Source organism: Perognathus longimembris, chromosome 8, assembly GCF_023159225.1.
Source record: "Perognathus longimembris pacificus isolate PPM17 chromosome 8, ASM2315922v1, whole genome shotgun sequence".
Lineage (NCBI taxonomy): Eukaryota > Metazoa > Chordata > Mammalia > Rodentia > Heteromyidae > Perognathus > Perognathus longimembris.
This window is the reverse complement of record NC_063168.1, coordinates 27,297,874-27,355,606: the sequence shown is the minus strand read 5'-3', so window position 1 is coordinate 27,355,606 and position 57,733 is coordinate 27,297,874. Positions and strand designations below refer to the sequence as shown.

Here is a 57,733-nt window from a genome sequence, read left to right as displayed (position 1 = left end):
CCCTCAGACTGTTTCCAGGAAAGCCAGCAAGTTCTCACCCTGTATTTTCTAACTGTGAACAAAGGCTGTGTGGGAGTATATACTGCACAGGCCCAAGCTTTTGCCAACACAAGTAACAGGTCACAATGTGTCCCTTGTATACATACCCCTGGGCTGACAGCACTGAATGCCCTGGCCTTTGTGCATGCCCTGAGAACCAGCAGCTTTGCAGCCCCCCACCCCCACTTTGATGCTGTTCATTTGCTTTCTCCCAAGGAGATGAGCCCTGCTGCCTAATGGGGCGCTTTTGCTTGCTGAGGTACTCCGTTTATTCACATTTTTGGCTACCACACATAAGTTGCAGATGGGGAACCATGTCAGGAGGTCTGGCTCTTAGGAACATTTCACTCCATCTCTACCCGTTCAAAGGAGAGCCCTTCTTCCTGCCTCATTCCCAGTAAGATGCAGAATAGAAGGCAGGCTCTGTTCCAGGGACCTCAGGTCTATGGAGAGGTTCCAGGCTGTGGCCACTTGGCATTCCTACCACTCTTTTACTGCCAAACAACCTGGCCCAAATATCTAAAGTTTCAACACATTTGTCTTGAGCATGTCATGATTTAGGCTTTCCCCATGGCACTGGCAGGAAAAAGGTGCACATACATGCGTGTACACACACACACAAATACAATGTATGTACTCACATATCCAGTAGCTGCAGCTTTCCACCAGCTGGGAGAGACCATCTTGAGACCAAGTCATTCATGTTTTCCTTGCCCTCAGACAGTAGAGGCTGAGCCAGTTCCTCAGGGATTATTTGGGGGGCGGTGGGGAAGCCTCTCTCCCAAGGCCTGGTATATCAAGGTTTGGCTCTATCCTTTGCTTTTGGGCCCTGTCTATCTCCAAGGTCCCAATCCCTCTAAGGTGCAAAGTTGGAAAGAAACTTTCTGAGTGACAGTTGGTGCCAAAGACCTAGTTCCTGGCAAACTTGAGTGGAAACTGTAGGCAGCGAGTAGGGTATGGCTCAAGTGCTGGAGGAGTTAACCCACTGATGAGGTCAGCCTCAGGATACCAGTCATAATGAGTATAACTTCCCTCCCAGGTACCTGGCACTTCTCTTTACAGGTGACTATGCTTTTTCGCCCAGCCTTGTTCCAGGCCACATCTGTATATATTACTGTGAATTGTGTGTATGTGTTTATTCCTGGACAAGTGATGTGTAGGCCTTGCCTGAGGACTGGGTGAAGAGTAGAATACCAAGGCCTCCCTCCCCAACTCCTCGGTACTTTAGTCAGTCCCAAGACTGCCCTGACAATCAGGCAGGCACCCCACCACAAAGCTACTTACCCTTTGCCACTTTCAGCAGATGCAGCTTTGCCCTGGCAGGGGTCTTGTACCCAGAGGCAGAGGCCTAAAGGGTCCTAGACTTGCCTCGAGGCTAGTGCCAGTGGGTTTATTAGTTCTAGAGGGCGCTCCTGGTGGGACCTCCACAAATGGCTCCTAGGCCAGCCCTCCGTGCACAGGCAGGCAGCACTAGCCTGCACTGTGTGAGAGTATTTCCCCTACCCCAAGCACATCAGGCAGAGGGTAGAGAGCAACCTTAATTTTACTTTTGTTTCTAAAGTGGTGCCTGTACCTCCAGCCCCCAGGGGCCTTTCCTGGCCCCACTTCTCTGCTCTACCCAGCACTTTGCTCAATGTTACCCATAGATGCCCTTGCTGAATGTACCTTGAGTGTATGTATTTAAAGGACTCATGGGCATCAGAGAATTTATGACTGTATCCAATAAAAGATGGTGAAATCGGTATGTGTGTATCAGAGAAGTGGCATGTGGCCATATTTGTCAGTCTCTCATCACAGTCTTTCTGTAGCTAATATGTACTGAGACAGACCACCCAATCAGCATCAATGGGGTGAATGAAGAATTAGGAAGACTGGTTTTAGGACTACAAAATGCTGGAGGAAGGCCATCCAGGTCTGTTCCTGTCATAAGCTTAATCCTGCTTCTAATATCTGTGTCCCAACCCTGGGACAGGACACTTCTCTCAGCTGGCAGAGGACATTTTCAAGGGCAAACCCAGACAAGTACAGCAAGAGCAGCAGGCACTGCCCTACCCCTCAACTACCTCCCCAGAAGGCTCTGGCCAGCCAGTTGCACTAACTGCAGACCAGTTGCCACCATAGACTAACCTTGACTTAAACAATTTTGCAAAATGGGCTTGTGCTACTAATTTGACTACTTGGGTCCTAAAATCAGAAAATAGAACAGAAGCTCTGACTTAAACTACACTTAGAATGAGCATTTAATCCCAGTACCTGCGAGCCAGCTGTTCTTATCTTGCAGGTGGGACATTAGAGGCTCAGAAAATTACCTAAAGTCCATTAGGTTTACAGGAGGGGTGCTGGGTGTAATGCATGGGCCTGTGCACTACCCCATCCTGCTTGTCTAAACAAACACAAAGCTCAAAACTTTCTAAAATTGCCTCAACAACCCAAGGCGACAATCATTTATCACCAGCTCTACCAATAACTACAGCTTTAGATGCAGGCTAGTTATCAAGACCAGTTTAATGAAGTAGCTTAGACCCTGCTAGCTTTTCAGCCATTCCAAACTTCCACTGGGTCACAAGAGAGCAGAAGAAATCCACAAGTGTACCCACTGGCAACTAAAACGGCAGACTAGGCGGGTATTCTAACAGCTACCATCTCAATAGCTATAGAGGTCACCAGGGATCAGAGATTATGTAACCTCCCCAACACATCCCTCTGAGCCTTGAGAACATGCAGTTGACAAGATAACTTAACCTCCTCTAATCCATGAAGCCCTGGGCACAGAGCCAAACAAGATGTGACAGAGCCACCTCATGTCTCCTAGCCACTTCCAGGACCAAAAAAATGTAATCACTACGAAACTTCCAGACAGGCACTTCAGAGGAGCTCACCCAGACCAACAGAAAATTTTTTTCTACCCATCTGGTGAGTATAAGCAAGCCCTAGGGCTGGGGATATGGCCTAGTGGCAAGAGTGCTTGCCTCGTATACATGAAGTCCTGGGCTCAATTCCCCAGCACCACATATACAGAAAACGGCCAGAAGTGGTGCTGTGGCTCAAGTGGTAGAGTGCTAGCCTTGAGCAAAAAGAAGCCAGGGATAGTGCTCAGGCCCTGAGTCCAAGCCCCAGGACTGGCAAAAGAAAAAAAAGAAGCAAGCCCAAAGTTCTAAGAGGCAGGAAATCCTTTATAAGTACAAGTACTGTCCCAAAAAGTAGGTAGGGTATCTGTCTAGCAAGTGTGAGGCCCTGATTTCAAAGCCCAATACCACCACAACCACTACCAATAATGACAATAAAGCAACAAACAAACCTACTCTGCCAAAATAATTTACAAAACTTAATTCTAAGTATTCAATTTTATTTAAATAACCTCCAGTGAGAAGAGTGGACCAATTATTATCACTTCCTTTTACATCAATAGGTCAAGCCAGGGAGGGTGAGTGGACCCACAGCAGCCTGCCAGCTAGGATGCGATGCCTCTTAATGGACACGGCCCCGGCCCCGGCCAGCTGCTGGGGGAGTGTCCACAGTGGAGCGGGGATTCTTGATGGTCTCATCAACAGATACAATAAGGCACGCAGCCTCAGAGGCTGCTGTCAGGGCATTGATCCGCACCATCGCTGGCTCCCACACGAAGGCCTGGAAGTTATCTGCAATGTCCTCATTGTTGACATCCACCCCATACCACACACCCCCCTGTAAGAGGAAAAGAAAGGAGGCAATATAGAATCGCTCTCAATTTTTTTCTGTGCTCTTCAAAAGAGAAATAAGAATGTCAGGAATCACCACTCTGAATTTGACAGTACTTCTTTAAGGAAATAATATGGTGTCTCCTTAAGAACCTGGCTGACAGTGACCTGTTCCCACCTGTCTGCCAACCATTTCCTTCCAATCCTGGATATGCTGTCCAAACAAAAACCCAGGCCTTCTCCCAGAAGCCATTTCTAGGCATGGGATCATGGCTTGTCCCATACACCCAATCCCTGCACCCTGATGAGAAAGGACTTACCTGGGCATGCCGAGCTCGCAGCTTGTTGAGAATGTTTGTGGCATCAAAACCAGCATTGTCACACAACTGGCGTGGGATAATCTCCAAAGCCTTGGCATAGGCCCCAATCAACAGCTGCTGTTTTCCTGGAATAGTCCTTGAGTAATCTCGCAGGTACTTGGAAAGCTCCATCTCAATGGCCCCACCACCAGCCACCACCGAATCATTCTGCAGAAATCAGACCACTTTTCAATGCAAGCAGGCCCCTAGTCCAGTTCCAAGTTGGGCCACTCATTTCTTCCTCCACCCCGAGTCTCAGGAGCTCTGATATGGCTACTATCTAGCACATTCCAACTTCTACTTGTAGAAGAACCTGAAGTTTACCAACTGGAGGACATTGACATCATCTATAGGAGAGTTGACCTCATCAGCTCCAGTTTAGTAACTAACAAACCCTAGCATTTAAGATAGTGTGACCCACTTTAGGGATGGAGGCTTGGTTTCTCCATGATTTGCAGGGAAAATCAGGGCTCACAACATGCTACTCAGGGAAGGGTACATTGTATAGAAAAGGGATCAACACACAAATCCAGGGTCTGGTCAGCTAAAAGAAGGCCAATCAGCCCAGTACCTTGATGGCTCTTCTGACGATCATGATGGCATCATGAAGGGATCGTTCTGTCTCCTCCATAAACTGCTCAGCACCACCACGGAGGATGAAGGTGCAAGTTTTGGCCTTGGGGCAGCCAGTGAAGAAATTGTATCTACATCCAGGATGAAATCATACACGTTATGAACTCCTTCCTATCACCACCCTCCCATGCCTCTTCTCCCAGCCAAACTGTCACAATATTTAGCAGCTTCTCTTCTGTTCTTCACTTAGGCTGCTCAATCCTAATCCTATAAGGTATTTTTTTGGGAAGGCCTGAAACTACCACTGAAGCAAAGACCACATCAGACACAAGGCCCAATTAGATCTTTTCCCCATTCTGTGTATTTGAGCTCTACATGCCCTCAAAAAGGTAGAACCAGAAAAAAAGAATTATACACCACACCCAGAAGATGACCCAAACCGTTCTTATCAGCTGAGCCTACAGGTAGGCCAGATACACTTACTTACCTCTCCCCTCCAATCTGTGTCTCTTCAAATACCTGGCAGTGACCCAGCACTTCTGGAGTCAGAATATTCACACTGGTCTGGATTGAGCCTCCACAGGCCTACGCAAGAAAAGTAAGACAACAGTGAAGACTCACAGCAAGGCTAGTTGGCTTCCTGCCACCCATTCCCTGTGTGAGACACTCACAGCACTATGGAAGGTTCTGGTTAACTACCCTTTCTGCTCTCTAGGCAACGCCCTCTGCTACTTCCCCCCAAACCAGAGGAAAAACAGAATAAAACATGATGGGGAAGTAGGCCTGATTAAAGAGCCAGGGACCAAGTACTGGTCACTCATGCTTAATATTCTTAGCTACTCAGGAGTCTGTGGCTCAAGTGGTAGAGTGCTAGCCTTAAGCAAAAGGAGCTTGAGGACAGTACCCAGGCTGAGTTCAAGCCCTGGACTGGCAATTTTTTTTTTAAATTCTAGCATTATAAAACTAAACAAGGTGTGTGTGGGGGAGAGGTAACAAGTTGGATAAGAAATGTACGCACTGCCTCACGTATGAAACTGTAACCCTTCCGTACATCACTTTGACAATAAATATTTTTTAAAACCCTAAACAAAACAAAAAGATAAGGATTCCTTCACTGCAGTTTAGACTCCCCAACTGAAAACAGGGTGCTTTAGGCTCAGCAAATGAACCCAGGGTTGATAATCTAACCTAAAAGCGTCGTGTGTGAGATACTTAAAGGGAAAACACCAGGCATCACTAGTTGAGTTTATTACAAGCATTACTCCTTGGTTCCATCACAAACTAGATTGATAAGTATTACTAGGCATAGGAACATTAGCAGCAAAGTGGGAAACAGTGACTGCCTGAAACTACTCCATTATACTAGGTAGGGGGAGACAAAACCCTTCAAGTCTATGAAGCTTTAGTTACCATCATTGTCCTCTTCAGATCCTCCTCAGGCACACGGCCAGCACAGAACATGTCCCTATCAGCAAAGTATTGTGTGGCCACATCTCCAATGGGGAGTTTAGACAAAATAACTTTGGCTCCAGATTGGTAAATCTTCTCTAATTTGTCATACAGAATGTTCCATTCGGCATCGACAATTGCCTGATAATCCTGAAGACATTCAGAAAATGGTGAGCACACTTCAGATGAGGGCTGGTATATGATAGGCTAAACACCCCACCCCCAAAAAGTGCTGACTCATCTGATTTATTTATTTAACATGGGTAGACTGACAAGGGCCCTTAAATGGACAGGAACCACTTAATCCTTTCAAACACAAAAGCAGAAAGCAGGCAGGCTGTGTAGGTGGAGAGTCCCTGCCAACCCCATTCCCAGAGCCAAAGCACAGTAACTCAATGGGTCTTCCATATCCAGACTGCTTCAGGATGAGTCACTTGGAGAAAGAAAGTAATGGACCCAGCTTCCAAACCCAGAATAGAAGGGGCCCACAGGACGCTCAGAAGCAGATCTCTGGTTGGTCTAAGCTAGCTACAATACAAGGCCCTGAACTATAAATCTGCCTATTTCCACTAGCTTTGCAGGATGGGGGGAGGTGCATACCTCCACTGTGTGGACTCTGATTTCAGCATTATCTTTCTCAGCTTTCAGCTCCAGCTCAACATTTAAAAGGGCAATCATGGGGTTTTTGTACTTCTTAGGTTGCATTTCAAACCCAGCATAAGAGAAAGTCTTCTTAAATGCAACACCAGCCACCAGCTGAGACTCCTGTTAAAGAAACAGCCCAAATGTTTGGTATCAGCATTAAATCAAAGTCAAACTAGTTCTTGTCCATTCCATGAACCTTAAAAGACCTAACCCAATTCTTATTTTACTAATGTAATAAAGTCTTCACACTTCCACAATATTGGGAACAAATAATTTGTCAAAAAAAATACTGAATGGGGCTGGGAATATGGCCTAGTGGCAAGAGCGCTTGCCTCCTACCCATGAAGCTCTCGGTTCAATTCCCCAGCACCACATATATGGAAAATGGCCAGAAGGGGCGCTGTGGCTCAGGTGGCAGAGTGCTAGCTAGCCTTGAGCGGGAAGAAGCCAGGGATGGTGCTCAGGCCCTGAGTCCAAGGCCCAGGACTGGCCAAAAAAAAAAAAAAAAAAAAAAAAAAAAATCCTGAAATGTTTTATTGTCCCTTAAGTATGAGAGAAATCATTCAAATGTGGGTAAGCCTGTTTGCTGGCCTCTGAAGCACCTGCCAATGGATAGCTCTATAGTTGAATAAGATGCTGTACTATGACATTGTAAGGCAAAAGCAATACTTTTTTCTTTCTTCCTCCAATTACCTTGTCTTAAGTTCCATCCTACACAAGCACAGGCAAATGCACACATATATGCATATACATATACCCTAAGCCCTTGTTCTATAGTCTAGATGTTCCCTCTTTGCAGAAGACAAAGGCCTTTTACAAATCCAAATCTCCCTGCCATTGTCATTGTGCCTCTTCACACAACAATCTCTCCAGCCAGGAGACTCTACTGCTGCTCCTTTAACAGAAGTTCCTACAGAACGGCTTTAACTGCAAGATGTAACAGAAAGCATGTTGTACTTGGTTGTGGCTTTATCATATTCTAAGATGTATTTTCATATCTCAGCCTCTCTTTCTTACAAAATGACTGTCATCTCCATTCCTCCATGAAAAATCAGTTCAATGACCTTTAGGTTCTCTACCAGTGTAATCTTTAATATTAAAGCTTACCAGTGAATACTACTGATCCCCAATTCCTGCATCATTCAAATTCAGTCTTCCTAAAGGAACGATGATGCATAGGCTGAATTAGGATGTACAAGCAAAATTAATCAAACAGGAAAAAAGTACTCCTAAGAGATAGAGACAGTTTTATAGAATCAGGAAATAAAAAGCCCTTTGAAGTTGCTGAAATGTAAAATAGAGGGCAAGGACTGGGCAATGAGAAGTATGTACAGCAAGCAGAAGGGGCAGGGGACAGTGCAGAAGAACCTTAAATGTGGGTGAGAAACTAAAGAAGTAACTTACTGATCAGTAGGTAAAGTAGTGATTGACAGGTTATGCAGAGTCAGGTCTTCAAAGATGACCTAAAGCTCTAAGTTTCTAATCTACCAACCATGAATGAACCAAGAATAGAGAAATGGTACTGGTATGGAGGACCATGTGAGTTCATTAACAAGGAGAAACAGGAATTGGGGCTCAGGAAGGAGAGGGACGAGCTGCAGACAGCAATTAGGAGGTCCTTAGTTAACTCTGAGAATAACCACTTCCAGCATTTATCGAATTGAGTCGGGTTTTTAATATTTTTACATAAAGCAAGCATACTGTGCATACCTACAATCCCAGCACTTAATTTATTTATTTATTTTGGGGGAGGGGGGTTCAGGAGGTCTGCAGCTCAAGACTGCAGCCCAGTTTATTCTTTTTTTTAAATAATTAAACAAATTTTTTTTGACAAGGTGTTGTGCAAAAGGGGTACAGTTACATAATAGGGCAGTGTGTACATTTCTTGTGATATCTTACACCCTGTTTTTCTTTCCCTTCCCCCAGCACTTAATTTAAGGTCAGCCTATGCTACTACCCTGTCTCAAATTTCTGGGAAAACATGAGTGTGGCTTAAAGTCTCTGACTTCAAAGCTTATTCATTTTAAAGATGGGCATAGTGGTAATGGCACATGACTATAATCCCAGCACTTGGGAGACCAAGGAAGGATGATAGAGAACTTAAGAGCTCAAAATATGCAAAAAATAAACACAAAAAGAAATGGAAGAAGTCAAAAGTACAGGGCTTGGCGTGTGGTTCACATCTGTAAGCCTAACAACTTGAGGGATAGCAGGTTGGAGGATTGAAATTTGAGGTCAGCTGGGGTTGAAAAGTAAGGAAGAACCCCTGTGCCTCTCATCCTGGAGGCTACAGGTAGGAAGAGGCCAAAGCAAAAAGCAAGATCTCACTGAAGAACACTATAAAGCAAAGGCCTGGGTGTATGGCTCAAGTGACCATCAAGTGGCACAGCGCTTAGTAAGAGCAAGGCCCTGCATTTTAGGGCTGCTCAAACAAAGCAGCATGGAGACGCTAGCATCAAAGAATGTTACATCAGAGGAATTTGCTGTGTCTAAAAAAGAAAGGATTAAGGCTGTGCTATCCAAAAAGGCAGGCTTCAGCTACAGGTTATAGACCAACTGCTAGCATACTGTGTTTAGTGGACAAACTTGTTACAGCACACTATCAGAAGCAACTATTGCTTTGAAAAAACAAAACAAAACAGCATTTGTTTACATACTGCAACTGCACAGTAATTCTGAAGGGCTATTAACTGAAAATAGCAGCTGCATATAGGACAAGGGTAGTAAATGGGACACTTTTTACTCTAGGCTCTTCTATTTACAGTTTCAATTATTTATTGTCTATCCACAATAAATAAAAAGGAAACCTTCAGGGTATCACTTTGGATTGAAAAATGAAAAGTACCTTTCAGATCTGCTATCTGAGATGATCATGGATAATGCACCTGCCCCTTATTGGCATGTAGAAACAAGATTCTGCAAATCAACCAGTTCAACCTTCTATTCTGCTGATAAGCAAAGCCTGATCTGTGATGGTTTACAAATGTACACCAAAGTCACAGCCTGTACTGGCAGCTGGGAAGCAGAGCCCAAGTCTGACTTCCTGTCCAACATGCATTCTCCCTCCACCTCTATGAAGCTGTGTGGAGGTTGAGTGTGAATGCAAGGGTCAGTAAGGGAGACCACAGCAGCCTTACCTCTAGTGCTCCACCCTGGACCTTCTTGATTCCAATCATTTTAAGCTGCAGCAATTCATCGAGCATCATCACAGCATCAACCACCATTTTGGCAAAGAAGGCTTTCTGCTGGGAGATGAGCTTGGAGCTCAGAGCTGTCATGGCACACTTCTCTAGCAGCGTCCTCTGTTCCCTGGAACCCAAATTTGGAACTTGCATTAGGTCTTGAAAACCAACCTCCCTTACCTGATTCTCCTGTGATAGTTTATTTCCAGCCTCTAAACTCCACCTCCCTCCAACTTCAACTTCTATGCTGTAAGGACAGATTATCAGTGCCAGATGGCAGTTGTAGTAAAAGACCTCACGTGTGACAGCTTTTTAAACTACAGCATAGAATCTCTTTTGTAGTATGTAAACATACTAAAAATGTGGAACACATCTCCAAGGCTCTATTAAGAGCCTACAGGCCCATGCAGGAACTATAGCTTGCTTCTCTATCCTTTGCCACAGAAGTCAAGGCCCAACTTACACTTTATCTTCCTTCTTCACGGTCACAGCAATTTCTCTGATCTTGTTAACTGCCTGCCAAGAACAAAAGTTGAGTGAGCCTCTCATGCTAAAGACAACTGGTAAAGTGGACCTAACCTCTCTAGTCTTAGTCTTAACTATTTCTACCCCACAGCTGAAACAACATTCCTAGACCTTGGAGCTATCTAGGAAAATGAACATACCTATGAAAACTCGTAACACTTTATATCTAAGTTATATATGCCAATACACATCAAGCTTTTGTATCTTCTTCAAAGCACTCCTCATACATGACTTCATTTAATGTTATCACCCAAAAAGAGAGTAAGTCCTAGGGAGATTAAGTGACCTGAGGTCACAAATCAAGGTAAAAAGCTAGCAAATGCTGTGGGGTACTTTATAAAAACAAACCATCTTCCTCTTTAGATCCTAGATCTACTAGAGACTACCCAGCTGACTTGAATGAAGGCTTAAGGCATCTCAAGTAGCTACTAAAATGGTAGAACTTTGACTCCTAGGGGAAGTTAAGAAATACCCAAATAACTTCTGCAGTTCTTCTATACCACAGTGGAATTACTGTCCTTATCAATCAAGAGGATCCTAAAGTGTCTAGGCACTAGGCCAAGTGAACCAGTACTGCCATACCAACTGTGTGGCTGTGCGGAAAGCTCGGATGATGATCTGAGGGTGCAGACCTTCTTCCACATAAGGTTTCACCTGCTTCAGAAACTCTGCAGCCAGCATGGTCACGGAGGTGGTGCCATCACCAACCTGGAAGAGGATGACAGCAAATACGTACTTTCTAATGATCAAGCATCAAAGCCCTGAAACTGTACCTGCAGGCACTCTATTCAACGTTCTCCACATAGATATACTTTAAGGATATAAAATCAGATGTGAACCGAGACCTATTTACTATGTACAAAGCATTGTGAAGACAGTTCTCGTCTTGCTTATATGACACAAATAGTCCTGTTACCAGGAAGCATGAGTATGTGCACATGCCAGTACAGCAGCTTAAACTCAGGGCCTTACGGCTCTACCACTTGAGTCACACTTAAGACGTTCAGCATTCTGTTGATTAATTGGATAAGAGTCTCACAAACTTGTTTGCTTGGGCTAGTTCTGACCCTAATCCTCAGATCCGAGTGTCCTGAGTAGCTAGGATTTTTAGGGTGAGCCCCAAGTTATGTTCAGCCAAAAACTGTTATATTTCAAAAGCTGTTTGGAAGCTAGGAATGGGGGTTTACACCTATAATCCTGGTACTTAGGAGGCAGAAACAGGAGATTAATCAGTTCAAAGCCAGCCTGGACTACACAAGTGTTATAAATATGCTAAGAACCACTAGAGTCATGACAACAGACATGAAAATAAAGAATTGTTTAAGCAAGGTAAAACTTACTTCTGCAGAAGGGTGAATCATTAGCCAGAAATCGGGCAAGAAGCACACAGAACAGGCAGGCTGTCCCCTTATTTATCCCTAAAGCAGCAGGTTTTAACCCCCTGCTCAGTTTGGCTGAGCTCAGGTTCACAATCTTCTCTTAACTGGCTAGTCTGAATAAGGTAAAATATGTAAGACTCTGAAATAAAATTAAGATTATAGCCTGGCACTGGTGGCTCACGCTTATAATCCTAGTTACTCAGGAGGCTGACATCTGAGGATTGCAGTTCTAAACCAGCCAGGCCAGGAAAGTCCAGGAGACTCTTATCTCCAATTAACCACCAGAAAACCAGAAGTGGTGCTATGGCTCAAAGTGGTAGAGAGCTAGCTTTGAGCAAAAAGAGTTCAGGGACAGTGCTGAGGCCCTGAGTTCAAGTCCCAGGACTGGTAAAAACAAAAGCAAGCAAACAAACAAACAAACAAAAAAACAAACCCCACTATCTCACACCCCCCCCCAATATAGAATAAGCACAAGCACATTATTAGTCTGCTAATCTTTCTTATATAGTGCTTCTATGATAGGGATCTAAACCCTATTTTTTCCCTACAAGATCTGAATGTATGTATGTATGTATGTATGTATGTATGTATGTATGTATGTATGTATGTATCTATCTATCTATCTATCTATCTATCTATCTGTGTGTCAGTACTCCAAAATGCAAATCTGTCTCCAATCAAGCCTCCAGTGTCAACACTGATTTTTTTCTATTATCACACATCAAGACTGGAGACCTCAGAGCTTTTAGCCCTATTGAGAGGTTACTTACTTAGCAATTTACACACATAGGCTTGGTCCTAAGATCTCAGGCTCAGTCTTAAAGACTTAGACCTACAGACCACTGCCACAATGTGTTAAGGGATATGAAAAGCTACATGCAATGGAATTGTATAAACTTTTAAAGATTATTCAGTCTAACTATTTTACAAGCATGTTATTACTTGTGCAATTATAACCATAGACATAAAATTTTAAAACCTAAGAGCAAGGTAACCAACAGGCACACAACCCAACTACCAGGGAAATGCCTGTGATTGGTATTCCTACCTCGGCATCTTGGGATTTGGCAATGTCCACTAAAGTTTTTGCTGCAGGATGGACAACATCAAGAAGTTTCAGAATTGTGGCTCCATCATTAGAAATTGTTGCTTTGCCTTAAAAGAAACAAATTTAAAGCCCCGTTCTTAAATTCTGTTCTATTCAGACCTACAATCCAGAAATACTAGAGGGACAGGGAAGAAGACTGGGGTGTGAATTTAGGACCTCACATGGTAGTTTATTTTTTCACTAGGGTCTCACTTTTCTTTCTTCTTGTATTCCTTTTGTCTTTTAGCTTTAGACACAAATTCTCCCACATCTGCCTCTTGTCTAGCCGGGATTGGCCTAGCTGAAATTACAAATCATGTAACCTTGGTTTTGAGCTAAGGCCTGCCTAAATTGTTCCCAGGCTTCTTCTACCTCTGCATCCCATAAAGCTGGGATTACAGGCATGTATCTCTTGGGATGAGGCAGAGGGGACCATGGTAGTAGTGCAAGGGAAGGATATCAATCTTATCTTTCCACACAGTGTTTGCTATGTGTACAAAGAGCTAAAGTCACAAGCTCGACTATTTAAAGAAAAAAATTAACTAAAAAAGGAAAGAGGTTTAAATGAGCCAGGCACACACAGTATATACCTGTAATGCCAGTACTAGAGAGGCTGAGGAAGTAGAATCTCAAGTCTGAGACAAGCCTGGGCTACAGTGAAACCCTACTTCAATATATACACACATAGACACTTACTTAGGCCGTGTCTTCAGCCCATTTTTAGTTTCTTTATTTTTATGGAGAGGGGGAAATATGGGCCACATGATAGTTTTAACACAACTAACATCCTAGTATTGCACATGTCAATTTAAAGCATAAAAGGGAATTTCTGGGCTGGGAATATGGCCTACTGGTAAAGTGCTCACCTCATATACACGAAGCCCTGGGTTTGATTCCTCAGCACCACATATACAGAAAAAGATGGAAGTGGTTCTGTGGCTCAGGTGGCAGAGTGCTAGCCTTGAGCAAAGAAAAGCCACGGACAGTGCTCAGGCCCTGAGTTCAAGCCCCAGGACTGGCAAAAAAACAAAAACAAAACAAAAAACAAAAAGGAAATTTCTCCATGCTTGGCAGATTGAGCACAGGAAACTCTCACTGTATCACATTTCATGTTCTAGGCCACATTTTCCAACAAGACAATGGGCTCTTGAGTCTGGATTCTATATATTAATTCCCACAATAGTTCAGCATCCACAACAACAAAATGGCACTGCATTAGAATGATGAATTCATTAAAAATATCACAAGCAGTGTGACCTCTGATGTCAACCTCTGCTAATTCCAAGTCTTCAGATGTCTTCCCTTTACACAGAGCCTAGGCACTCTGTACACTTACCTCGGCCATCCACAATAAGCTTGTCCATGCCACGGGGACCCAAAGTGGTTCTTACAGCCTCAGCAATCACCTGGCAGGCACTGATGTTACTCACGAGCTGAGGGATGCCTTGGGAGCTATCGGTCCCCTCTTTTAGCAGGATAACTGGTGTGGGCTAGAGAAGAAAGAACAACGAATGATTTTAATCATCTATTACATGATACAGTAGGAGGAGAGGACGGAAAATATACTCCCAAGTTCCTTCATAATAGAATTACCTAGGGGCTGGGAATGTAGCTTAGTGGCAGAGTGCTTGCCTGGCATGCATGAAGTCCTAACTTCAATTCCTCAGTACCACATACACAGAAAAAGCCAGAAATGGCCCTCTGGCTCAAGTGGTAGAGTGCTAACCTTGAGCAAAAGAAGTTCAGGGACAGTGCCCAGGCCCTGAGTTCAAGCCCCAGGACTGGCAAAAAAAAAAAAAACAACACAAAAAACATATATATATTCATGTGTCATCCCAGCTGTATGCCCACAGCTTTTTCAGCTTTTGACTTTATTCCCTGTGTTGAAGAATCAAGTCATAGAGCAGGTCCTGTTCAGGACTCAATCCTCAGCAAACACTCCCACTTGCCTGTGTTGCAGTTTAATCTTAGAGTAGCAGATGTGACTACCAGCTTGAGATGCTATCTTGGAGCTATCCAAGCAGACAACTTTACCAGCTACCTCCAGCTGGAGTGTTGGAAAATAGGAGTACAAAAAAGCACCTTGGTCCTGCCTCACAAAATGACATGCCTACTTCACACAGTAATGCTTCCCTGTGACACCTCAGTGAAGTTTTTCTCCACCACCAGAGGGGTCATTATCCAGGTAATTATTCAGGCTTTCATTGCAAACTTGCTTCAGAAATTCTGGTAAAACAGGGATGTGGCTTACTGCAAAGGGCCTCAGGTGGAAGGACCACAGATTCTAGGCCAAGTGAGAGTAAGTTCAAGGAGAGCACAGGCTGTATGCATAGACCCTGTCTCATTCATACACATACACATACGTATATACCTAGTGAGACCTGAGTGTCATGCCTGTAATCCTACCTACTCAGGAGACTGAGGAGGATCACAATTCAAAGCCAGTCCAGGCAACAAACTAACAAGACCCTAATCTCAACAAACAAGCTAGACATAGTGGTACATGTTTGTAATCCCAGCTACATGTGTTACAAGAAGGACAATCTGAGGCTTAGGGACAAGGGCAGTATGACACCTAATCGAAAAAAATAAAGCAAAGAGGGCTGGGGACATGGCTCACGTTGTAGAGCACCTGACTAAGCAAGCCCAAATCCCTGAGTCCAATCCCAAGTACCACTACCACCAAAATCAAACCAAGAACAAGACAAAAAGTCTGAAGAACCAAAACCCAAGCATTTTGAACTGAGAGGGAGTAAAAGGAGAAAAGGTTAGGCAGGTACCAGTGGCTCATACTTATAATTCAGGAGGCTAGAATCTGAGGGATGGCAGTTCCAAGCCAGCCTAGGCAGAGAAGTCTAAGGAACTACATCTCCAATTAGCCAGCAAAATGCCAGACTGGAGGTGTGGCTCAGACAGACCACTAGTCTTGAGAAACAAAACAGAGAGAAAGAGCACAGGTAGATATGAGAGCAAGAATGGGTCAAGTCAATCAGTTCTAGACTACAAAATAAGGCATCTTTCATTTTGTTATGAAGACAATAAAAACATCAAGTCAAATTTTAAAAAGCCACCTTTTCATTTTTCACCAAAACCACTTTCTTACCACCAAGTGGGCATTCCTCAGAGCCCAAATCCTTCTGAGTTGTCTCCACAGCAGTGAATAGGGGAAACACAAAACTTCTGCTCTACTTCCCATTCAGAAATTTGACATTCTACTTGAGCTGTCAAAGGTAGGCCTCAGTCAGTAACCTTGCTTTGTGTACTGAGTACCAAAGCTACACGCAAAACACCATAGAGCAGCTTTTTGTGCTGAAATTCAATTGTTACTTAAAAGTGCCAACATAAATCATGACATGAGGCAGCACAGGCTTCTTGATTTAAAAAAAACAAAACACTGGCAATCTAGTAACAATGCTAAGAATTCTTTTTTTTTTTTTTTGGTTTGTGTATATGCTGGTACTGGAGCTTGAACTCAGGGCTTTGTGCTCTCACTCAGCTTTCTTGGAGTCTTGAAGACTTTTCTCCCTAGGCTGACTTAGAACTGGGGTCAGCCTCCTGAGTAACAAGGATTATAGGTGTGAGACACCAGTGCCCACCTTACTGAAAAGTCTTAAGTACAATGCAAGATATGTGGAAACCACTGAGGACACATTTCCCAATATCCGTGTTATGCAGGACCTAAAATGGCAGGCTGGGTGCCATTCAAAGCCCAGGTAGCAGTTCAAAGCCAGCCTAGGAAGGAAAGTCTGTGAAACTTTTTAATCTCCAACCACCAAAAAGCTGAAAGTGGAGGTGTGACAGAATGCTAGCCTTGAGCAAAAAAGGTAAGAGACAAAATCCAGGTCCAGAGTTCAAGCCTCAGTACTGGAAAAAGAGAGGAGAGGGTAAAGAGAAAGCAAAGGGGAGGGGGGGGGGAGTAGGGAAAGAGAAATGGCAGCCAGGACAGAGGAGATCCTATGTGGTGAGCAGTGGCAGCACTGGAATGACCCAAGCAGGGTGACTGTCTCCTCCTAGATCCCCCAGGAACAGGTACTATAAGAGAAAGCCCAGTGTCTGTCCCTAAGCAACTTTCAATCTCACTTTTTTTGTTTGTTTTGTTTTGGCCAGTCCTGGGGCTTGGACTCAGGGCCTGAGCACTGTCCCTGGCTTCTTTTTGCTCAAGGCTAGCACTCTGCCACTTGAGCCACAGCACCACTTCTGGCCGTTTTCTATATATGTGGTGCTGGGGAATTGAACCCATGTATACGAGGCAAGCACACGTGACACTAGGCCATATCCCCAGCCCTTCTCACTCACTTTTATTATCTGCCAAGGGAATCACAAAAGGCTTAATTGGAGATTAACCAGAACCATCAGTTGTGAGCAGAAAGAGGAAAAAATGAGCAAGACCATAAAGCAGCTAGGGGTTGGTGGTGGCTCAAGTCTCTGATCCTAGCTACGCAGGAGGCTGTGAATCTGAGGACTCTTATCCCCAATTAACTACCAACTAGCCAGAAATGGAGCTGTGGCTCAAGTGATAGATCACGAGCCTTGGGAATAAAAGCTAAGGGACAGCTACCTAGGCCCTGAGTTCAAGGAGCGGTCCAAGGAAGAGCACAAGGCTCAGAGTTCAAGCCCCCAGTATTAACACACCCAAACCCCTCTATTTACTGCTTTTCCCTGTAAGACACTAGGATCAAAATTTAATAACATTAAATATATGGCTCCAGATCCCTAAACCTCAACTGTTATATTATTCTGTGCTGTCTGTGCACACAAAAAAAAAATAGTGAATTCTCTCACCCTAGAGATGGCCCACTTTGTCTACTTAATGTATTCCTTCCTATAAAATTTGCTGTCACTGTTTTTGTATCTTGCCTGGACACCAGGATCCCGCTGGACACCAGAATCAAGGTTGATTAGCTGAACTGAATTTCCAGTAACATTCTGGTTAAATGCAATGCTTGATTCATGTATTGTTCTTTGCTCAAATAAACTATTAAAGATAAAAAAGGAAGGAGAGAAAAACAGGTACCTTTGGAAGGAAAGAAGGAAGGAAGGGAGGGAGGAAGGAAAAGAAAGGAAGAAGGAAGGGAAGGAAGTTTTGTTCTATGTAGCCCAGGCTGGGGGAACTCATGATCTACCTCCCTTAGTTTCTAGAATGCCATGATTACAGGCATACATTACCATGCCCAGCTAGGCATAGGTAATGTTGAAGAACTGAAAAAGGGCAGTCCCACAGGTATAGAGAGGAGAGGAAACACATAATTGAGGTCTCCATAATTAGCGCGGTACACCCACACCACTGTCTCTGGAATCTGAACCCATGTCTGAAACTGTCCCCACCGGCCTGATCCACTCTCCCGGCCGAGGCTGCATCCCCAGCACGAAGCTGGGCGTGGTACAATTCAGGAGACACTGACGGCCTTCAGATACGATTTAAAGGAGCCTGCTTGCATGCATGCATCAGCGACAGAGCTGGGGGAGACCATTGATCCTAATGAAAAACCTTGAGCTCGCCTTGGCTCTAAAATGAAGTCCCCAAGCTGCAACTGCATTCTAGAAGGTCACGCCTTTATCCCCACTTCTCAGAGCAGCCTGGGTTCAAATCTCCACAGTGCCGTGGGAGTGGGGACTCGAAAAAGGGGTCCCCGACGTGGGTTCTCGGCCCTAAGCACCCTGGAATCTGTAGTCTACGGATCGACCTTTCGCTCCGGAGGTCTCCGCCCCGGCCGAGGCAGGCCGCGGCGGGCTGGACCGGCCCCGAAGCGGCGGGTCGCGACGTGGACGGACAAAGGAAACCAGAGAAGGGCCTTGAGGGCGGGCCCCGGCCGAGCGGCGCCAGCCACCCTCCAGATGGTAGCGGATGGCGACGGATACGCGAAACTCCACTCACCATCATTTTGGAAGCTTATTCAGTGGCCCGCCACTCCTCCGCGGTCGGTGTCCAGGCCACCCAGCAAGCCCACAATGCCCCGCGCCAAAGAGCTCCCCGGAAACTTCGTCGGGCCGCTATAGGAAGGGGTCGGACCACTTCCGCAACTCTATGGTTAGCTACCACCGAGTCGGTGCGGCTAGAAGGGCCAGAGGCTGGGCTGTGGGGGCTGCTCTCAAAGTCTGATTATCGAGAAGGTGCCGGGTTCTCGCTGTGCTTCTTGTTCTTGGAGCAAGTAAGGTCTTTGTTCTGTCCGAGTCAACTACTAACTCAATCTTATCTCCGTGTGTCCCCGTACGCTAGACTAAGGGATGCAGTGAGTGCTTTCCTTGAACCCCGACTGGGACGGCCTTGTGCTAAAGTAAGCACCTTACAGATGTGATCATCTGGAGGCGCGGGCACTATTATTGTTCCAGTTTTACAGATAACGATGATAGATGGGCTAAGAAATATGTCCACAGTGACAGACACAGTGGGAGCGAAGCGGGCGTGGCAAACCGCATTGGCCTGCGCCCCCTGGTGGGCGTGTGAACCAGGCCGAGGCTCCTGCACCCGCCGGCTGTGTGCGCGCCAGCGGCGGTGGAACTGAGCCGTGAAGCCCCTGGGCACTTGACAAATGCCTTCCCCCGAGAGGATTGGGAGTGGAGAGGATTGGGAACGCCAGGAGAAGCCAAGGCTGATCTAGCCATTCCAAGAGCCAACGGCCAGACCTTTTGGCAGCGGAAGAGCCCAGAAAGCCGCCCACTGGCGCCCTATCCTCTCGGACCCACCCACTGCCAGTGAGGTCCCGGGGAGGTGAATCTATACTGAGAAACGCGGGGGCGGGGCTGCAATGGGGGCCTACAGTTGCTGTTAGAGTTTGGGCCAATCAGCCTTAGACTCCACTTCTCTTGGCCAATAGGAAGTGGGCTAGGGCTCAGAGGCGGAAGGTGCGGCTACATGAGCAGTCGTGAAAGCCAATCAGCCGTGGACGTGGGTCCTGTCTGCCAACCAGCAGGGAGAGCGGGTCTGTGGGCGGGAGGCCGGAGCAGCTGTCAGGCTAAAGTCCGGCGAGCTAAGCGCGGCGGGACGGCGGAGGAGACGCGGCGCCCGGCCGGGCCCTGGAGATGGTCCCCGGCGCCGCGGGCTGGTGTTGTCTCGTGCTCTGGCTCCCCGCGTGCGTCGCAGTCCACGGTGAGCGGCAACGGGCGGGGCCGCGGGGCGGGGTTGGTCCGGCTTGCGCGCGTCTCGGGCCGGGGGTCCACAGGTCACCTTGGGGACCCCGCGAATTCGGAGCGGCGCAGATGTCCGGACGGGCAACTGGAGTGAGTGGATGATGACCCGACCCCCGACCCCCAGGTCCATGAGCTGGGCGCTGCCTGCGGCTCTGTTCTGAGCCCTCAGCTCTCGGTGTTGAAGCAGGTTCCCCAAACCCTCTTATTCCTAAGGATGATCCAGGTAACTTGAGGTGCCAACAGGAGGGGCACAGGGGACAGATGGAGGTACACGCTGGAGAAATGTATGTGAGCATTCACATACATATTCAGGAACACGTATCTTACACGTGGATTCACACGAACTAGCACCCGTGTATACAACTTGCTTGCACCTACACAAGCATATAAATATGTACATCTAGACACCTACACATACATGCTATACATAGATATACATACTCCCAATTTATGCAAATAGCACATGCAAAAGCCAAGCCAGGGTGTGTGTGTGTGTGTGTGTGTGTGTGTGTGGTGGTTGTTTTTGTTCATAAGGAAGTTTATTAGTAGGGCCATAGTTCCCATGGAAGAGGGAGCTACATAGCCTCTGCACCTTATCCAGGTGGTAGCTTCTCTCTGGGGGGTAAAGGGGGAATTAAGTAGGTCTTAATAGTGAGTAGGAGTGGCCCATTAGGTATGGGTGGATCTGGGGGCTAGTGGGTGGAGCTGAGGACCTGAGGCTAGGGAAATGGTAACATTCCCTCATTTGTTGTTTATTAATAACAGAGGAGGGCTACCAGACCGGGAGTATGGGCAGAGGTTGTTTATTCTGGAGCTACTTCTTGCTGTGAAGGGGTGAAGTAGTCAGGGGTTCCTGATTCCTCATTTGGCCTGATACTGTCCAAGAAGTATTTGACAGTTTGGTTGGTAAAAGTCCTCATCATTTCCACGAGAATGGTTATCAGGGCCAATGGGTGTTATGGTCTCCTCTGGCTATCTCCTGCACCTTGGGCACATCAAGGAGTCACTGGGGCTGGGGTCTTCAGGATCCAGATCTGCGCTGGGCAGAGTAGTGTAAGTGAAACCTCCAGTTGCCTATAGTAAGAGGTTGACCTTGAATTGCAAGTTCCCAGGTGGCATCCTGGGTGAGTGATGTTATCCTGTTAAAAGAGACTTTTGAAAAGGTCAGGCAAAGGGCTGAGAAGTTCACTGGACCAGTTAACATGAACGACATGGGAGAACACACCCCAGCCACAAGCCAGAAAAGTTCCATTTGGAACATAAACCCAATTGTGGCCCTGTTATGCCTAGATTTCCCGTCCCCAAAGGCCACCAAGGAGCCGATTCCGGGCAAACTCATGAGAGTCTTTATTGCAAGCATGACCCTGGACTCTCAACACTCAACAGTCACCAATGCAGTGGATCTGGATTGAGAGCCCTGACCCTCAGATAGGCAGGGTTTTTATTGTGAGTACAACAGGGGCAGGGTATTTCCAACTTGGCAGATACCTGATTGGATGGCACTTAGCAAGCAGTCTTGTCCTATTTCTATTGGCTATCTACCCTTTCAGTTATCTATTTTGGCTTTGATAATGGGAACTGGCCTCGATATCAGGAACTGACAACAGGTGGTCATGTAGCACTGAAGCAGGGGGTTAATGCAGGGGGTAGAGCAAGTCACAAATGGGTTAAGCAAGCCATTTACAGAAGCAGAATTTTATGGTCAGACTAACCTAGTACCAACTTTATTTTAACAATTGCTACCATGTTTTCCCATTAATACTAAGCAAGCTTGAGCGGGCTAAAACAATCCAGTGCTCAATCATAAGTAAACCAACCGACAGTTACCATGGCATTTCTACTACTATTATGGTTATTTCTATAGTCTATGACTATGATCATTTTTTTACTATCTATTTCCATGTTTGCTACCCAGGTACAGAGGGGAACAAGGGCTCCCTATATTCTTAAATGTCAAACTACAAGAAACTAGTCTGGCTGGGAATATGACCTAGAGGCAAGAGCACTTACCTCATATACATGAAGCCCTGGGTTCCATTCCCCAGCATCACATATATAGAAAACGGCCAGAAGTGGCGCTGTGGCTCAAGTGGCAGAGTGGTAGCCTGAGCAAAAAGAAGCCAGGGACAGTGCTCAGGCCCTGAATCCAAGCCCCAGGACTGGCAAAAAAAAAAAAAAAAAAGTCTCATGGTGGGGGGGGCGTTCAGCCCATTACCATGGAGTCATCACCAGGGTTTAGATGCCTTATATTTAGTCACTTAGGTTTTCAGGTTAGCCCTTACAGCCCATTACAAGGAAGGAGGAATGACTGGACTGGGGTCAGGAAGGGAGTGTTTAGGAATAGTGGACTGGTTGGGAGTAACCAGTCAGGGGCTAATATGTGTGTGTGTGGGGTGTGTGTGTGTGTGTGTGTGTGTGTGTGTGTGTGTGTGTATACAAATAGCAAGTATCAAAGGCAAGAATGCAAGTTTCTGTCCAGATGGAAAATGGGCAGGTATAGACATTAGGTGGTTAAACAACTAAACAACTATTCCTCTTGATCTCCTGGCTCTGATTAATTTTGAAAGGAAAAGTTTAAATTGACTCCATTTAAGATGAGACTAAATCTCCTCTTACTCCTCTCCATGGTTCCTCATTGTCAGGATTGACCTCGTCCTGAAGGTCTAGCTTGTCACATTTGGCATTCACGGGGTTTGAACTCAAGGCCTGGCACTGTCCCTGAGCACTTCTGCTCGAGGCTAGCACTCTACCACTTGAGCCTCGGTGCCACTTCCAGCATTGGGCTGGTTAGAGATAAGTCTCTTGAACCATGCTGCCAGCCTGTCTCGTCGCTGGTTAGTTGGGAGATGGAGTTTTAGAGGGATTTTCTTTTGCCCAAGCTGGCTTCAAACTGCAATCCAAGGAGTTTTTGCCACACAGAAAAAGCCCTTTTTATTTCCAATTAAAGCAACAGGAGATCGATGGGAGTAGAGTTTACCAGTAACTTGTTGAGAATTTACCAACAAATACTTGCTGGAGCTCTGCTGTAACACTTACACTTTAGCTTTTTCATTTGCATTTGAAAAACAAGCCTGGAGGTATTTGAAGAAATCAGCAGCCTAGGTGCCACCCATTGCTTCCAGCTGCTTGTTTTATTTTACTTCCAAATTTCTTACCTAACTTCCACTTTAACACCTTCACCGCCGCCTTTATTTGCATCCGAAAAACTCTGAAGCCCAGGGGGCACATTGCCTCCTGGCTGCTGGTTTTAAAAGAGCCATTTTTTTTTCTTCAGTCCCAGTTACTGCATGAAGACCTTTAGAACTCAAATGACAATTTTTACAATTTCTGCAATGACAAAACTCAGTAGATGTTAGTCTTTAAACAACAACTGGTTAGTGCCTTATAGTTCCGTGGGCTATTTAACCACTAGCATTGTGCCAAGAATCCAAACTTGGCACCTTTTTGCTATTTACCAAAATGCATCTAACTGCAAAATAGCATTAAAAAAAAATGCAAAGGCCACCAGGTAGGTTTGTTGTTTTTTTTTTTAAGTGAATTTAGCAAGACTTTGTAGAGGTATAGCTGTATTTGATGGCCAGTCCCCACACTCAGTCCATAGGCTACCTATGAGCCCAGCACCACCTCTGTGGAGCTCTATATGGTAGTTGTGATTTGGGCAGTATACAAGGACAACTAAAGCCACAATCAGCCCCAGCCTTGGCACACAATGATAGTAGCTTGGTAGTTGGATTGACAGACCTGTGGTAACAACTCATCCTTCAACATTCATCAATCCCTTTGGGCTAAGGAGTCCATAGACTGAAGTCCCATAAAACATTAAACCTTGTTAAAGAGAAGTTCCTGTACCCCAGAAAAATCTATGTTGCCCAAGCTGGTTTCCACCTTCCAGGCTCAATCCTTTTGCCTCAGCCTTCTGTCATTCTTGCTCCTTAAGGGTCATTAACTCAAACAATGTTCAGGGATCTTGGTAATTATGATCATATTGACACTTTCAAGGCTTCAGTAAGCTCCTTTATTCTTAATTCTCACTATTGCCTTCTTGACCTGTATCTTCTAATGTTCAAGCTTCACTGGCCTCCTTTTGATGTCTTCATTTTTCTGAGTATTCCTGTAATCAGTTCACTCTCCCTGGAAGGCTCCTTACTCCTAATCCACCTCCACTTCTTTTTGTCTTTGCTTTGTTTTTAGTGCCGGTCCTGGGGCTTGAAATCAAGGCCTGACCACAATCCCTGAGCTTTTGTGCCCGAAGCTCATGCTCTACCACTTGAGCCACAGCTCCACTTTCAGATTTTTGGTGATTAATAGGAGATAAAAGTCTCATGGACTTTCCTGACCCAGCTGGCTTCAAACTGTGGTCCTCGGATCTCAGGCGAGAGCCAAGGATGCTTGGCAACCACCTTCACTTCGTTACTTGGCTCACTCTTAGTCATCTTTCAGATTAGAACTTCTTTGTCATTTTCTGAGAAAACTGCCTCCTTCATGATTGTCCTTTCCTTTCCCATTCAGAAAGTACTTTTTTTCCCCTTCTGGTCCTGGGACTTGAACTCAGGACCAGGGCTCTGTTCCTGAGCCTCTCTGTGCTCAAAGCTAGCACTCTACCACTTGAGCCACAGCCCCACTTCCGGCTTTTTCTGTTTATGTGGTACTGAGGAATTGAACCCAGGGCTCCATGTATGCTAGGCAAGCACTCTACTGCTAAGACAAATTCCCAGCTTTTTTTGTAAAGACACTTTCAGTATAATTTATAACTACACAGTACTCATAATTTTCTATCATCTGCCTCTTGCACTAGGGTAAGAATTCAAAGTCTGTAGCTTCATTCAGTGCTGAATCCCAGGTACCTAAGATATAGTACTCAGTAAAGGTTATTGAATGAATAACTGTTCAACTCCAAAGCTCTGAGCAAGAGAATTTCTGGTCACTTGTGCAAGCAGTAGCAAACAAAAATCTCTGCAGTTATTCTGTCTGCATTAACTCTTCCTCCTAAAAGTAAAACCGTATCTCGCAACCTCCCTGGGAATGCAACCAGCTGAATTTGAGCCCAGATTATAGCCAGCCTATTTTAATGCATAGAGACTGTGATATAAACCTGGGAGATGGGGGCTGGGAATATGGCCTAGTGGTAGAGTGCTTGTCTCATATACATGAAGCCCTGTGTCCAATTCCTCAGCAACACATATATAGAAAAGGCCAGAAGTGGCGCTGTGGCTCAAGTGATAGAGTGCCAGCCTTGAACAAAAAGAAGCCAGGGACAGTGCTCAGGCCCTGAGTTCAAGCCCCAGGACTGGCAAAAACAAAACAAAACAAAAACAAAAACCCTGGTAGGCTTTTCATCTATACCCTTTTTCCTTTAGGCTTGCGAGTTCATGATTATTTGTACTTCCAAGTGCTGAGTCCTGGGGACATTCGATACATCTTCACAGCCACACCTGCCAAGGACTTTGGTGGTATCTTTGTAAGTTCAAGCATGCTCTGACCTCTCTAACCTCAACTTCTCCCTTTCCTCATTGAACTGTGGAGACCTCATCCTGCCCGAGACAGGGAAGGGAGCAAAACCAGTTCTGTCCTCCAGGAGCCTCAATACAGAAAGCTCTCCAAACGACTTCCCTGAATGTACCATAGACCTAGGCACCTAGAAGGCACAAGCCAGGGCTGGGAATATGGCCTAGTGGCAAGAGTGCTTGCCTCATATACATGAAGCCCTGGGTTTGATTCCTCAGCACCACATATATAGAAAACGGCCAGAAGTGGTCCTGTGGCTCAAGTGGCAGAGTGCTAGCCTTGAGCAAAAAGAAGCCAGGGACAGTGCTCAGCCCCTGAGTTCAAGACCGAGGACTGGCAGAAAAAAAAAAGAGAGAGAGAGACTAGAAGGTACAAGCCTTCTTATTGTGGAACATGAAATAATGATAAAAACAAGGGCATAAGCTTTGTCAGCTTTACATTTGGGTACCTATATCTCCCTCCGTGAGTCTATAATTAGCTCCCCTACCAGTGTCACAGAAAGGCAGAGTGAAGTTGAACAACCAAACAGAGCTTTGTGAGAACTGAAAATGCACAAGAACAACTCAACTACATTTTCTTCATTGTTTATGAGGCACCAATAGGTGGGATTGTCATCCAGTCCCAATAAAGATGTGCTTTCCTGACACCTGTCCTAATGTCTAAACATTTTTCAGCACACGAGGTATGAGCAGATTCATCTTGTTCCTGCTGAACCTCCAGAGGCCTGTGGGGAACTCAGCAACGGTTTCTTTATCCAGGACCAGATCGCCCTGGTGGAAAGGGGGTAAGGAGTCGGGAAGGCATGGCACAAGGACAGCATTTTTTTTTTTTTTTAATTGGTCCTGGGGCTTGAGCTCAGGGCCTGGGCTCTGTCAGAGCCTCTCTGTGCTCAGGGCTAGCACTCTACCACTTGAGCCACAGCCCCACTTCTGGCTTTTTCTGTGCATGTGGTACTGAGGAATCAAACCCAGGGCTTCATGCATGCTAGGTGAGCACTCTACCACTAAGCCACATCCCTAGCCCCGAGAGAGCAGATTCTAAGATCATGGCTGGTGGTAGTGATATGAAATAGCCTTTCTTAAAAAAAAAAAAAATCATTCCCTTTAGGGTTTTTAAGACATGTCTTAAGAAGCTGGATGCTGGGAACTCATGCCTGTAACCCTAGCTACTCAGGCTGAGATAGGAAGCTAATGGTTTGAAGCTAGCCTAGTCAGGAAAGTCTGTGAAACTCTATCTCCAATTAAGCAGCAAAAAGCTAAAAGTGGAGCTGGGACTTAAGTAGTAGAGCACTGGCTTTAAGCAAAAAAAGATTAGTGGCAGCACCCAACCCTGAGTTGATGCCCTGGTATTGGCAAAAAAAAAAAACAAACAATGTCTTAAAGGCCAGGCATGAAGGCATACATCTGTAACCACAGCTACTTGGGAGGCAGAGAAAAAAAGATTAAGAGTTGGAGGCCAGTCCTGGCAGTTAAGGGGCTCCTGTCTCAGAAACAAGATACAAAATGGCTAGGAATGGGTTCAAGTGGTATCAAGTACCTGTTTATTAGCATGTGTGGGGTCCTGGGTCCATTCTGCAATACAGAAAGAAAAGTCTTAAAATTGTCCATGCTTTTAACTATTTACTTAAGAGCCTTCTTAAACACATTCTCCATGGTCCTCTTTCATCCTCAGGGAGATGGTGTAGGAACAGGGTAGCTACCACCTGCTGTTCTCTTGATTTTATCACTACCTCTTCTAGGGGTTGCTCCTTCCTCTCCAAGACTCGAGTTGTACAAGAGCATGGTGGTCGGGCTGTGATCATCAGTGACAACGCAGTCGACAATGACAGCTTCTACGTGGAGATGATCCAGGACAGCACCCAGCGGACGGCTGACATCCCTGCCCTCTTCCTGCTTGGCCGAGATGGGTGAGAGTGCTTTGTCTGTGTTGCACCCAGCTGGGTGCTATGACTTTGGGAGGTCTTATCTTGGGGTGCCTCAATTGGAAAGCAGAGTTCTTGGGCTCTGGAACTTGCAAAATGATGGGGAAAGTCAGAGGAAGCTGGGGTGCTGAAAAAGTGACCATCTCCACTTCTCTTCATGCCCTCAGCTACATGATCCGCCGCTCCCTGGAGCAGCATGGGCTGCCATGGGCCATCATCTCCATTCCAGTCAATGTCACCAGCATCCCCACCTTTGAGCTGCTGCAACCTCCCTGGACCTTCTGGTAGAAGCGTGGCTCCTGTATTCCAGCCATAAGTGACTCTGGGCTGATGAAAGGAAACCCAGGAATTTTGCTATTTGCAATTTGGGGATAGCATCTGGGAACAAGTGGAAGCCAGACAAATGAAAGAAGCCTTAGCCAGGCTGAGGGAGGAAGGGACACTAGTAGCTTTCCCTTCCCTAGGGCCTCCAAGGACATCCTATGCTAAAGGAAGCGACAGACAAAAGCCAGGCCCCAAGGTCTTCTGGCTAAAATCAAGCAAAAGGAGCTAAAGGCAGCAGCCTGAGTCACCCGACACCTGTCTTACCACCTACTTTGGCCGCCCTGACCCAGGATTTCCTCACAGTGACCACAGCAACTGCTGGGGTCTAAGGAACTGGTATCTGGGGACTCAATAAACCCTCACTGACATTGTAGCAATAAAGTTTCTCAATAGGGTTGTGACTGTCTCCTAGAATAAGAACACACGGGAGGGAGGCCTCCAGACTCATTCAGTTGTTTTAAGGCAAGGCAATGGAGGCTGAGACACAACTTCCCAAGACCCTTTGGTGCTCAGACTTATGGGGAGTCCCAACACAGTACCCTGTTCAAAAGCTCTCCAGAGAGAGGAAGTCAACCCCCCCAGACATTATTCTGGCTTTAATAACATTTGCACAGCAGAATGTGACCGAGGCCAACCATGAGCCCAAGCTGGGAAACCTGGAACACACATGCTGCTGCCAGTGGCCAGTCTGTGTCCCTTTGCATCAGCCTACAGGACTACAGCATGCCCTGTGTGGCCTGATCAGCTGTTCTCCACAAAGCATTGCTGCAGAGGCCTGACACCACTTGTGTTTCATTAAGAACACTGGGCAGGCAGGGTAGGAAGGGCTTGGCTGCTGTGTAGAAGAACCCACTAGGTGTGGGTGCCAGGCAAGCAGGTCCCATCTGTCCTTGGGGTTCCTCAGCAGGCAGGCTCCTCAGGGAAGGCAAGCAGGAAAAAATGGGAAGTAATGGTTTAATCCCCACAGCACCCAACCCAAATAGTTCACCTGTGGCTAATCTCTAAGCATTCCAGCTCCTTAGGCTGTGGAAGACTCTAACATTCCCCAGTGGAGAGCCTAAAGATGGACATTTGAGGTCAGTCACTCTGGCCGCAGGGAAGAGTAGAACATCCTAAATGTGGGATCAGACTCATCCTCTAGGTCTCAGCCATACTGCTAGAGTCCTCAGTGGGAAGATGGCATGAGAAAGGGTGATGATCCTCTGCACACCCCTCTGGAGGAAGGCAGAGGCCTCTTCTATATCTCATGGGGCCAGCCACTGTGCCAGGGCCTGGGAGGCAAGACACAGGTATAAAGATTCTGGAGTCTGGGAAGGGAGTTAAATCTCCACTTTTCCCATGTACAAACAATGGGAATGGTCCAGCATTCCCTGGCAGAGACAGGTTCTGCTAGAGACCCAGATCCTCCTTCCTACCTCTTCTGCTGGGCTAATAGGCAGGTCACTGTCTAATAGCTACAGCTGAGATAGAAGATGAGGTGGGAAGTATAGAAGAAGGTCAAGTGCTACACACTTTCCCTTTCTGCTTCAATGTAATCCGTATGTTAGATGTGCCACTTCGGTACCCCTGAAAATAAATCAACAGCCAGTTGAGAAGGGACAAGCCTCAGGTGGTTAAGTGAGTGTGGTTCGAGGGACCAAGAAGAAACACCATCAAGCCCAAGTCTGGTTCCAGCCCCTCACATCTACATGGAGTAACCTCACTGGGAGGTCAGTTCGAGAAGGCTCAGTGATGGCGCAAGGCCTGAGGCAACTCAGCAGCAGTGCTCAGGGCATGAGGTCTGGTGGGGGGTGGGGGATCCAGCTTGTCCTGCCCTCTGGCAGAGTGCTTGAAAGAGGAAAGCAGGCAATGGGAGCAGGGTATTCCTTCCAAGCCTCTTCTGTGAGGGAAGGGCCCCCCTTTTCTGGCAGGGTCTGGGGCAGGGCCCCCTCTGGGTGGGGTAACATCACACATCAGTCATCTCATCTCCTAGTTCTGCATCTTCTGGCTCTCCTTCCTCTTCTTCTTCCTCTTCCTCCTCTGAGGTCACATTGGGTTCATCAGCCTCTGCTAGGCATTTGGGGCAGGAACAGACAAACAGATAGTTCTCCCTGCAGGGGTAGAAGCATGACAAGTGAGAAGCCAGGGAGCCACTAGGGCGGTGAGCCCTAGGGCCCAGCTGCCCCACCATAACCCAAGTTGGTACCTGAGGATCTTGTGGCGGCTGTGGCGGCTGCGTTCCCGCTGACAGCAGTCTAAGTAGCTGATACAGACTTCCTGTGGAAGCAGAGCAGAGTGGGTCTGATGGTCTGTACCTCCATTAAATAGGACTAAGACTTCCCTCAGGACTTCTCTGTCTCCAACCATTGCCCTGCCCCTTCCATAGGCCTTAGCAGGTGGGTACTGCAAGGCTGCACAGTGTGTCTGAGATAGAGAGGAGACGGAAGTTACCTCAGGCCACGGTAAAAGCCAGCCAATGACCAACATCAAATGTTATCTTAGTGTGATGCTACTTGTTTTTTTTTTTTTTTTTGGCCAGTCCTGGGGCTTGGACTCAGGGCCTGAGTACTGTCCCTGGCTTCTTTTTGCTCAAGGCTAGCACTCTGCCACTTGAGCCACAGCGCCACTTCTGGCCATTTTCTATATATGTGGTGCTGGGGAATTGAACCCAGGGCCTCATGTATACGAGACAAGCACTCTTGCCACTAGGCCATATCCCCAGCCCGTGTGATGCTACTCGTACCAGAAGAAAATTCACATGTTCTTGGCACAGCACTAACCACCAGTACTCCCATAGTATATTAGCCCACTATGGCCCAAGCCACAAAGAGCTACCTACTGCTTTCTTAGAAGCTGCAGGTCTGTTGATCAAAAGGTGGCTGCAGATAGGAACCTGGGTACATAGTTGTCTCTCAAACTGCTCTGAGGCAGTGTTATTTTTTGAACAATTGGGGTGGGACTACACAGGCCCTCAAGCATGGCAGTCAGGTGTCAAGGCATGTGAGAATGAACTCTAAAGGGCTCTAAGCACTTGTGGCTCCCACTACCTGTAGAGAACCCACTGCCCACCCTATAGCCCTGGTCCCCCTCACCTCTCCTGGCTTAATATCCTCCAGGGCAGTGACATGCAAAAGGAAGTTGTTTTCTGGAAAGGAGGTCTCTGCATTGGGGACACAGCTGTGGTTGCCTGGGTCACAAGAGGCAGGTAATCAGGACTATTGCCTTAAAAAACAAAACAAAAACCCTGCAGAGTACAAGATCCCATCCTTTGTTGCTCTGGACCCTAGCAGGACTGAAGAGGTATGAGGCCCCAAGTTTCCTGCCTCCTCACCCAGCATTCTCCCTTGAAGACCACAGCACACAGCCCCCAACGTAATTCCCCTTCTCTGTCTACTCCAGAGAGTCTCTGTCTGCTCCTAAGAGTGGCTAACTTCTCAGTTGTGTTCCCACTGCCTCAAGAAAAGATACCGGGGCTCTGAAAGGATGTTCATACTAGATTGCTGAGCTCAGTTCTCTCTGCTACTAGAAAATTCCATTTGGGGGCATTAGAACAGACCCAGAGCCTGGGAAATGGGTGTGTAGTGAGGAAATCCGGGCAGGAGGCTGAGATTTGGAAAAGGCATTTGTCAGAGCTGATCCTGGTCCTTCCCAGCAAATCTGAGACTCCTAGCCTGGGACTCCCTCTCCCAGATCTTGTGGACTCTGAGGCTCCTCCATGATCCCCTTTCACATCCCACAGGGCAGTGATGGCACTAAGCTCAGGCTTTCCTTTACAAGCAGCAGCAATCTGTGCCTTTGTTAGGTGGGGCCTGTAAAGATCTTTATAGAAATAAGATTTTACACAGAAGCAGTTGTAAGCACAGCAGGAATCTGAGGGGAGTAGCTCAGTGGTATATTGCTCTGCCTATCATGTGAGGTCCTGGTTTTGATGCCTAGCACTGAAAAACCAAAAACCACAAACAGCTGGATGGAATGGGTGAAAAATGATGAAGTAAAAGGTCCAACCCTGCTTCTACACTTGACCTGGCCAGGCTAGATAGGGTCAACTCAGAAAGATGATCTGTGGCTATGAGGCCACCTAACGAGGACAGTAATGTGTAGGTCCAGCCCTCCCCAGTGCCGTGACTCACAGCAGCTCTGAAGCACGAAGAGGCCAGATCCTTCACAGTTCAGAAACTCGCCAGTTGCTGTAAGGTAGTAACATGTAGACATTGTTAGACCCATAGGACAGGTGGATGAAGGAAATAGGCTCTGCTGTCCTGCCACCCCACCACACTAAAGAGCCTAAACCCTGCCATTTCACCTAAATTTGCTTCATTTGCTTTAATCTTCAGTCTGTAACATCACCCTATATGTCTGGCATGCCCCTCTTCCCAGCTTGGAGCCTCTGGATGGATCTCAGGGCCATTTCTCACATACACATCTACAGACAGATCTGAAGCTCTCCACAGGCACAAAGGAATTACTTTCCCCCACCATTAATTCAGAGCTCCCAGAGGGAATGACTGTGTCTGCCATCTTACTGAGAGTATCATCATGGCTCTGTGAGGCCACAGCCCCTTCTCACCAACCTGCTTCGATGTCCTTGTACAGCTGGTCAATGAAGGCATCTAGCTGTTCACGATCCTGAGGCTTCAGTTCCAGAGCATCACAAGCATGGACCCACTGACTCAGGGAGCTGTGGGGAGGGGGGAGCATCCCAGGTAACAAACAGTTGGAGAGAAGGCCCAGGTCACACCTCCAAGAAAGTTAAGTCCAGGCAGAAGGGTCTCCCACCCCAACCCTAATTCTTTCTCTAGGCCCTATGCTACCCAACAGAGCAAGATTCCTAAGAACAGATCTCACTGCCTCTTTCTGACTCTCAACCACCCTAGATTGCTATTCCCAACCCCACCTGAGTCTTTTATTTCTTTGGGGGGGGGTGAGGGTGGGGAGACTCCTGGGGCTTGAATCAGGGCCTAGAATCGCTCAAGGATAGCACTCTATCACTTTGAGCCACAGCGCCACCTCTGGCTTTTTCTATATATGCGGTGCTGAGGAATCGAACCCAGGGCTTCATGTATGCAAGGCAAGCACTCTACCACTAGGTCATAATCCCAGCACCGCCCTCCTGACCTGAGTCTTAAAGGAAGCTTATGGCTATCTTCCTCCACCCATCTTCCACCTGAACCTGAAGGGAAAACCTAACATCTCTAGAGCATTCACTCCTAACCTGGTCCCAATTCCTTGGCCATTGGTTCCAACAAGAGCAAAGAGAGACCGAAATCCATCTGGAGTGAACCACTGTGGGGGAGAAACAGAGACGAGTGCTTAGGTTACATCCAACTACTTCCATATACACACACCCTCACCTGACACACAGTCATCAAGACTTTTGAGAGCAGGGCTCATTCCACTTTCAGAGCACCAAGTTGGCTTTGGTTCAGCTGTCCCGGAAAGGATGCTGGCCTAACTGCTCCTGGAGAACTGGAGTGACCAGCCCTCTCACACTCACCTGGCTGAGTGCTTCTTCATAGAGAGCCTCTGTGAAGAGCCTCCGCAGAAGTTCCAGTTGGCCCTGGTGTAGGGGAAGTAGAGAGAGACTTTCATCTCTGGGGATTTCCCCTTAGCACCTAGGCAGGGCCCAGAAGATCAGGTGAGGGAAGGAAAAGCAGCCAGCAATATTGACTAAGATTTTCCTGGGGGCAAAGAAAGGACGCAAAGTCCTTATCGCCAAATGGATTTGGCGATAGATTTGGTCTGCTCCAACATAGGGTGTAAATCCAAACTTTCTCCATGTTCTAGAACTTGTACTAGCCTGGCTTAGCCTCATCACCTCCCTTAGGGCTTTCCTGATCTGGCAATTGGTCCAGCTCAGCTCTCCCTTCCTATACTCTTAATTCAATGCAGAGGGGCCCACCACTCTTCCTGTGCATGTCCTGTCACACAGCTGCCTCCACCCTCAGGCAGCTCCACTGCGGCCCTCAATGAGTACATGTAGTCTGGTTGGGAATGGGCACTTAGTATGTTGGCAGGTTCACACTGCTCCCTAAATCTGTGGACTCCTAGCCCTCTATTCTCCACTAAGCCTGATTTTCTTACTGCTTCCCTGACAGTGTTCTTGCCTTCCCACACGAAGTAAAGAGCACTGCAGGGCAGCCATCCAACCATCCTTCCTGTCACCACCCCACTTTCCCACTTCCCAATTTTAGATCTACATTACATCATAAAGTAAGTCATCTGAATTGATTTTTGACCCTTTCTGTAGCTGGGAAAAGACCAATATAGAGTGAGTTCCCCACAGGAAGCCCAGACTCCTTGGGAGGGTGTGAGGCAAAGACAAATCATGGGAGAAGACTAACCTTGAATTTGTCCCCCAAGAGTTTATGGACAATTTCTTCTTCCTCATTAGCTGTTTTGTTACAGAACTGGGAAAACAGCCTGATCCACCGATCCTTATCTTTAGCCTGCAGCGAACAAATGTACATAAGGGATATCTACCACCTTACTGGCACTCTGGCAGTGTGAGACAGAAAGCTAAAACTCCCCCCACCCCCAACTCCCATACCCAAGTATCTCTCCAGCCAGAGATGGGCTAGCTAACTCCAAACACTTGCAAAAGTGGAGGAAGGACAAAATAGACCAAAGGGGTTTGAGGTGTCGTCTCTCACTTTATGTGAGAGATATGGTCTTGAAAAAGTGGTACTTATAAACCAAATTTCTAAACTGCTACTATACAAGACATCTCATAGATCAAAGACTATAGGCAAAGTAGTCCCCACTACCTATGCCTGATTTCTTCTGATTAGCTACACAGCAGCTACCCTCTTCTGGGACACCCAACGCAGCTGCATCTAAGCCAGGGCTCTGATGTGAGGAGGAGACTGAGACCAGGGCTGAATGACACCCATCAGCTCACCCTAGGAAGTAAGCAGGCTTACCTGCTTCACTGTGGCCACCATCCGGGCCATCAGCATGATGCTTGCAGTCTCAGGGGGATAGTGAACACTCCTGGGGAAAGAGTAAAAAGTTTGGCTTAGAAATTCCTTTCCCAGTAGCTAATACCTGGGAAGGCCGGTTTGACCACTATATAGAAACCTTTCTACCAATTCCATCAATTACCAAAGAAGGTTATAGGTGTGCGGGGGGAGGGGGGAGGGGGTGGGGGGGAGCGGCGCTGGGAATATGGCCTAGTGGTAAGGTGCTTGCCTCATATACATGAAGCCCTGGGTTCGATTCCTCAGCACCACATGTACAGTAAAAGCTGGAAGTGGCGCTGTGGCTTCAGTGGTAGAGTGCTAGCCTTGAGCAAAAAGAAGCCAGGGATAGTGCTCAGGCCCTGAGCCCTGGGACTGGCAAAAAAAAAAAAAAAAAAAAGAGAAAGTTATAGGCAGGGCTGAGGTGGACTTTGCATACCTAGGGGTTTAGTGGGGCTTTTTCTGGGAATGAAAATGCGGAGGATGGTAAGACAGCCTGCCCAGAGTAAAGGCAAGTGCTTTTTCCCTCCTGAAAATGGAGGGGAAAAGTCTGGGGGATAGTTTGCTAAGGAAGCTGGCAAGAGCTGCTGAGCTAAATAGGCAGGAAGGTAGAGAGGGAATGAACAGGAGAAAGAAACCTACCTCCAAGCCTCCTGCAACTTATTGAGAGGATGCAAGGGGTCATCCTGGGAAGGGCCTGGGCACAGGACGCGGTGGTATTGCTCCGCAGCTGCCAGGCGACATTCTGCACTGCAGTACATCACCTGTTAGGTGGGGTGGAGGTCAACACCCTAGGATCTGGCCATGGGGAGAAGGGGTGAGAGGCACAGACATCCCATAGAGTGCTCACCTCCTCTAATTACATTCTGTCCACCAATGCCCCCTGAGCAGAGCTCAGAAGTATTAGGAGATGAAAAAACATAGGGTGCTCTGGGGGCATGTGGGAAGCACCTAACCTAAGCCTGTAAAACCGCATAAAGAGAGCTGTTCAGGTGGAAGGAAGAGCCCGTCAGGCTCTGAGGAAGAAGCACACTCCCACTAAGCCTACTTTCTAAATCTAGGTGATGTAAATGGGACATGGAAGATAAAAGTGGAACAATTATCAAATCCTTTTCACGTCTTAGCCTTGCATTGGCCCTTGAGATCCAGGACCAAGGATCTGAGCTCTCATCTCCCCAATGAGGACTTCACCTAAGGCTTCCCTTGCCCAGATCCTTTCGAGGGTGCTTACCTGGCAGCTGGGACAGTTCTGGTGGAGGTCCTTGCGCACAGTGCACAGCTCTGGGTGAGGCAGTACATGGCCTGGCTTCCCAGTCAGCCTCTGGGCATTCTCCTCTGCCTTCTCCAGTGCCCGAAGGCAGTGGTCACAGGCTGTGGATGAAGCCAGACATGACAATACAAGTGTCTGAAGTGCAGGGGCTGCTCTGTCCTTTTCACAGCCCTACTCCTGGGACGTGTGCCCTTGGCATACAATAGGTTCAGGGAGTGAATGTGACTACATTAATGAATGGGATGAATGGATTTCATATGTATCCAAAGGTGGATGGTCCTCTCTTACCTCTCAAAAACAGCCCTCCCCCACCCCCAGCCACCTTTCCTCCTGATTCTTCCTGCTTCAATATCAGACTCCATCTAGAAGAGTCTGATGGATTCTGACTGATTTTGGAGCCAAATGACCCTCCTTTCATGATTTGTCTCTGGCATCCCATTTGCTCTGACCCTGAACTCAGGCACATGCACTACTTTTCAATTGGAGGGATCCATTTTGGCACAAAGCCCTTCAGCATGATATCCAGATTCTTATATTATAGAAGACTGTGTGATAGTCCAGGGAGCACACTGAAGGAACCTCCTATTGCAGGTGCATAGCCACACCCCCCAAGAGCGGACAGAGGTGTGGTTCTCAGACACAGTTCCCCAGGGAGAGAACATTTCCTCCCAAGATCCACAGTCCAAGTATAATAAGCCAGAATGTATGGCATTTTCTTCCATATACAAAAGTGACCAGACCAGTAGCCCTAAGAAGCAGGCGAGATGTGCTCACCTCGGTAGCGATAAAGTGCATTCCAGAGAAACTGTGCAGCCACCAGAGGCCTTTCTACGAAGATAGTCTCTCCCTTCTGGATCAGCTGTGTGGCAAACAATCCTTTTCCCTAAGAGGATAAGAGAAGAGATAGTGACCATAGCTCCAAGAGTTCCCAGAAGGTCGTCCAGCCTCACCCACATACACCTCCCTCTTAGCAGAGGATGCAGGAAGAGTCTCCAGGACTGTTTCCTTTGGAAAAGTAGCTCTGACTATCAGCTGCACCTCTTTCAGGCCATCTGGAGTGGAAAGCCTGGACCAGAGGGAGTCACCACAGCAGCCAACTCAGACTACTCAGAGGAAAACCTTTAGAATGCCCAGGGAAGGGCCAAACACTCCTTACAGACTAGGGTCTCCTAAGCCAGGAGCTGGGGACAGACAGCACAGCAGATTTCTAGTTCTCCTCCTACTCCTCCACTATCCCAAGCAGAGGTGCTGTTGCTCAGGGGCTGCAGGGAACCCTATACTGTTTGGGAAAGAACTGCCCTCCCTCTGGGTCAGCTGGGTACTCACAGAACCTAGCCCGAGAGAATGAACAGCTCATTATACTGGAAGTAATGAGCTTCCACCTAATGTTAAGATCCTGTGACACTTTGGAGTGAATTGTTCTGCTTCTTTGCATTTGTTTCCCATGTTAGAAGTGAGTATTATAATGCCTGCCAGGTAGTTTCCAGAATGCAATGATACAGCACAAGTGAATGTACCTAATGAACTCTACACCTGTACTAGTAGATGTGAGGTAGATAGATGTCAATAGGGGCATCATTTGGGACACTGTTAGCAATGCAGAATCTTGTATGCTAGATGTTCAGTTGACTGCAGAGCCTGGAGGCTGTTGCTGCTATGGATGCATAACATATTGCTAGTACATACATATATATAAACTTGAATTTTTGGAAACTTTAGCTGTATGGTCAACTTTATATCTCAGTTTACTGTGTTGGGTTGGCATTGTACAGAAATTAAGCCAATTCAGTCTAGAAACATTAAACTTAATTTAATTCCCATTATATAGGGGGTAAATGCACCATATTAAATATGTAAGGTCTTACTGCATGGGTTTGATTACAGAAACTAATAAAGCATTCTAATACTAATAATGATGATGATAATGAAATGCAGAATCTCAGGCCCCACCCTAGCCCAGATGAATCAGAATCTGCATCATAACAAGATGCATAGGTCATTCTTAGTCTGTCAAAGTTTGAGAAATGCCAGTCTAACTCACTACATGATGAATCATGGTGAGGACTGAGAACATGGAATTGGAGTTAAGGTGCAAGTGGCAGAGTCAGCTGTGAGCAAAAAAGCCAGTGAAGAGGCTCTGAGTTCAAGTTCCAGTATAATGCAAAGAGTGAGATGCATATCCCTGTTCAATGGTATACACCTGTTATCTCCGCTAGGGAGGAAGCACAATAGTTGGATGCAGTGGAAAAGAGATACAATCTCTGAACTGCCAACTCTGTCTTCCAACTCTGTAATACATAAAATGACTTGGGAAGTGGCTTCAGAGCCCAGGCAGTTGCTGGCCCTGCTGGCATTTACTGCTCTCTTACTTGGTGAAGAGGGGTGGTGCCCTTGCCAACACCACACTGCCATAACAAAGGTTTAAAAAAAAAATCTTGGCACTGCAAGAAAATATCCTCTCACTATAGTCTCCTGAGTATCTTCCTGTTTCCTTTTAGCACTGACATTCTGGTCAGAAGCTGCTCCTGCCAAACTCAAAACAGCAAAATATGTGTAGACCAAGACAGGCTCTGGGCAACCCATAAGCCACAAATCTCAACCTTATAAACAAGTCTGGGAACTCTACCAATGGGATAGGACAGGTGAAACAAAACCTCTGAATGTCTTCCTAGAAGCCTCATCCCCCTGTCTTGTCCCCCTGGAACTCAGTCTAGCAAAATAAAAATGTAGCCTCCCATCCTCTATGGGACAAATGATTTCAAGTGCTAATATTGGAGAGAGAACCCCCCCTTTTTTTGGGGGGGGGTCAGTCCTGGGGCTTGGGATTCAGGGCCTGAGCACCTACCCTGGCTTCTTTTTGCTCAAGGCTAGCACTCTGCACCTTGAGCCACAGCACCTCTTCTGTCTTTTTCTGCTTATGTGGTACTGAGGAATCAAACCCAAGGCTTCATGCATGCTAGGCAAGCATTCTACCACTAAGCCACATTCCCAGCCCCCTTCCTCTCCCTTTTTTTTTTTTTTTCTTTTTGGCCAGTCGTGGGCCTTGGACTCAGGGCCTGAACACCGTCCCTGGCTTCTTTTTGCCCAGGGATAGCACTCTACCACTTAAGCCACAGCACCACTTCTAGCCATTTTCTATATATGTGGTGCTGGGGAATCCAACCCAGGGCTTCATGTATGCAAGGCAAGCACTCTTGCCACTAGGCCATATTCCCAGCCCCTTCCTCTCCCTTTTTTTTTGGCCAGTCCTGGGCCTTGAACTCAGGGCCTGAGCACTGTCCCTGGCTTCTTCCCGCTCAAGGTTAGCACTCTGCCACTCGAGCCACAGCGCCGCTTTTGGCCGTTTTCTGTATATGTGGTGCTGGGGAATCGAACCTAGGGCCTCGTGTATCCGAGGCAGGCACTCTTGCCACTAGGCTATATCCCCAGCCCTGCTCTCCCTTTTTGAGAGGACCAATTACAGAAAATATATCAAGACTAAATTTGAGCCAAGTATAGTTGCTCAAGCCTATATAACCTTAGCTACTTAGGAGATGGAGATGGGGGAAATCACACACTTTGAGGCTAGCCCAAACAAAAATAATTGGAGATTCCGTCTCAATCAGTGGCTGGGCTCAATGGCATGCACCTGCTATCCCAGCTAGGGGGAAACACTATAGTTGGATGTAGTGACAAGTGCCTGTCATCTCCAACAACATGAGAAAAGTTCACAGCTCATGCTGTGAAAATAACCAAGATGAAAAGGGGCTGGAGGTGTGGTTCAGATGGTAGAGTACCTGCCTAGCAAGTGCAAGGTCCTGAGATTAATCCCCAGTACCACCAAAACAAACAAACAACAACAACAACAAAACACACCTAAAGTTGAATGAAATAGATCCCATTTCCAAGACAGATAAAATTGTTTCAACAAAAACAGCTCTAATTCATAATATCATGCAGCATGGATAGCCTGAAGCCTGAAGATATGGGTTTAGAAACCCCCTCGCTGGGATAACAGGTGTCTGCCATTAAGCTGAGTCATTGATCATTTTTAAAAAGAATTTTAAATCATATAGAACTTTAAGACCATGTAGCAGGGGCTGGGAATATGGCCTAGTGGCAAGAGTGTTTGCCTCATATACATGAAGCCCTGGGTTCAATTCCCCAGCACCACATATCCAGAAGTGGCGCTGTGGCTCAAGTGGCAGAGTGCTAGCCTTGAGCAAAAAGAAGCCAGGGACAGTGCTCAGGCCCTGAGTTCAGGGCCCAGGACTGGCAAAAAAAAAAGACCCTGTAGCAAACTTTTGAAAGTCTTTATTAAAGATTTTATTTTTTACCACACTACAATTTAAGAAAACAATTTAAAAAGAAGTAAGCTCAGTCAGTCTACCAAGCCATCAGGCTAATGTTCACCAGGATGGTATTTCAGTTGGCACTGACTGGACCTTGTAAGGTTTCTATTCCAACTAGATGTGTCACTGGCGTAACTATTGGTAAATTTTTTTTCCCAACATTTTTTTCTTTTTCTTTTTTTTCTTTGGCCAGTCCTGGGCCTTGGACTCAGGGCCTGAGCACCTTCCCTGGCTTCTTCCCGCTCAAGGCTAGCACTCTGCCAACTGAGCCACAGCGCCCCTTCTGGCCATTTTCCATATATGTGGTGCTGGGGAATCGAACCGAGAGCTTCATGTGTAGGAGGCAAGCACTCTTGCCACTAGGCCATATTCCCAGCCCCTATTGGTAAATTTTTGAAAGCCACTTCTGCCTCGTGGTATTCAGTGCACACTGTGGAAAATGAACTATGCAATTTGTAGGCAGGGATGGGAGAGGGGAACTGGGAAAAAGTGATGATGACACTGACCAAAAGAAATGTACTCATTACCTGACTTATGAAAAGGCAACCCCCCTGTACAACACCTTAATAACAATAAAGTGAAATTTTAAAAAAAAAACCACTCCTGCAAATATCTATGGAAGCAATATAAAGTGGTCAACAACTACCCCACATGAGGCCCTTCATTTATTGATTTCATGAGACAGTTCTCTCAAGCTTTCAAATAAGTAATTCTCACTTTACCTTAAATCAAGGATAATCCTCATGTGGCAACCTGGGGAAGATGATGCAAAGAAAAAAAAATCACAAAAAGCCCAGGATGATAACCTGGTTACTAACCAGGTAGGTATGTAATTTTATCCAGCAGTAGCAGATTAGTGACCATTCAGGGCCTTGACAGAAGGCTAAGACAGAACAACTGGGCAAGAAGAGTGGCTGAAGTAGTAAAGGGAAGAGGAAGTGGAGAAAAGAGATGGCTGGAGTGTAGGTGATCATGAAGGTGAATCCCACTGCAAGATACAAGTGATGAAACTGAAACTCATCAAGCATGGGCCATCCAGGAGTACTAGAGGCTCTGGGAAGTAGAGATGTGGGCAGCTAAAGAAGATCAAGGATATAGTAAGGTGACTTCCTGTTGAGAGATAGGTGTACCCTCAATGTCTCTGGAGCAAAAAGAGGGAAAGGGAAGCCTGGGCTGGGAAACTGAATCAATATGAAAATGCTGACAGCAAGACAGATGACTAGAATGCTAACATTTTGGGCAAGGACCAAAGATACACACAGCCACTACACATGATAAATTATTCAACCTATTACCCAAAGAAATGTAAATGAGAATAAGGCAATGCAATTTTGCACATGTCAACTGGCAAATATAATGAGGAAAGAGAATTCTAGCACTATTGAAAACAAAAGACTGCACAAAACACAGTATTAGCGGTAGGGTGTGGCTCAAGTAGGAGAGTGTATGTCCGATAAGCCTAAGATCCTAAGTTCAAGCCCCAGTACTACCCAAAATAAATACAAAGGGCCCATAAATACTGGTCTGATTGTGTGAACCGTGACTCTCCCATGAAACAACTATAACTCTACTTTGAAAATCAACATGTTTAGTGATATTTAAAGATTCTGTATCAACAAAAGCAAAGCCTAAACATGTAATCTACCTGCACAAGTATAAAATTAGGGGTGATTTATGCCTTTACTTTCCTCACATGCATTTGTTACTTTACAAGGAACTTCTAAAACACAACAATAGAAGCAAAATTATGTCACTCTCCAGTTTAAAACCTCTCAAATTCTCCCGCGGCTTTGGGTTCTCCAGATCCCCTCGTGAAGAGCCCTGGCCTCTATTCTTGGCTTCCCAACAGTACCTGTCACTCAGAAAGGCCCCTGAAGAACCATGCTGTTTCCTACCTCGGTTTCCTCTGCCCCGGCCTGGCACGTCCCCACCCCCACCGGTCTCCAGGCCCAGCAGCAAAGCTCACAGTCTGGACCACGAGGCCCCGGACCACGGGCCACCGCCCATCCCAGCTCCGCGTGTGGCCTGGGTTCTGCCGGGCGGGGAAGCACATGCAGACCCCCGGGGCCGGGGTCCGCCGCGTGGCCACGGCAGGACCGTGGGCCCGGGGACAAGCAAAATCCAGGGACAAAAGGGGAGCCCAGGGACGTGGGCTGGGGCTGGGCTGCAGCGGCCGGGCGGCACAGGAGCCATAAGCATGGGGTCCTCGGGACCGTCTCCAAGGCAGGGAGGCGTAAGGACGCCTGGCGGGGTCCGACCTGGCCTCACCTTGGCACTGCTCACGAAACGGACTTCCACGGAGACCCGAGCCCGGCCCGCCACGCCCACGCAGAAGGAGAACACGTCGCACATGGAGGCCGCCATCTTGGGCGCGCCTCCGCCGTCTGACCCTTGACCCCTCCCGACCCGGGAGGCCCCGCCTCCCCCAGAAGCCCCGCCTCCAGGAGGCCCCGCCCCTCCGCTTGACTGGGGACACCGCTGGTGGTTCTTTGGGTCGTAGCTGGGCTGCTTTTCTGTTTTCACATCAGTGCCGCAGCTTGTGTAGGTGACTTCATGTCTGCTATCACAGTCCATGTCTGCGTACAGAAGTTTTAATGTATCTGAGTCTGAGATCATGTTTTTTTGTGTGTCTGTGGTTGCCTTTGTCCACACCACACTGTGGCTTATTCTAATTTAACTCCTGGCAGGGCAGCGAGGCATGCAGTCCTCTAAAAGATCGAGCTGGACCTGGGCCCTTCCCATATTCTCCAGGGTGGAGGGAGCCGTCCACAGTAGGCATCCAGTCAGGACTCCTTACATTGAATGCTGAAGCATGTATATAGATAGCTTGTTCTGAAAGTGGGGAAAGTGCCTCCTTTTGTTTCCTTGTCCCTCAGATGACTGTTTCCCTTGAAAAGGGTCCTGTGTCTGTATCTGGTATGGTCGCATGTTGGATGACATTTGAGTTCTGAGTACAGCCCAGTAATTATTTGATAGGTAACAGACATATTAATTGGGGGGGGGGCAGTCCTGGGGCTTGGACTCAGGGCCTGAGCACTGTCCCTGGCTTCTTTTTGTGTCTTTTTTTTTTTTTTTTGGCCAGTCCTGGGCCTTGGACTCAGGGCCTGAGCACTGTAGCCCTGGCTTCTTCCCGCTCAAGGCTAGCACTCTGCCACTTGAGCCACAGCCGTTTTCTGTATATGTGGTGCTGGGGAATCGAACCTAGGGCCTCGTGTATCGGAGGCAGGCACTCTTGCCACTAGGCTATATCCCCAGCCCCCTGGCTTCTTTTTGCTCAAGGCTAGCACTCTGCCACTTAAGCCACAGCGCCACTTCTGGCCATTTTCTGTATATGTGGTGCTGGGGAATCGAACCTGGGGCCTCATGTATAGGAGGCAGGCACTCTTGCCACTAGGCCATATCCCCAGCCCACACGTATTAATTTTTATTTAAAAAGAGCCAGTATTTCCTGAAAGAGGCAGATGCAGCTGGATTTCTTTGATTACTGGAGTTGACTTTTAAGTATTTCCCTAAAGATAGGGGAACAAAACTGGGACAGAGAAGACTGTTCCTGAGTCTGGGCCCTGGCCCCCTCATGTCTGCCACTTTGTGCTCAAAAGTTAATCGATGTGTTTTCCAAGGCTGCCTCAGCTCCTGGCCTTTCCTCCCTCCTGTTAGAAATGTAGCATGACTCTAGTGTCAGGAACAAATAGACACACAAGAGATACAGATTTTTGTCAAGCAATTTACTTTTGCACAGAAAGGGTGCAATGCCTTACTCTACCCAGAGCTAGGCAGGCACACTGGGCAGAGCAGTTTGGTAGGTTTTTATCCCAGTCCAAACTGTCCCTCCTCCTTGTCAAGGAAGTAGGCTCACATTCTAAGTATAATTGATTACCAAGGTTAAAAGGAAACTATTCTTTTTTCAAAGGCTTATGATTTTTTTCCATCACAGCTGGCTGAGAGTGGGACTGAGAATAGAGTGGCTGGCAGGTACAGTTGGAGGAGGTTGATGAGGTCAGTTCCCACTCAAACTGGGAGCTGGAGTCCTTTTAACTCCATTGGTAGATTTCTCTTTCTAGCAAGCAGCACACTTGGTAGTTGAAGTTTTATTCTTTTAACTCCTTGATAAAGATTTCTCTCCCTAACTTGGCTAGCTAGTCACAAGAAGCACAGCTTGGTAAATGCAGTTTCATTCTTTTAACTCTTTCCACACATGATTCACATTCTTTACATGGCTGCTGGTCACAAACATCACAGATAAATAATTACAATTGAAGAAAAAAAACAAATAATTCCAGGAAATATTAATACAAAAAAATACACAATATACAGGACAGGAGCATTTCAGTTTGACAGAAAAGACTTTTTCCTCACACTCCCCACCCCCCCTCCCCTCCCTCAGAAAAGGATGGTGAGAGCGGCTAAGGACCTTGGCTCTCACCACCAGGTGGCAGTGCTGATCTTCTCATCTCAGACCCTGAAGCCCCCTAAGTAACCTGACCTACAGAAATCAGCTCTGAAATAACAGCCATCACCCAGGATTCTACCTGGGAACATCCTGTTCAAGGCCATCTTGTTACTCCAGGCAACTGGAGGCTTCACTTACACTACTTTGCCCAGCGCAAAACTGAATCCTGAAGACCCCAGCTCAGTGACTCCTTGAAGTGCCCAAGCCAGCAGGAGATAACTATTCTCATGGAAAAGATGAGGATCTTTGCCAACCAAACTGTCAAGCAAATACTTCTTGGCTGGTACATGGTCTAACGACAAGTCAGGATCCCCTGACTACATCACAGTAGCTCCACTCATACTCCCAGCCCGGTACCCCCCACAACCCTCCCTAGTTATTATTAATAAACAACAAGTGGGGGAATGTTAGTATTTCCCCCAGCTCAGGTCCTCTGCCCCTTTCACTAGCCCCCAGCTCCACCCATACCTGAACTCCCAGCTCTAGAGGTATAATTGGCCACTCCCATTCACCACTCAGACCTACCTGCTTCCTGTCTAGCCCCAGAGTTACACAAGCAACCACCAGGATAAGGTGCAGACACCATATTGCTCCCTCTCCCATGGGAGACATGGCCCCATTACTAAACCTCCTTATAAACCTTAAAAAAAAAAAGAAATTAGCTCTGAAAATGGGAATGGGGGGATGCACTGCCTTCACAGGAGTAGGCAGTCAATCGACTTCCTAGAGCGAAACCAAGCAGACATTTGGAAGGAAAAAAAACCCTGAATTAGGGTTACAAAGTTGAGAAGTGAGGGTGGGACATGAACACATAACTGCCTTGTGAAAATACACTAGAGTGTATGAAAAGTGATAGTGAATTTTCTCTATTTAATAAAGATGAGGAGGATAGGGGCTGGGAATGTGGCCTAGTGGTAGAGTGCTTGCCTAGCATGTAAGAAGCCCTAGGTTTGATTCATCAGCAACACATAAACAGAAAAAGCCAGAAGTGGCACTGTGGCTCAAGAGGTAGAGTGCTAGCCTTGAGCAAAAAGAGGCCAGGGACAGTGCTCAGGCCCTGAGTCCAAGCCCCAGGACTGGCAAAAAACCAAAGCAAAACAAATGAAGATGAGGAGGAGAAAAGGCAGGTAGCTGGAAGTAGATGATGGTCAGGTACCTTTTTGGTCCAAGAAGGCAACTGAGCTAGAGTTCCTTCTGAGAAAGGTAACAGAGCAAACAAAACAAAACTATGGGAAACTGTGAGAAGTGGGCTCTGCAGTCTACCTTTCCCTCCTCCTTGCACTCAAGTCTACATCTCTAGTGCAGAAGAATCTTCTACACTCAGAAGCTGTTTCAAGAAGCTCTTTCCCTCCACAGACAGGCCAAGAAAGAACTAATTAAGTCCTGGGAAGCCAAGGCTGGTACAGGTACCACTCTACTCCCCCCAGATGAGAGGGGCATATAAGCCTTAACATCTACAGACCCTTACCACTGAACATTGTAAGTGCTTTATAGTCATCTCACCTCTGGGAGGTATATGTTATTGAAATACCCACTAAACAGATGAAGCAACATATCTCAGATGTTCAGTGATTTAGCCAAGGATATAGCTGGAGGCTGCCCCTCAGGGGTTGATGCAGAAAAGGAGGCCCTTGCATGACAATTCAAATTTATCTGGTGCTCTCTGATCTAGACAGAGGAGAATTCATTGATACATAGAGCAGCTAGGACCCAAGGGTGTCCCAGGCTTGCAGACAGCATGGGTAGGGCCTTTGTCTCCATCTTCAGCTGTCTGATCCTGACTTGGCATCTTCTCTCTGGATGCTGCTGTCAGAGCTGCTGGTGGGCTCATCCAGGGAGGCAGTGATGGCAGATGTGGCTGGCAGGTTTAATTTTTGCTGCTTCTGATACTTAACCCTGCGGTTTTGGAACCAGATCCTCACCTATAATGGTGCAGTAGGTAGATATCAGATTGTGATTAGTAGAACCCACTGTTGCCCCAGTCCCAGAGTGATCACCCTCTCACTATCTGGTCAACATTTATTCTTCCTGCTAAGGGAAGCACTTCTTTTTAAAATACCCAGGCAGCCAGGCTCCAGTGGTTCACACCTGTAATACTAGCTACTCAGGAGGCTGAGATCTGAGGATCGAGGTTCAAAGCTAGTCCAGGCAGAAAAGTCCCTGTGAGACTCCGCTCCAACTAATCACCCAAAGTGGTGCTGTGGCTCAAGTAGTAGAGCACCAGCCTTGAGCACAGAGGCTCAGGGGCTGTGCCCAGGCCCTGAGTTTAAGCTTTTCAATGACCTTCCCCCATTTCCCCTCCCCAAATACCCAGACACTGTTCATTCAGCTTACATATCTGATGAACTCCTATAATTTTCTGGAACCATTCTAAGCTTTAGTGACTTAGCGTGAGCAATAGAGATACAGTCCTTGCCCTCAGAGAGCTTGTGGTCTAGCAGAAAGGGAGAGTCCAGACAAATGAGAACTGTAGAAACATAAAAATGGTAGTACAAATCAGGCTTAGGGCTGGAGGAATCTCTGAGGACCCTACACTAAAGCTCAGAGAATAAGAGCTCAGTTTGGTGAGGACAGATAGGAGTAGGGTAGGAGTAGGGTAGATAATGCAAGGGAGAGCCTGTAGGAAGTCTGAGTTAGAACCAAACTAAGAACATATGAGGACCAGAAAGGAGACAAGCTTAGCTACAAGTAAGAGGGAAGAATACAAGGTAAAGGAAATAGGAGAAGTTAACAGAGGCCAGAACACACAGCACCTTGAAAGCTCCTGGGGGAAAGTGTGGCCTTTGAGGCTTGTGAGTGGCACATGACACAGTCCTATTACATTGTAAGTGAACTAGAATGGGTGGAGGAGAAGGGGGAGGAGAGCTGAGGGGTGCTGCAGTGATCCAGTGGGAGTGGAGGGTATAAATTAGCAACAAAGGAAAGAAAAAAAAAAACAATTCCACATGCATCTTAGAGGAAGAGGTGTCATGGTGGTGTGCTCTGGTTGGAAATAGGGATGGAGGAGGAAAAATCTACAATGCCTTAGCCAGAGAGCTAAAAAGAAAACAAAGTGTCTAGAAGCCAAGGGAAGAATCTGTTTCAGTGAAGGAAGGTGTGGCCAATCATACAGAGGGCTGCAGAGTGGGTAGTGAGTGCTGAGTTGGGAAAAGGAAAGCATCTGTTGACTTGGGTGACATGGAAGTCATCAGAGATTTCCCTGAGAAGTTGTGCTGGAATGGGAAGTAAAGTAGTGAAATTGGAATGAGTTAGAGTGAATGGAATGGCTGGGAACATGGCTTAGCGGTAGAGTGCTTGCCTTGCATGCATGAAGCCCTGGGTTCAATTCCTCAGCACCACATAAATAGAAAAAGCCAGAAGTGGTGCTGTAGCTCCAGTGACAGAGTGCTAGCCTTGAGTAAAAGAAGCTCAGGGACAGTGCCTAGGCCCTGAATTCAAGCCCCAGGACTGGCACCCTAGCCCCCCCCCCCCCACCCAAGAAGTGAATGAGAGGTCGGGACCTCCCAAGTCCTTGAGAAGTTTGCCTGTGAACTGAATAGTGAAATGGTACACTAGCTGGAGCGAAACTTGAAGTTCAAAGATAAATATATATATATATATATATATGTATATATATACATATATATATATATTTAGTATTTAGCATCTTAGCTGAGCACCAGTGGTTTTTGCCTGTAATCCCAGCTACTCAGAGGCTGAGATCCAGAGGATCTAGGTTTGAGGCAGAAAATTCCTCGATACTCCATCTCCAAAATAACCAGCGAAAAACCAGGCTAGAGGCATAGCTCAGGTGGTAGAGCACTAGCCTAGCAAACAAGCTGAATAAGCCCAAGGCCCTGAGTACCACCATCACCAGCAAAGTACCTGCATACTTAATTTTGCTGATAGCTTCTTCTTCAGTATGGAAATACTTGATCACAAAGTTCTAGATAGATATATGTTATTTCCACAGTGTGACTCCAAACAGGACTACTTTCTTATTACATAGGTTATTGCAAAAACTTAGAGCCTATCTCCACAACAGTCTCACACAGAAGAAAGCCCATGTCCTCGCCCTCCCCCCTTATTTAGAGCCTTCTGGAGGTACCAGTCCCAGTCTAGGCACAGCCCAGGCTCCACAGGTGTTCCTGCTCCCACCTGGTTCTCAGTGAGGTGGAGCCTGGCTGCCAGCTGGGCTCTCTTCTTCCCCACCAGATTATGATGTTTAGAAAACACTCTCTCCAGCTCCTGCAGCTGCTCCAAGTTAAACATAGTTCGAACCCTCTTCGGGTGTCTCTCAGGTTCTTGAAGAGCCTTGGTAGGTACCAAGTCTAGGGCGTTCCAAAGACGGGGATAGTGAGCCAGCTCCAAGCCTAAATAGAATTCATCGCCAGGGAGGAAGGGACAGTTAGCCAGCAGCCCCAGCCCACCCCTCCTAGAGTAGAAGAGAACATACACAGCCTCCACACCCCCTGCCTTCCCTAAGTGACACAGTAAGAAGGCAAAGCAGGAAAAAAAAAACTGTAGAAATAACCCATAACAAGGGACAATGCCACGAGACTTTGGTCTCTACTACCCTCCAGCTGAGTGGCCTGACTTGGCCCATAATAGGAGTTGTCAACCTTGACCCTCCCACGCCTGCTCTCTTTCTTTGACTGCTCTAGGAAACCCCATGCGATAGGCAGAGAAGCAACCTTCAGAGTTTTACACCCTTTCATTCACTCAACAAATACTCTCTGAATGTTTGCCATGTGTCAAGCATGGCATCAAAATAAAACAGAAAATCCTAAGCATAAGTAAGGTGTAAAATTCTTCCCACTTTTTTTCTTGTCCTAGTACTGGGCTCCTAACTACCTGAGTCATGCCTTTAATGCTAGCTTTTTGTTAGAATTAGAATGGAGGGCTGGGAATATTGCCTAGTGGCAAGAGTGCTTGCCTCACATACATGAAACCCTGGGTTCGATTCCCCAGCACCACATATATAGAAAACAGCCAGAAGTGGCACTGTGGCTCAAGTGGCAGAGTGCTAGCCTTGAGCAAAAAGAAGCCAGGGACAGTGCTCAGGCCCTGAGTCCAAGGCCCAGGACTGGCAAATAAATAAATAATTTTTTTAAAAAGAATTAGAATGGAAATAAGAGTCTCACAGGCTTTCTTGCGTGGGCTGGCTTCAAACTACCATCTTTAGACTTCAGCCTCCTAAGTAAATAAGCCACCAGCACCTGCCTTCTTCCCAGTTTCTGAAGGCCAATTCATGCCTCCTGACCCTGTCTGCCTGAGGAAAGAAGTGCTACCCCGCCCCCCTTTTTTTTTTTTTTTGCAGTACTGGGGTTTGAACTTAGGGCCTGGTTCATGCTAGGCAGGTGCTCTACCACTTAAGCTATGTCCCCAGCACTGTCCTCTTTTTTCTTTTTTGCCAGTTCTGGGCCTTGGACTCAGGGCCTGAGCAATGTTACTGGCTTCTTTCTGCTCAAGGCTAGCACTCTACCTCTTGAGCCACAGTGCCACTTCTGGCTGTTTTCTATATATGTGGTGCTAGGGAATTGAACCCAGGGCTTCATGTATGCGAGGCAAACTCTCTTGTCACTAGGCCATATTCCCAGCCCCCAAATGTCCTTTTCTAAGGGATACAGCATTCAACTCGGCTCACCAAGCTGTGAGCCACTGAAGATTCATCAACTAGGGTATAGGGTGAGGTGATGAAGGGGGTGATGGCCAGCCACTGTGCCATCTGGGAGGAAAATGTTCCAGACAAAGGAATGACATGACAAGTATTCTAAGGTATTCATTCCCAACTAGCCTTGGGGAGGCCCCAAGGGCTGGTAAACACTGAACCCACCATGCATATTAGGTGCCTGCCAAGGGGAGGACAAAAAGACAAGGAAAAGCCCAGGAGACACTGAGCTTCACCTCCCTGGTCTCGTCTGTCTTATTCCAGAGTCCAAAATAGTAGCTGGGTGCTGGTGGCTCACACCTGTCCTCTTAGAACTCAGGAGGCTGAGATCTGAAGATTGCAGTTCAAACTCAACCCAGGCTGAGAAATCAGTATGACTCTTATCTCCATTTAATCAGCAAAAAGCAAGAAGTAGGGGTGTGGTTCAAGTGGTAGAGAATCAGCCTTGAAGGGAAAAGCTAACTGACAACATGAAGGCCCTAAATTTGAACTCCAGTATTGGTCCAAAAATTAATTAAATTTTTTTTTCTACATGCGGGGTGCCAGTGGCTAACACCTGTATTCCTACCTACTCAGGAAGCTGAGATCTGAGGATCATGGTTCAAAGCCAGCCCAGGCAGGGAAGTCCGGGCTTTTATATCCAATTAGTCACAGAAAAAGTCAGAACTGGTGCTGTGGCTCAAGTGATAGAGCGCTAGCCTTGAGCAACAGAACCTCAGAGACAGCGGTCAGGCCCATAGTTCAAGCTCCAGGACATGCAAACAAAACAAAAAACCTTCTATAGGACAACACAGTGTCATAATTGTTAGGTCCTCTCCCGACCTAACAATAATAACCAAGTCGAAAAGCCAATGAATTGAGAAATATTTGAAACTCATTACAAAGGGCCAATTTTCCCATTAAAAGTTCCTACAAATGGATCAAATGTCCAAAGAGGAAATGTCCCAGGCCTCCACTCTGTCCCTCTGCCCAGTAACCCGTCGTACCTGGGATGCCAGGGTCCTGCCTACCGCAAAAGTGTGCCATGTGCATCTGGGGCACCGTGGGCTGGGGGTACAGTGGGTAGATACCCGCGTTCAGGTAGGTGGGCAGCCAAGTTGCTGCCGCTTGGTAAGTCCAACGCAGAGCTGGGGCTGGACACCAGGGGAGAGTGGCCCAGGGGCTCCAAGCCACGCACCCGGTGACTGGCGGCAGGGAGCTGGATTGCGCGCAGGGATCGGGCCTCGCCAGGATGGCCTCGATGGAGAAGGACTCCAGGCGACAGGGAGCGCGGGGCGGGCTTAAGTCCCACGGGCAGCGCGGGAGCCCCGGGGACTGGGACCCTAGAGAGCAGCCTGGGGGCCCGGATAGGGCCCGCGCGTCCGCGGGATCGGATTGCGGGGGCGCTGGGCTGGGCATGGTGTGACCCCAAGAGAGGAGAAGAACCGGGGCCCCGACGCGGTGTAGGGAGGGTGAAAGGCGGGAGAGAGGACTCTAATGGGGGGACAAACTAGACTTGTTTGCTAGGGCTATTTAAACTTGAAGGGGCGCGACAGGGAGGGGCCAGGGCCGCCTTTTCTTCCAGGGGCAGAGGCAGATCCTCTTAGGAACTTTTTGTTTGTTTGTGCGGGTCCTGGAGCTTTAACTTGGGGCGTGGGCTCTGTCCCTAAGTTTTTTGTTTTTTTTTTTTTTTTTGCTCTAGGCTAGAACTCTACCTCTTGAATCACAGCTCCACGTCCAGCTTTTGGGATGATTAATTGGAAATAAATCTCAAGAGTGTTCCTGCCCAGGCTGGTTTTGAACAGTAATCCTAAAAAATCTCACCCTCCTGAGTAGCTAGGATTACAGGCATGATGGCTTAAACATGCTTCCTAAATATATATACATATATATGATATATACCATATATATATGATGGAAAAACCACATATCTTTTTTGGGGGGAGGGGGGCCTTGGGGCCTGAACTCTGGGGCCTGGGCACTGTTCCTAAGCTTTTTAGCTCAAGGCTAGTGCTCTACTACTTGAGCCACAGCACCACTTCTGGTTTTTCTAGTGGCTAAGTGGAGATAAGAGTCTCGTGGACTTTCCTGCTTCGTCTGCCTGCCTCCTGAGTAGTTGGGATTACAGGTGAGAGCCACCAGAGCTGGGCTTCCCCATTGTTTAGTATGAAATACCAGTTATCTCTTTACCCTTGGTAACCTCTGCTGAGGGCCTTTCATATATTTAAGTCTAATTAGATCACAGAATCTTCAGATAACCAGACCAAATTCAGAAAACCCTTTACTGGTCCTCTTAGAATCATAAAAGACTCTTTATCAGTCATGCTCTAGAAAAGCAGAACTCTGAGTGACACAGAATAGGGATTGGGAGAATTTGACCTTACTCTATCCAGAGAGCTGGTTACATAGTTGGGTTTTTTCCTCCCATTCCTGGGGCTTGCACTCAGGACCTGGGCTCTGTTCCTGAGCCTCTTTGTGCTCAAGGCTAGAGCTCTGCCACTTGAGTGACAACACTACACTACTTCCAGCTTTTTCTGAGTAGTTTATTGGAGATAAGAGTCTCACAGACTTTCCTGCCTGGGCTAGCTTCAGACTTCTCAGCCTTCCCAGTAGCTAGGATTAAGGACATGAACCACAGGCACCTGGCTGGTTACATAGCTTTTATGAGGGCACTTTTTGGAGCTGGTGACTGAAGTCTTCAGGCAGGAAGTTGGGATGGAAAGATAGTTGTGAGGTAGGGAAAAGTAAGGACAAAGTAGAACCCAAGGGGAAGAGTAAGAATGGACTGGTGCGAGGTGCTGAAGGCTCATGTCTGAGGAGACTGAGATAGGGAGAATCTTGATTTGATCCAGCCAGGGGTTGAAAAGTCAGCTGGACTCCATCTCTAAAATATCAGTAAAATGTAGGATTAGAGATATGGATCAAGAGGTAAACCACAAACTGAGCTAGTACAAGGCCGAGTTCAAGGCCCAGACACTAAAAACAAAACAAAACAAAAAATGGAACTGGAATCTGACTCAATCCTGCACCTTCTCCAAGTTCTCTTTGTTGGTATAGGTGACCCCAAGATGATCTGAAGTCCTTCATGCTGGACACTTTTCTGAGGGAAATAAAAGAGGGTTGGGTGGAGCTGAGGGAGCCTGGAACTCAGCTGTTTGCAAGGTAAGCCAGCAGCCCTAAGCACAGTGAGCTTCCTACAGACTTCCTCATGGCCACCCTTGCCTACAGCTATGCTAAGCATAAAATGCTGAGGAACATAGGTAAGTTGACACAACATAAAAACAGCTCACTGTAGAAAAAAGTCTAATTCAAATTAAGTTCTGGGGTAGGAGAGGTGATAGAATTTGGGAGGGACGTGTGCTGTCAACTTTGTATATTGTTTTATTTCTTTACAGAAAATATCTGCACTATGCTAGGGGGTAATAGGCTTATGGATATTGTTTTTTATTTTTGTTTATTTAACTGCCAGTCCAAGGGCTTGATCTCACCACCTGGGTGCTGTCCCTAAGCTTTTTTGCTCAAGGCTAGTGCTGTACCACTAGAGCCACAGCTCCCCTTCTGGCTTTTTGGGTGGCTAATTGGAGGTAAGAATCTCCTGAACTTTCCTGCCCTGGCTGTCAGATCTCAGTCTTCTGAGTGGCTGGGGTTACAGGCATGACCCACTGGCTTCTGGCTCAAAGTTTTATTTTTTGAGGTGCCAGACTTTGAAGTTAGGCCCCACCACGTGAACCCCATTTTAGAATCGAACCCTGAGCCAATCAGATTTGTACCTGTGTTCTAATCTTGCTTGCACAGCTGATTGTTGTAACCCTGTTCTTTGCCTTTATAAGCCCTGTGTAATCACAGCTCGGGGCTTCCTCCTAACCTCCGCTGTGTCGGTGGGTAGGACGAGGCCCGAGTTGGCAGCTCGTTAAATAAAGCCTTGCCTTGCTTTTGCATTTCGGAGTGTCTGAATCTCGGTGGTCTTCTTGGGGGTGGTCTTGCAACTTGGCACAACATTTGGGGTTTCGTCCGGGATAGCCCCAGAGACCCCGAGATCCCAGACTCCGAAGGTAAGAAAACAGCACTGCTCATTTGTCTTGTCCTGTAATTTGTCTGTTTTGCTTTTGCTTGTAGGGCGCGAGTCAGTTTGGTTTTTGGCCGGAACTGACCAGGAGGACCTCCTAAACGAGACTCAACCCGCCCACCTTGTACTTGGGTCTGCTCCTTCTGCTTATCTGGCAGGAGGTTGTGGGCCAACTTGGGTCCACTCCTCCTGTACCCTGGCAGGAGGTTGTGGGCCAACTTGGGAGATCTCCAACTCATAACTCGGGTCCACTCCTTCTGCACCCTTGCAGGAGGTTGTGGGCCAACTCGGGTCCACTCCTTCTTACAGGAGGTTGTGGGCCAACTCGGGTCCATTCCTTCTGCACCCTTGTAGGAGGTTGTGGGCCAGCTTGGGAGATCTCCAACTCGTAGCTTTTCTTAGGCCTGTGTGTTTTCCTCCTTTTGTATTAATTGTTTCTTGTAGCCTTTTGGACTGAACATCTGATCAGAGCTATGGATAACGTGCTATCTTGAGGACCTCCATCTAGCCCCCTAGACTTGATCCTAGCTCACTGGAGGGAGGTTAAGGAGATAGCTCATTTTTGTGTGTTTTTTTCTTGCACTGTGCCTGACTGACAAACGGATGATGGGGAACGTTCCTTCCACTCCCCTGGACTTGACTTTAGCTCACTGGAAAGATGTACAGGTGACAGTCCACAATCAGTCAATCAGTGAGAATGTCCGCAAAAAAAGAACTCTAGGGGACCCCCACCCAACCTTCTTAAGCAGAAAATTGTTTGGTGCGCTAAAATGTTTTACTAAGACTAAAAATGTTTTACTAAAACTATCAAGCCCTGGAAAATGAGGCTGGAGAATGCTAAAATCATTTGTTAAAGGTTTTTGTCTTAAAATGTACGGCCGATGCTTATTCAGCGCGCTTTAAGATCTTTTGAAAATGTATGTGTGTGTGCATGTGTGAGTGTGAACATGTTCAAGACTGCAGTATGATGCAAAACTAAGTTTAAATTCAAAGGTCTTCATGCCATGCAGTAACTGGGACTGAAGAAAAAAAAAAAAAAGAGGCTCTTTTGAAACAAGCAGCCCATAAGCAAAGGGCAGCACCTGGTTTCAGAATGCCTGTGAGCTTGTTTTTCCGATGCAGATAAAAGCTAAAGTGTTAGTGTTAAAAAGGCTTTGGAAATCAAGAATACATTTCTAGATAAGAAATTTGGAAGTAAAATTGTCCTAAATAATTATTGCAAAGTGAGAAAAGGAGAATTATGGCTACCAAAATGTTTAATTGCCATTCCAGCTTCTTTGTAGGTTTTTTTGTAACAGTTTCCAGCAGGCCCACAGAGAAGCACAGGTGATTCCTACAAGTTTGTCAAGATCTAATACTGACCCTTAATAAGTTCCAGGTAAGAGAGCATGCTTAAAAACTACTGTGTGGACCAACTTGTTGCTTATAATTGGAGTAAAGTGGCCCCTTATAAGACTCATTGATCTGAATCTGCGGTTCGAAGCCAGCCCGGGCAAAGAAAGGTCCCTGTGAGAGACTTGTCTGTAATCAGCCAGCAGAGTGCTGGGAACGGAGTGGTGTGGAGCTCAAAAGTGGTAAGGTGCTAGTCTTGAGCTGGAGAGCTGAGGGACAGCACTCAGGCCCTGAGTCCAAGTCGAAAGTCACTCCTCCTGGGACAAAAGTGATGGAGCATCCAGAGGCAGTAAGCCACTGCTTGGATGGCAGAGATGGTGTCAGATCCTAGAGTCACTACTGTTGGCCTTTCAAAAGTTAAAGCCGGGAAGTCCTAAGAAGAATAGTTCATAAGCATGCCTTTCCAGTGCCCATGTCTGTCTACTGGGCAGGAATTTGCCAGTCATATGTGATAGTGGTTGGTAAGGGTAAGTTTGTTAAATGAGAGGATAGATTAAAATCTCACCCCCTGCATTTACTCAAAGCCCTGACTGGCAGTAAGAATTTTAAGTTGATACATCTGTTTAGGAAAGAAAGCTTGTAGACCTGAGATTGTGTTGTGTCCTTATTGAGATCTGTTAAAGGCCTGTCAGCTTGCCAATGCCCCCAATCAACAGATTAACCACGGTGGAGGGGACCCTGGACGGCATCGCCACTTGGGTTCATTGCTTCCACGCCAGGCCAGCTGACCCCTTTGCCCTGGATGACAACTACCGTGATGGAACATGGGAGGTCTCCAAGCACCCAACTCAGCCGCTTTGCCTTCGCCTCAAGACTGAGACTAAGGTTATAGGTTCCTGGCTAGGTAAGGTCTACGCCCCTGAGTCAGCCTGAAGAAGTTACAGAAGATGGATGATCTTCGCCCATCAGCCCCCCTTTAAAATCAAGGGACCAGAGTTGTTTTTGGGAAGATGAGGCAGGATAAACTAGAGGCACGCAAAACAGAAGTACAGAGACTATTCTTGTAAGAAATGGTGACAGGCCCTTTGGTTACTACATTGGGCCCTACTGGCCCATGCCTTACCTCTATATCATCCCCTAGACATGCAAGCCATTGAAATGGACAGAATGGAGCCATGATTGGCTCCCAAGGTACCAAAAAGAAAAAGGGGGAAATGAGGTGCCAGACTTTGAAGTTAGGCCCCACCACGTGAACCCCATTTTAGAATCGAACCCTGAGCCAATCAGATTTGTACCTGTGTTCTAATCTTGCTTGCACAGCTGATTGTTGTAACCCTGTTCTTTGCCTTTATAAGCCCTGTGTAATCACAGCTCGGGGCTTCCTCCTAACCTCCGCTGTGTCGGTGGGTAGGACGAGGCCCGAGTTGGCAGCTCGTTAAATAAAGCCTTGCCTTGCTTTTGCATTTCGGAGTGTCTGAATCTCGGTGGTCTTCTTGGGGGTGGTCTTGCAACTTGGCACAACATTTTTTATTCTATTTTATTTTTTGTGCCAGTTGTGGGGCTTGCACTCAGAGCCTGGGTGCTGTCCCTAAGCCTCCTTATGCTCAAGGCTAGCGCTCTACCACTTGAGCTGTAGGGCTACTTTGATTTTTGAGTGGTTAATTGGAGATAAGCATTTCATGGGGATTTTCTGCCTGGGCTGGCTTCAAACCACAATCCTCTAATCTCAGCCTCCTGAGTAGCTAGCATTACAGGAGTGAGGCACTGGGGTCCAGCTAAAAGGTTTTATTTTTTTTTTAAGGTTTTATTTTTTAAAGACAAAATACAACTTATCAAAGAAATATAATGTATATTATAACAGATGTTAAAGAAATAAGAACTAGTTCATAAACAAATAATAGTATAATAAAGTTTTACAAAGCCTGAC

General features: G+C 46.9%; 4 protein-coding genes across 5 annotated transcripts; 1 reads left to right on the top strand and 3 right to left on the bottom strand.

Moving 5' to 3' along the window:
- Nucleotides 1-3,351: 3,351 nt before the first annotated feature.
- Cct7 (chaperonin containing TCP1 subunit 7) lies at nt 3,352-18,892 on the bottom strand. Its single transcript, XM_048352744.1, has 12 exons — nt 18,791-18,892; nt 14,252-14,405; nt 12,877-12,983; nt 11,032-11,157; nt 10,388-10,440; nt 9,880-10,051; nt 6,698-6,862; nt 6,059-6,247; nt 5,136-5,233; nt 4,647-4,779; nt 4,037-4,243; nt 3,352-3,723 (listed from the first exon to the last, which is right to left on the bottom strand). The coding sequence occupies exons 1-12, from the start codon at nt 18,794-18,796 to the stop codon at nt 3,508-3,510; spliced, it is 1,626 nt and encodes a 541-aa protein (XP_048208701.1). The 5' UTR covers nt 18,797-18,892; the 3' UTR covers nt 3,352-3,507.
- Nucleotides 12,143-42,719, bottom strand: Smyd5 (SMYD family member 5). Of its 2 annotated transcripts, XR_007211874.1 has the most exons (14): nt 42,598-42,719; nt 36,773-36,881; nt 35,960-36,099; nt 35,371-35,492; nt 34,693-34,762; nt 34,114-34,218; nt 33,267-33,329; nt 32,985-33,055; nt 32,344-32,450; nt 31,903-31,959; nt 30,865-30,959; nt 29,979-30,049; nt 29,175-29,883; nt 12,143-12,156 (listed from the first exon to the last, which is right to left on the bottom strand). XR_007211874.1 is itself a non-coding variant. In XM_048352745.1 (13 exons), exons 1-13 carry the CDS (start codon nt 42,691-42,693, stop codon nt 29,739-29,741), a joined length of 1,251 nt encoding a protein of 416 aa, XP_048208702.1. In that variant the 5' UTR covers nt 42,694-42,719; the 3' UTR covers nt 27,066-29,738. The 2 variants fall into 2 exon arrangements, 1 of the variants encoding a protein (XP_048208702.1); XM_048352745.1 differs by lacking the exon at nt 12,143-12,156 and having other exon boundaries at nt 27,066-29,883.
- Pradc1 (protease associated domain containing 1) lies at nt 18,970-28,188 on the top strand. Its single transcript, XM_048352746.1, has 5 exons — nt 18,970-20,002; nt 25,401-25,501; nt 26,223-26,332; nt 27,287-27,454; nt 27,637-28,188. The coding sequence occupies exons 1-5, from the start codon at nt 19,936-19,938 to the stop codon at nt 27,755-27,757; spliced, it is 567 nt and encodes a 188-aa protein (XP_048208703.1). The 5' UTR covers nt 18,970-19,935; the 3' UTR covers nt 27,758-28,188.
- A 3,823-nt stretch (nt 42,720-46,542) lies between the features above and the next one.
- On the bottom strand, nt 46,543-51,827 carry Noto (notochord homeobox). The gene is made up of 3 exons (XM_048352212.1): nt 51,440-51,827; nt 48,917-49,089; nt 46,543-46,701 (listed from the first exon to the last, which is right to left on the bottom strand). The coding sequence occupies exons 1-3, from the start codon at nt 51,825-51,827 to the stop codon at nt 46,543-46,545; spliced, it is 720 nt and encodes a 239-aa protein (XP_048208169.1).
- Nucleotides 51,828-57,733: the final 5,906 nt, after the last annotated feature.

Excerpts from the sequence above, each read along its gene's own strand:
- Cct7 (XM_048352744.1), bottom strand. Across the intron at positions 12,984-14,251 it reads GCTTATTGTGGATGGCCGAG|GCAAAGCAACAATTTCTAAT; the intron begins GTAAGTGTACAG and ends GTTTCTTTTAAG. Across the intron at positions 4,780-5,135 it reads ACACAGATTGGAGGGGAGAG|ATACAATTTCTTCACTGGCT; the intron begins GTAAGTAAGTGT and ends TCCTGGATGTAG.
- Pradc1 (XM_048352746.1), top strand. The coding sequence starts at position 19,936 with ATGGTCCCCGGCGCCGCGGGCTGGTGTTGTCTCGTGCTCTGGCTCCCC. Across the intron at positions 20,003-25,400 it reads CGCGTGCGTCGCAGTCCACG|GCTTGCGAGTTCATGATTAT; the intron begins GTGAGCGGCAAC and ends TTTTTCCTTTAG. Across the intron at positions 26,333-27,286 it reads ATCGCCCTGGTGGAAAGGGG|GGGTTGCTCCTTCCTCTCCA; the intron begins GTAAGGAGTCGG and ends TACCTCTTCTAG.
- Smyd5 (XM_048352745.1), bottom strand. The coding sequence starts at position 42,693 with ATGGCGGCCTCCATGTGCGACGTGTTCTCCTTCTGCGTGGGCGTGGCG. Across the intron at positions 32,451-32,984 it reads GGCCAAGGAATTGGGACCAG|CTCCCTGAGTCAGTGGGTCC; the intron begins GTTAGGAGTGAA and ends CCCTCCCCACAG. Across the intron at positions 29,884-29,978 it reads AGCCGCCACAAGATCCTCAG|GGAGAACTATCTGTTTGTCT; the intron begins GTACCAACTTGG and ends CTACCCCTGCAG.
- Noto (XM_048352212.1), bottom strand. The coding sequence starts at position 51,827 with ATGCCCAGCCCAGCGCCCCCGCAATCCGATCCCGCGGACGCGCGGGCC. Across the intron at positions 49,090-51,439 it reads GCACATGGCACACTTTTGCG|ACTTGGTACCTACCAAGGCT; the intron begins GTAGGCAGGACC and ends GGAACGCCCTAG. Across the intron at positions 46,702-48,916 it reads TCCACCTCACTGAGAACCAG|GTGAGGATCTGGTTCCAAAA; the intron begins GTGGGAGCAGGA and ends GCACCATTATAG.